This window comes from Musca vetustissima, unplaced genomic scaffold (assembly GCF_032173495.1).
Source record: "Musca vetustissima isolate MV318-11 ecotype Yass unplaced genomic scaffold, APGP_CSIRO_Mvet_v1 utg1260, whole genome shotgun sequence".
NCBI lineage: Eukaryota > Metazoa > Arthropoda > Insecta > Diptera > Muscidae > Musca > Musca vetustissima.
In genome coordinates this window covers 45,744-105,395 of record NW_026883184.1, presented here as the reverse complement: position 1 = coordinate 105,395, position 59,652 = coordinate 45,744, and the positions used below count along the sequence as shown (strand labels likewise).

General features: G+C 36.6%; 3 protein-coding genes across 3 annotated transcripts; 2 read left to right on the top strand and 1 right to left on the bottom strand.

Moving 5' to 3' along the window:
* Positions 1–9,480: 9,480 nt before the first annotated feature.
* On the top strand, positions 9,481–33,480 carry LOC133329968 (estradiol 17-beta-dehydrogenase 11). Its single transcript, XM_061538427.1, has 7 exons — positions 9,481–9,783; positions 27,550–27,705; positions 27,805–27,981; positions 28,214–28,286; positions 28,811–28,988; positions 32,540–32,665; positions 33,393–33,480. Exons 1-7 carry the CDS (start codon positions 9,481–9,483, stop codon positions 33,478–33,480), a joined length of 1,101 nt encoding a protein of 366 aa, XP_061394411.1.
* Positions 33,481–35,693: 2,213 nt separating this feature from the next.
* LOC133329976 (uncharacterized) lies at positions 35,694–38,996 on the top strand. The gene is made up of 2 exons (XM_061538433.1): positions 35,694–36,374; positions 38,724–38,996. The coding sequence occupies exons 1-2, from the start codon at positions 35,694–35,696 to the stop codon at positions 38,994–38,996; spliced, it is 954 nt and encodes a 317-aa protein (XP_061394417.1).
* A 16,076-nt stretch (positions 38,997–55,072) lies between these two features.
* On the bottom strand, positions 55,073–56,786 carry LOC133329975 (17-beta-hydroxysteroid dehydrogenase 13-like). Its single transcript, XM_061538432.1, has 3 exons — positions 56,481–56,786; positions 55,868–56,418; positions 55,073–55,160 (listed from the first exon to the last, which is right to left on the bottom strand). Exons 1-3 carry the CDS (start codon positions 56,784–56,786, stop codon positions 55,073–55,075), a joined length of 945 nt encoding a protein of 314 aa, XP_061394416.1.
* Positions 56,787–59,652: the final 2,866 nt, after the last annotated feature.

Sequence of the window (59,652 nt, the reverse complement as noted above, 5' to 3'; positions counted from 1 at the left end):
ATTTTTAAATTTGTTGTTGAATATCTCACATCCCAAAAAAGTCCATATAAAAACAAAACATACAAGATCAAGATCCCGTAATACAATTTGTAAACAAAAGCAGATCGCATGCGACGATGTCAGATTAGGGGGAAGCGGGTTATTTTCAAAAACATAATACACATTTAAAATAACAATTGTTTACTACATCGTAATTAACTCTCATATTCCAAACAACAATATAACAACAAAAAACATGCATAAAATAATGAAAAGAATTGTTAAGTCACGAGATCATTTGACAACTTTGTTAAGCGTTTTGGCGGAAGGTGAGTTGTGAACCTTACGTTGTTGTTACTTGCATTTTCTCATCCACTTGGCATCGCGGAAAAAAGTCATCGCATTTTTTTAACTCAAAATTTACAATTTCTCACCTGACAAACTTGAGTGAAATATTTGACTTAGAAATTCGCTCATCAAACCAACCTCTGAGCCTTGGCGTTGGGCAATTGCCAATGGAATTTGAGATGCAAGGCACGTTCGTGAAACATTGTTCAAGAAATTAAAAAAAAATAAAAACTATTTTTTTGTAAAGCACAAATGAAAAGCAAGTTAAAAAGTTAACACACTGAAGACACGGAAGAAGAAGCAGATAAAGAAGAACAAGTCAATGCGTAACTGAAAACTCTCAATAAGGCAACAAGTGTCAGTTTTCAGCCAGCCAGAGTTGTGTGGGTTTCCGGTGATTACGTGTAGCCATCCAGACTACTGTTGGGTTTTATTGAACTCGACTGCCTATTATCAATAAATAGGAAACCCTATAACAAGTGTTTGCTTTCCAATCGGCTATCACCACACTCCACGTTGTCTAGGCCATACATGGTCACTTGGCCTAAAGTGATTTTAGTGAAGTAAGAAACTGACCATTGCTGGTAATATGCATATTAATGTTCTTATGTGTGTAAGGCGGAGTTCAATAGGCAGCAATGCACTTCGAAGAATTGAAAAAAAAAACAAAAATAAGTTTAAGCAAGCAGTATAAGTTAATCTGCTATTTATATAAAGCCGAAGGGTTGTTTAAAAAATATATTTAAAAGAATCCAAGCTAAGAGTGAATTGAACTTACAAAAATTTCTTTAACAAATCCACGCCTTAAATATAGACCTTGAAAAAATATTATTTAAAAAATCCACGCCTTAAATATAGACCTTGAAAAAATATTATTTAAAAAATCCACGCCTTAAATATAGACCTTGAAAAAATATTATTTAAAAAATCCACGCCTTAAATATAGACCTTGAAAAAATATTCATTAAAAAATCCACGCCTCATACAGACCTTGAAAAAATATTCATTAAAAAATCCGCGCCTCATATAGACCTTGACAAAATATTCTTTAAAAAATCCACGCCTCATATAGACCATGAAAAAATATTTATTACAAAATCCACGCCTTAAATACAGACCTTGAAAAAATATTCTTTAAACAATCCACGCCTCATATAGACCTTGAAAAAATATTCTTTAAACAATCCACGCCTCATATGGTCCTTGAAAAAATATTCTTTAAACAATCCACGCCTGTGTGGGTCTTTGAAAAAATATTTTTTAAACAATCCACGCCTCATATAGACCTTGAAAAAATATTCTTTAAACAATCCACGCCTCATATAGACCTTGAAAAATATTCTTTAAACAATCCACGCCTCATATAGACCTTGAAAAAATATTCTTTAAACAATCCACGCCTCATATAGACCTTGAAAAAATATTCTTTAAACAATCCACGCCTCATATAGACCTTGACAAAATATTCTTTAAAAATCCACGCCTTAAATGTAGACCTTGAAAAATATTCTTTAAAATATCCATATCCGATCTGGACAATTTTTCAAGAATTGTCCCATATCTTATAGAAATTAGTGTCATCTAAACAATATATAAAAATTATTTATGTTGATTGAATTAGCGTTGTCATACGCTATTCGTTTAACTCGTTAATCCAATAGCCTACAATATGCAGAGGTAGGAAGAGGCAAAAAATACAGAGTTGTCCAAGATATAAAGTTATAAAAAAATTAAATAAAAAATAAATACTTGATATCTTGATTGTAATTACTAAAAATATCTGGGTATAACTTCTCTTACGATTAACTTCGTGAATGATGATTGCCCACCTCTGTGATTTTCACAGTGCATTAGTTATTATTGACACAATGAGAAACAAAAACGAAATCTTTTGTTGTAAATCTTTAATTTATTTTATGTAAATTGTTTTTTTTTTTGTTTATTTTTATTAACATTACTAATCTGATTGTTTTGGTTTTGCGAATCATGATGTTGTTGTTGCTGCTGTTATTATTATTATTGCTCTTGAACTTGTACGATTCAATGTAAATAAATCATGAGAAAAAATATATATTTATGTACATTCATTGATTCAAAGAAATGACAAATGCAGATATACAAATACATAGTAATTCCGAAATTATAACAAAAAAGAAAAAATACCAATGAAACACGTACTGCGGTCACAAATCATTAACTGCTAATGACGAAGGATTTTATAAATGTATTTTTCAAACAATGTTCTGTAGACAAATCGTTAGCTAAAATGCAAAAAGGCGTAACTAACAAAAGCATAATTGTGTAGGAGAAGCAAAAAACTGTTTTGAATGAAAACTATAAACATGTCACGTGAAATGAAAAAGTATGCCCGGCAGGGTGATATTGCATATGACGAATAATAGACTATACTTTTTTTAACAAATTTAGTTATTTAGTTTAATGGCAGTCATAACAATTAAGTAACAACGTGAATTTGTTGTTAGTTACGCCTTTTTGCATTTATCAAATAAACCCACTTGTAGTTACGTCTTTTTGTTTTTTGTTAATAGAAGCTCCTTTTTTGACCGCAGACGTGTAAAACCTTGTCAACACATGTAGTTTATTGACATTCACAATATTTATTCAAAAAGTCAATTTTCAATTTGTTGTTAGTTACGCCTTTCTGCATTTTAGTTGACGAAATTCTATTGAAAATTGGTTTCAATCTAAAAAATTCTAAAATTTATCGATTCAGTTTCACGTGAATTCCAAATCCAATAATTGTTGCAAATATTTAATCTTGTCAAATACTTTTGATAAGTTGGGCGCCATTATAAAAATTGGACTAGCAATACCACTAGTGTACTAGCGAATAAAGTGATATTGGTATGTATGGGCTCCATTTGTTGGTATCCCAGAAAATATCGGAAATTCGGCACTATGCGCCAGGATTTTTGTTGGCAAAATTTATATATTTTATTGCGTATACGTAACCAATGTCCTCGAAATCCGTATATGAGATATTTATTTAGTTTATAAACCCACTGCTCTAATTATGGACATTAAAATGGGAACTCTGGCCCATATGACTTTGATGTGGTACTCTACTTCTGATTCAACCTTCAGCATGCGATTCAAATCAATATCACAGAGAATAGAAATATTAAATATCTTAAAAAGTTTGGGCGCCATCAGTATAGTTCTGTGATACATATTTTTTATTATAATGACATCTGCGAGAAATGTTGCACATATTAGGCGGATTAAGAAGAGTTGAACGTTTTTCTGCATAAAGACGGCCTTTCGCGTAGCCACACAGAATAGTCTAATGGTATAAAATCGCATACTATTGTTCACCACTATATAAGCAATAAGTGTTGATAAGTATTGAAAACACAAATTATCCAAGTCGAATTCTTTTTTACGTCCTGAGAAACCCAAATTCCATAATAATATAAATTGGGCAATCTATTTCCAAGCAAAGAAATAAGACGAACGAGAGCAAAGAGAAGAAAGCGAACAAAAGGAACTAGTTGAACGAAAGGAACTGGTGAACGAAAGATCCGGACTTAGTTCCGATCGTTCCTGGTTCGGAATAGTTCCTTTGAACTAGTTTGTTCCGGAACGACACAACTTTAGAAACCCCGTTATATTTCAATACACGGACAGATATGGCCTACCGAACATCGCTTTAAACATGGAGGGTATGTAATAAACTCCATTGTACGAAATAAACTCCATGGTAGTTGTCTAAGGATTGAGCACCAGCAGCTAACGCACGAAATTAAATCCTGCCTACGGCATAGCCAAAAAGTATAAGGACATATTGGTCCAAAGTTTTGTGTGGTATTGAACTAGATCTTCCTTTCAATTTAAAAACCAGCAAATTTGCCTTAAGGTTTCTCAATCCATAACGAAGAATCTCTCTTGTTAATATAGGTACATATATTAACGTACTATAATCCCGTAACATCTTATGTTTCTACACCCTCAGCCTTAAGGCTTTGCTACAATAAAAACGAGCCTCATCAAAGCATCTTTTTTAGACCCCAAGTCTAAATCAAAGTTTGCAAGACATAATATGTTAACCAAAACTTTATAAAGTTTGAAGGGCTTATCGGTCCACTATTTCTAGCACCTAGCCGACATATGTACACAATTTTAAAAATTTGTAAATCTCATATGAAGTAAACGGAATATAAAATTTCATTCCAACTTACTTAGCTGGCTCGACACAGACTATTTTTTCCATAAGCCGAGCTTAAAATTGATGTCTAGGCGTGTCGGTACGCAGTTTTTCCAATTTAAAAGATCCTGTTTCGATATGTTATCTTCCACTTGATCTCTCCATAAAATTCGTGGATTTCCCCTTCTTCCCGAATCATCAGTTGGCTCGCTTTTATATGCCTTTTGAGCTGGGGCATTCTGCTCCATTCTCACAACATGATCTAGCCACCGTACTTACTACAGCTCAATACGTCTGACTATGTCGATGTCCGAGTATAGATAGTACACTATCCTTCTCCGAATTTCAAAACTGATGTCATTAGTTTTATTTATGACGTTACCAAGGTATATAAAATCTTTGACTACCTCGAAGCTGTAGTTCTCAAGTTCCACAGATGGTCTGAGTCTACTGGACGTCTTGCGCGTTGATACCATCAGCTTGGTCTTCTCGTCATTTACTGCCAGTTTTACTTTAGCAGACTTCTCAGACCTTCTCAATGTGTTCAAAGGTGGCTGTTGCCGCTCGCAATGTTCGACCCATTATATCGATGTCATCGGCGTAGGCAAGTAACATGTATAGTTTGGTGTGCAGAATTTCATTTCTTTTCAGCTTTGCATCTCGTAGGACCTTTTCCAGCAGTATGTTGAACAGGTTACACGACCTTGTCTGAATCTTTGTTCGGTATTGAAGGGCTCCAAGAGTTCCTTTCCGACTTTAAATACTGACCTTAACAAATGCTAAAATTCTTTGCCAAAACTAGACCAAATTCGAAGTTAAGATCCAAAGAGACACTATTTCTGGTAGCAAAGGGTACAAGTTTGAAAATTTTGTAAGTTCAACAGAGAGCATATATCTGATTAGATCGGTGGTCAATTTCGAATTTTCTTCAGGTAAATAAAAATATCAGCAGAATGTTTTTAAGATACAATCAATTTTTTTTAAAAAGGCTCTCATAACCATCCGATTTTAGAAATTTCGGAAGATCTGGGTTCTCCAGAGGTAATCGAACGTTTTTACTTGTTCGATATTCTTCTTGATGAAATAAAACTCTAGTACAATTGAGATAATTTTTTAAAAATATTTTTAATAGAGTGAAGAAGATTTTTAACCCTTCTCATTGTTTGTTCAGATCTGAAGTTAATTTGCCATCACAATGGATTTTATGTATACAATAATAATTATCAGTTCATCATAAGTGTTGTATTAATAAAATCAATATTGAACTGAATCACTGACATGAACAAAACAAAAACAAGATAAATTGCATTATTAAGAATATCCAATTTACACACACAGTGGAATGGGTAGGTACTTGGGCATGAAAGAAATGCAATTATAATTTGTTTGTAAAATCCCCTGAACTACTTGAACTACCGATTTATCTATATGTAGAATATTAATTGAATAAGAAATATAATTAAATGTCAAGCGATTTTTATTTGAGTTCTCCTAACCAAAAATTCTATTATTTGTACAACACTGTGCCACAGCAGCCCATGATTCGAAGTAACCACTTCGTTGGCCACTTCGGTTTTTTATTAAAAAAAAAAGAACACACGAAACAAATGGGATTTCTTAAAAAGGGGAACTTCTGCTGGAACTTCGAAATGCAGGTGTTCATTGGTATGGAGCGCTTTATACAAATGGAATACCATTGAAAATAAGATACACACAAGTACATACTCAGTTTTATGGACATACAGATATTCATTCAGGCATCCATCCACAAATTTGAGTCTTTGGGGTTAACATCGCAAAAATACACAAAAACAATGAATGACACACCTCAAGATCAACAACAACAAAAACAACGCAGTAACCAAGAAACCACTCAACAACATTTATGGAAAACAAAATTCAACTCAAACTTCCAAAGAAGTGTATGATTTAGCATCGAAGATGAAAGGGGAGAACTACACACACAATCATAAGCCGATACTATTTCGTAACATGAGAATCGATGACGAAGACGATGTTGGTGATGATGACGACAATAGCGTGCCACAGAAATATGATCCTCTACCACTGAAATTGTGTTCATAACAGAATAAAGTTGCTGCGGATTGAGAAACTTCATTTTACAGGTATGATACACCTATACAGATGTGCGGAGATTTCCGCGAAATATGTTGCAAAGAAATGAATAAATAAAACATAAAATTATATTGTAGGTATTACCAATCAGGGGTATTAACCAGCCACCGGTATTGATTACGTACATCAATAAGTTCGGCCATGACATGCAGTACGATTAGTTGCACAGTGACTTAGGGAAAATATTATAAAGCAAACGTATCATTTGTAGTACTTTGGTTTGGGAGGTACCAAGATGATAAATTTTGTACGATGAATAAGAAATTTCCCTCCAGGATATGAGGAGATCGCCTCAGCTCATCCAAAGTATCTATGGTGTCTCTGGGTTGGAAAGAAATTATCTAACTTGGCAATCCGTCCTTTCATTGGTGTCATACCTATTATCATAACCCTCAACATACCACACCACTTCATAAGCTCTGAATGCGGCATTTTTTCACATACAGTCGTCTCTTAGACATCTTTCCTACAAAATAAACATCGATAACGGATCGTTGAGATTATTATTTCTTGAAGTCTGGACCAGCAATTGTTGACATTTGCAATGGGAAGGATACCCATCTTGTTGATATAGCAGTGTTTTTTCACATAAGAAGAATGTTGAAATATCTCCTACGAAGTCAACCGACACAATTTTAACACATGCAAAGCTTGGTTGTGGGTACCTCTCATTGTGCCGATTCATTGTTCCGGAAGATTCATCCGTCTTTACACGCCTCGTTTTGCTATCCAGAGATGTCACACCACGTTGGGGTGGAATCTTTGTGGATGGAATCTTTGTGTGGATTTAGCGGCGTATATTTTCACATTCCTCGCAATGTCATCGATAATGGGACCTGTTGCCTTCAAGGATGAGTTCTTTCACTTTTGGGTCTTCAGATGTTGTACGACAAAGCTCATCACGCTTATCGCAAGTACCGTCGCCTCTGCTTGGAAGTTCGGCAATATGGCCAGCAGGTATATGACCGTCGACTGCAGCAGTGATGATGTCTCGGAAATTCCTCTCAGCTACCCGAGGATCTGAGGGACTGGATAGATCTCTGAAGCGGCAATTGGTTAAATCTCTGGAAACTTGTCAATCAGCTTTACCATGGTCAGAAAAGTTTGGCGTCCAGAGGTAATGAAATCGGATGATCTATTTACGGATACGATGATGGGGAGGTGGTCTGAATAAAGTGGCATGGCGGGTTGCTAGACTACGTCATTTATCAGACCCGCAATCACAATGGCGATGTCCGGCGAACTGTGGTAATCTCTTCTAATTCACGTGGAAGCATCCTTATGCACCATACAAAACTCAGAGCTGTAAATTTGCCAGCGCTATACCCCTCAGGTCATTACCTAGGATGGAATAACAAAGCTCATAATGAGCATTTAAGTCCCCTAGCACCAGGCGGTTAAAACCCTATAAAAGTGATCTAATGTCGGGTAAATAACGCGGGATACAATCTCGGTTGTTCCGCATTTACTGCTACCCCATGAACTCCATACATGAGTCACTAGAGTCTAGCTCAGGCGAGACAGGTATGTAATGTACAGAACGGTGTAACAGAAACGCAAGTCCCCCACCTCCGCTTCTATCGCGATTCTTTTGCAACTCGTTGTAACCATCGCAATGGTGTAAGCTACAGCTCTCGATGAGCCTAGTTTCCTGGATCGTGGAGACCATGATGATTTTGTATCGCAATCCATCGCAGTTAAAATGCGATGCATTTCCTGGCCGTTGCATAGTAACATGTGTTGTCAAGTTCTACGTCTTCTGTACAGGAGAATTCTTCCGAGCCAATCCGGTGCGTAGAACCAGCCGCCGTGGGATATGATGAGTTCAGTGATAGTCGGTTCCCTCAGATATTTTATTTCTCTCATACCATTACATGAAGCCGACGAGCAGGAGACAACGTCACAACAAAGGAAAATGGAAAATATAAATAATCAAGGACCCAAACCACAGCACAAAATTTAAGTAGACGTTGTTTCTAGGCAACGATAGATGGCAGCACCATCACATAGGGTAAGGTTACAGCAGACCAATCGATCTGTTGCCCTGGCGAGTGGAAGTTACTATCCCCAATTTCATTTTACACGAACATGTCACTCAGATTTTCGGCATAACGGCATGATCTTAAAAATCAGTCAACTTGTTGGACCTTGAGGTATTTTATTTTCCTCCTACCTTTGAGCAACTTGTAGAATCCTGAGGTACTTTAGTTCCCTCATAGTCTTTAATGAAGCCCTCGGTCATTCCACCAACTTCCTAACAATAACCACTGTCCCGCAATGCATTGCAACCGTCATTATGCGTCGAATAAATCCCCCATTTTAACGATACCAAAGAGTTATTAACTGGAGATGCAAGTCCATGAGTGAGAGTGTGTGTGCAGTCACTTTGAGTATCTACGACCGAACACACTTACGTGTGAGTGGTTTTTCTAAGTTTTGAGTTAAAAAAGATCCACAACAAAACAAAAGCAAATAAACCAACAACCAAACTGGAAGAAACTTGAAAATATTTAATTTCACGACACAACAACCACGACGACGACGTCAACGACAACAATAGGCAAGCGGCGAACTCAACGACCAAACACTGAGAAACGGCAAACGCGTTTAAATCGCCGCTGAGAGTGGAAGTGCGACAAAAAGTAGCAACGGATCACGGTAACGAAAACAAAAAACCGATTGGTGGAAAAAAGTGCAAACAAAAGCAAGCGCGCGTAGCTAAGCCAAGTTTAGAGGAATTTGAAAAAAAATAATTTTTTTAATAAAAATTAAAAAAAAAGAAATTTAAAAAAAATTAATGAAAATTTTATAAAAAAAATTGTGTGGAAAATATTTTTTAAAAAAGTGTGACTATGGTCGATCAAACCATAACCGTAATGACCCGTTCGGCAACAGATGTGCCAACAACGGCAACCACCGCCATATCAACTCCGGCAGTACGCAGCACTACCACAACGGTGACAACATCTCCATCGACCGCCTCCGCATCCCCACGTCAAAATGATGAAGTTACGCGCGGTATTTATAACCTAAAGATGGTGTTTTTCGTGTTGTTGCTGCCATTGGTGTTGTTTGCCGTTTTTCTAAAACATTTATTGGATTACCTGTTCGGTTTGGGTCTCAAGGAGAAAGATGTTATGGGCAAAGTGGCATTGGTAAGTTAAAATGGAATGCGATCTGGGCATCAGATCGTATCGTATACCAAAAAACATAGGCATGACAAGATTTGGAAACAAAGTGGGCTTTACCAAAAAAAAAAAAAAAAAAAAAAAATCAGCTGCCTTGAATTTGGTAGACAAGTAGTAAAACATGTTTTGAAAACCCCCTTCGCTTCAATACCTCACCTACGATTTATTTTTGATGCACTCCGCACTTAATTATTATAAAATAAAAGAAGCAACAACAAGAAAAACTTTCGTTTTGTTGCATCGAAAACTTGGTCTAAAGGAGGAAGAATTTTTGTTATCTCCCCGACTTCTGTGTTATGATTTTGTTGTTGTTGGTTTTTTGTTATCAGCCAATATCGTCATGATCAATGAACAAGTTTTTTCTTCTCTCCATTTAAAAAGAAATAACTCTTGCACACACACATCCACATCTAAAGGCGTTAACACACCACTGCTCATATAAATAGCAGCTAGTCTAACTCGAGTTGCAATAAATACAAGTGAATCACTTCGCTTTGATATGTGACTAATTAATATTCAATGAATGTTCATTTAAATATATAAATCTATTCGTGAAAGCATCCGTCGCTAACATAAACACACACACAAACTTACAACCCCGCTTTCGTTTAATGAGAATGCAAATGAGTTTTGGAATTTGAAAATAAAAGAAAAGAAAATTATGCATTTATTTTGTTTTCATTTTTTGTTAAATACAACGAAAAAAAGTTAAGTGATTATTCAAATTGGGTTTGGCTGGGATGTGAATTGTGCTGCCTGCCCCATATGACATATGACCCAGACAACGGGAATCGAATTAATGCCAATAAAGATGCTACTCCGAAAGGAGGCAGATCAATAAGGCGGGAAATAAAAGGTTCGCCATGGAAGGCATAACATTTGTTCCATAACCCAAACTTAAAACCAGTAAGGAAAGTAGTAAAGTCGGACTGGGCCGACTATATAATACCCTTCACCACTTTGGGTATATTCTACATATGTCTCCTAACAGACTCCGTCTTTTCGAAAGAATATTAGCATGAAATTGAACGAACTTGAATATAAGATCTTTATGCCTTTCTATAGTCTATGCTAAATTTCAATTCATTGAACCGTTTTTAACGGACGAAATACATATGAGAGCTATTTCTAAATCTGGAACGATTTTCACGAAGCTTATCGCACATCATTCTACGCTATGCCAAATTTCGTGCAAATCGATATATATATATGGACTTCGGTGCACCATTTACATAAAATCGGACGAAAATATATATGGGACCTATATCTAAATCTGAACCGATTTTCAAGAAAATTTAACACACATCGTTCTAGACTTAATTCAGTACGCTATGCCAAATTTCGTGCAAATCGACGTATATATAGAGACTTTGGTACACCATTTACCTTAAATATATATGGGAGCTATATCCAAATCTGAACCGATTTTCAGGAAACTTGACACACATCATTCTAGACCTAATTTATTACGCTGTGCCAAATTTTGTACAAATCGAAAGATATATAGAGACTTTGGTACACCATTTGCCTTAAATCGGACAAAAATATCCGGAGCTATATACAAATCTGAACCGATTTTCAGGAAACTTGGCACACATCATTCTAGATCTAATTCATTACGCTGTACCAAATTTCGTGCAAATCGAAAGGTATATAAGGACCGTTTACATTAAATCGGACGAAAATATATTTGGGAGCTATATCTAAATCTGAGCCGATTTTTCCCAATTTCAATAGGGTTCGTCCTTGAGCCAAATAAGTGACCTATGTCAAATTTCATCCAATTCGAATTATAAATGCGACCTGTACTTTGTTTACAATTTAACATCGACAGACAGACGGACATGCATAAATCGACTCAGAAAGTGATTCTATGCATATTCTCAAAAGGAACCATGTGTCTATCTCGTTTCCTTTTGCCTGTTACAAACATATGCACAAAGACATAATACCCTGTACCACAGAGTGGTGAAGGGTGTAAAAAGATTTATAGGCGCGTCGATATTGTGTGCAATTTTTCCAATTGGAAATACCATGGTCCAAAATGTTGTCTTCCACTTGGTCTTTCCATCGAATTCGAGATCTTCCCCTACGGCGTGAATTATCAGTTGACTCGCTTTTTTATACGTTTTGAGCTGGGGCATCCTCATCCATTCGCACAACATGACCTATCCACCGTAGTCGCTGTAGCTCGATGCGACTGACTTTGTCGATGTCCGTGTATAGATGGTTCATTCGACTCGTGGTTCATTCGACGCCGATATTGACCGTCGACGCAGATAGGCACAAACACCCCAAGAGGTGCCTCATCTGCTTGCTCAAGTATCCATGCTTCTGATCCATACCCCAGCACGGGTAGATTCAATGTCTTGTAGAGTATAGGTATCGAGGTATATAAAATCTTTGACTACCTCGAAGCTGTAGTTTTCAAGTCTCGCAGTTGGTCTGAGTCTACTGGACATCTTGCGCGTTGATATCATCAGCTTGGTCTTCTTGTCATTTATTGCCAGACTCATTTTCAATTTGTTCAAAGTCTGAAGGCTGTTACCGCCCTCAATGTTCGACTCATTATATCGATGTCATCGACGTAGGTGAGTAACATGTACAGAGTGTCATTTCTGTTCATCTTTGCATCTCGTATGACCTTTTGCAGCAGGTTGTTAAAAAAGTCACACTAAAGACTGTCACCTTCAGACAAGGTTCGTTTTTCAAGGGCTCCGAGGGGTCCTTTCCGACTTTAACTGCTGACCTTGTGCCAGTTAAAGTTATCCTGCATAACTGTATTTATTTTGCAGGAATGCCGAACGCAAACATGGCTTTTAATACCTTTGAGTGGATAGGGCATTCTAATGCGGCTTTATAGTCGAGAATAGGTGGAATGTGTCGATGTGTTTTTTCCAGGTTCTGTCGCAGAGTGTAAATTTGGTCAATGGTGGATTTGTTAGGCTTGAAGCCGCATTGGTATGGTCCAATAATGCCATTGACCATTGGCTTCAGTCGTTCACACAGCATGCTGGATAGCACTTTATATGCGATGGGAAGGAGTCTTATTCCTCTATAGTTGGCACATATCGTCTTGTCTCCTTTTTTGTGCACGGGACACAGGATGCTGAGGCTCCAACCAGTGGGCATGCATTCCTCTAGCCAAATTGTACTAATGAGCTGGTTCATGCTTCTGACCAGCATCTGATCACCGGTCTTGAATAGTTCGGTTGGTAACCAATCGACACCTTCTGCTTTATTATTCTTCAGCCGATTGATTGCTATTCTGACCTCATTTTGGCTAGGTGGTATACAATCTGTAGCGTCATCTTTTTTTGCTTCTGGGGTATCTTCTTCACCGCCACTATTTGATACCAGAAGCTTTGAAAAATGCTCCTTCCAGATCCTCAACACATTGCCTGTATCTTTCTGTATCTTTATCTTCTATATATATTTTCTGACGATTTCATCCAAATGAGGCACTAAATACCCAATGTTGGCCCGGCGTACAGTGCCGAAATTATTTATTTAGAGGCTCGAAAGTAAAAAATCAAAGTATAAAATTCCGAAATTGTTTTCATTGCTACGATTTCACTCTTATTATATAATCAATACTTTTATTGGGGTCCTCTGTGCTGCATGGAGTGTAACTTAAAATGTTATCAAATTTTAACTCCACATGTATGGCTATTTAATATGAATTCTCTAGAAACCAAAAATCCATACCTGTCACTCTGGCTTATAATCGCCTTTAAAAAGGGATAAAAAAATCCTCGAAATATAGAAATTTGGACCAATTGGACCAATATTTATACTTCTAAGCATGACGATTTTGTCCACGATTAGAACTCAATCGAAAAACGTGTTAAAAATCCGAAATATGGGCGTATACTTACGCCTGATTTTTGGCAGGATTGTCAAAAATATCATAGAACAGCCAAATTGGTTAAAAAGCGTGGCGAAAATTCTCAAAATACCGAAAAACGGGGGTACGTTATATGGGTGCATTAGCAAAACATGATCCGATCTGGTGCATATTTTGTCCACTAATTCCCATAGGAATAGACAGAATTTGTCCAAAATTTAGATCAGTGATTTATGTATTTAAAGGGTGATATATGTATTTTTCAACTCTTACTTCAGTTTGTCATTATAGGTCTTCCGAGGGTAAAATACGTCCTGTCGGAAAATGTTCAAGGGTATAATATAGACCGCATTTACAGAACCCGCACATTTCAGACATTTTAAAGGTATTTTTCAACCGAGGTGGTTGTATATTGCCTTTTAGGGTTAATTAAGGAAATAAGACCACCCATGTGTTTTTATAGCTCCATTTTATACATTAAGGCCATAATCGTGTGAAAAATATTTTTCATTATTTTGATTACATTTCCATCGGGGGTTTGCCCGACTTGAGCAATTTTACAATCCAATTGATCGTTAAAATTAATATTGTGAAATTAAACGTCAATTAAACGGAAATCTCGTCTCCTTTCTTTACATGGGGTTATATCACAACGTGTCTGATTTATTTCAAATAAATTAGTAAGCTTAGAAACTTTGGACATCTAGGCTAATTTTAGTGGGGGATTTTTATGCCATCGATGTTTTCATATAAAGATGTACCCGATTTTTTGTCGGAATTTTTAAAAGTGTTAGCTCCGAAATGGCTGTAATTTGAAATTCTGAATGCCTGGCATTCACTCGATGACAGATCTCACCCCCTTTTTTATCTAAGAATATATTTTCAAAAAAAAAAATCTTAATATTTCTACGAACGAAAAAAAGTTCGATGACTTATATGGACACTTAGGAAATTCAATTTAGCAATTCGAGTTTTTTTTTTGCACTGTCAAGGTTTTGGTTTCGGTTACGCTACGATGCGTAATGGGTGCGGTTTGTTTGGAGCTTGTGACAATCTCCATTCATGGAATGCCAAACTATTTGGATATATGAACGTTGTTTTTATTTTTCTATTTCGTTGCTTAATCTTAACTAAATATTAACTCAATTACGTTTTTTTTTCTATTTTCTCTTACTTCTCTCTCCAGCATTGGTATTTGCTTAACAAAAAAAAAAAAACTTATTTGTTTAATTTTGTTGTTGTTCTTGTCAGCTTCTGAACTTCTCAATTAACACAACCATCCAACACGAGTCAAAAAATTGTCGCTAATTATACAAGTTTTGATGTTTCTTTTTATTAGAGGCGAACTTTCGATGATCGGATAGGCGGTCAGAGTGTTTTGATAAAAATAAACGAATACCACAGAAAAAAGTTGATCTTCACCTCCCTGGTAATTTGATTTGTCGCTGGTGTAATTGTTTATCAGTTGTATCACATTAAGTTGTTTTCTATGAATGGTAGTGAATACAGTCGTACTTTTCTAAAACTTAGAATATAGGAATCGACAAATTAATACGATATAGAGAAAATAATATATAAAGATGTATTATTATGATATTATAGGGCGATACGTTTTATAGAAGTCCAACTGCATGTGTTCGGAGATAGTTTCGTCTGGTTCCAAATAATTATTTTCTTAAAAAAAAATCATTAGAAAATTAATCGAAGATTTTCAAAGATTCTTATTCAATTTTAATAAATTGTTCAATACAGTATCTCCTCTTTCGGTCACATGTGTGCATATCATCGTAATCATCTCTCAGATATTGGTTGACTCAGCTTTGTACAAATTAAGTATATCTGGCCTTCGCTTTAATATTTGTAATCAATAATTTCTCACGTTCTGACGGTGTTAATGTTTTGATTATTCATAGTTGTGTTGCGAAAATTTCTCATATCGTCTGCACATTTATTTGCATAGATTGTTAAATAAACACACAACTCAAGTTCAAATTGTTGTAATGGTTTATGTTGTCAATGTGTGAACATAAAATATACCTATGTTACATATAAAAGACCGGAACTTCGTGTGCAATAGCTTTTATGTAACGATTTACATTTTCTGGATTTTTTGACTTTTGAAAAACTTACAAATTTGTAGTACAATGGTCAATCAATAGACGATGATTTTTTAAATAATATTTTTCAAGGACTAGAGGCGTGAATTTTAAAGGAGTGACGTAGGAGATGATAGACAGCAATCAACGGCATTGATTGGTTTTAATATGGCAATGTCCAGGCTTATTTTGGTCCCTCTTTCATTTCAATTGTGGACACTGACCACCCTGAAGTGTCACTTGGGGCAGGTACTTTCAACACCCGTTGAAATAATGAGCTGATATGTGCCGCGAGTTCACCCATAAGCACTTGGAAGGTGCGCACGTTGTACAGAACAGGCGGAGTTTTCGCTATGGCGGATGTACTCAAGAAGTACAAAGCCGATATTATTGCCGTAGAGGCAATAATGCCTGTATTATAGCTGCCATGAAACGAGACGCGAATTTGGTTGCGGATTTATGGTTAATAGGAGAATAAAAGACCTGGTTGCGGATTTATGGTTAATAGGAGAATAAAAGACCAGATTCACTCCAGTATATGAGCGAATTGCTAAATTTCGTATAAAAGCGAAGTTCTTCTACATCAGTCGTATTTGCGTCCATGCTCCGACGGAAGACAAAGATGAACAGACCAAAGACATTTTTTAGGAGCGCCTAGAAACTGCATATGACCGCTGCCCTGACCATGACATTAAAATCCTGCTAGGAGATTTTAATGCAAAAATCAGAAGGGAAAATATGTTTGGTCCCATCGTCGGAAAATTCAGCTTCCATGAAGAAACATCCGACAACGGCATGATGTTGATTGACTTCGCGGCAGTAAAAAAATATGGTAGTTAGCAGCACCAGATTCAAGCATCTCGATATACACAAGACCACCTGGATTTCTCCTGATCAAGCAACGAGAAATTAAATTGACCATGTTGTGGTAGACGGAAGGTATTCGTCCAGTGTTTCAGACGTTCGATCGATCCGAGGAGCGAATATCGATTCGGACAACTACCTTGTGGCAGCTAAAGTTCGCACACGTCTTAATGTAGAAGCAAAGGGGAGTTCTAACACAACACGGAAACTCGACGTCGAAAAGCTGCAAACACAACAGGTATCCGATGCCTACTCCGCTCAACTTACCCACTTGCTTGACGAAAGCACTTCATGTCCCGATAATATTATAGAAATACAATGGCAAAGAATTGCCCAGTCCCTACAAACTACAGCAAATGCAACACCATCAAGAAACTCATGGTACGATCAAGATTGTCGGTATGCTATTGATGTGAAAAACGCAGCGTATAGGGCAACTCTGCAGACAGTAGCAACACGAAATGAGATGGAGAATTATCGGGAGAAAAGGAGAGAGAGGAGAAACGTATTTTCAGAAAAAGAAAAAAAAAATTAAAAAGGGGAGCGTGAGCAAATTGATATGTAATGGAGTCAGAATGAAGTCCGGAAATTTTACCAAGGAGTAAAACACCAAACCGAAGGCTTTGGTGCAGGCACATCCTGCTGTAGATATGAAGATGGAAACGTGGTGGCAGATACATACAGCGTGTTGGGCATCTCGAAGGAGCCTTTTTGAAAAGCTTCTGGTATCAAATATTAGCGGCGAAAAATATACCCCAGAACAATAAGAGATGACGGTATAGAGTGTATACCACCTAGCCAAAATGAGGTTAGAATAGCAATCAATCGGCTGAAGAATAATAAAGCACCTGACCAGCCGAACTATTCAAGAGTGGTGGTCAGCTACTGGTCGGGAGCATGCACCAGCTGATAATTACAATTTGGCTAGAGGAATGCATGCCCGATGTTTGGAACCTCAGTTGTCAATTTACGCACAATTTATATGGGACAGTGGAACTTCTACAGCTTCTCAATTAGAGTGTGTAATTATCTGAAATTTTTATACAATATGAATTCTGATATAGGGAACAATTCTGCATTATGTGCCAACTGTAGAGGAATACGTCTCATTCTTATAGCATAAACATTGCTGTGTGAACGATTGAAGCCAATGTTTAATGGAATTATTGGACCATACCAATGCGGCTTCAGACCGTTAAATCCTAAAAAAGGCTCGCGAAAAATACATCGACACATTCCACCTATTCGTCGACTATAAAGCCGCATTCGACAGCCCAATCCGCTCAGAGGTATTTAAAGCCATGCCTGCGTTTAGCATTCCAGCAAAATTAATAGGGCTATGAAGGATAACTTTTAGTGGCACAGCAGTTAAAGGCGGAAAAGACCTCTCGGAGCCATACAATACCCAACATTGCGAGCAGTAACAAACACCATTGAACGAATTGAGAAGGAGTCTGCCAAGGTGGGACTGGCTGTAAATGGCGAGAAGCCAAGCTCGGACCAACTGTGGAAAACTTGAATACTACAGTTTCGAGGTAGTCAATGAGGCATCTCTTAGAGTGTTTGCGAGAAATATCCTCCAAAAGATCTATGGGCCGATCTGCGTCGACGGTGAATATCGTACTCGAATGAACCATGAGCTGTACCACCTATTCTCGGACATCGACATAGTCAGACGTATCGATCTGCAGCGGCTACGTCGGCTAGGTCATGTGAGAATGGATAAGAATGCCTCAGCTCAAAACGAATATTAAAGCGAGTCAACTGATGGTTGACACAGAAGGGGAAGACCATGAATTCGATGGATAGATCAAATGGACGACACAACATCTCGGAACAAGGTCTCACAAATTGGATGAGCTGCGCACAAGATCGACGTTCCTGAAAACCTTTTCTAAGCTCGTCTTATGGAGCCAGCTAAGTAATTAAGTATTATCTTTAACACGCCTAGATAACTTCCGGAATGGTCAATATTTTTAAATCCAATATTAAGCGAACGGAATCACCGATGGATCCAAACTGTTCAAATATTAAAATTTCGTTCAAACTAAAATTAAGTTCGAAGATCGGGAAAATCGGTCCATTCGTCCTGGTACCTCCCCCATAAAATCTACTATAACAGGGGTGTATTTTTTAAAGAATAAATTTTCAAGGTCTATAAGATGGGTCGATTTTTTAGCAATATAAGAGTCGAGGATTTAAAAAAAAGGAAAAATATTTTTTCAATTTCTATAAGTGGCGTGGATTTAGTAAAGATTTTTTTTTAATATTTTTTCAATGCCTATAAGAGACGTGAATTTTTTAAAAAAATTTATATGCCAAATATTGAAAAATAATTACGGAATTTTTCCATTGCATCAACACAATTACTTTACATTGTTTCCATATCGCTGCAAGATTTTGTTGTTCCAATTGGTTTAATATATCTGTTAATGTCTATTAAATGTTGTAATTAATTTATAATGGTTCAGCAGTAGGTCATTCCATTCCATTCATTCATAACAGAGTTGAATGTATTTGGTTCTTGCCAGGGGCTATTAATGAATGGGTCATCAGCGAGCGAATGGCTGCAGTTTGGGGTCCAGCAAATGGACACTTTCGCCTTTGTATTTACAAAGAATTACATCGAAAACTATGATGATGTTGCTGGGGTTACTAATGTCGTTAACATTAATTAAGGGAACCCCCCCCATTCTCGATTTTTTATTTTTAAGATTTTAAATGGGCTGGTAAATGAATACCAATGCTTGTTAAGGTTTGTAACTTGGCACATATATATTTGAAGATTTAAAAAGGAAGAAAAATAATTTACCAAAATTTGTTGTTGTTGTTTTGTTGTTGTTTTTGGGGTTCAAAGAAAAGTCCATATTTTCGATGGCGGGCATGATAACTCCTTACTGGAACATCGGAATCCGAAAATTCCAACTGTGTTAGAAAGAGGACATGTCTGGCTCTCGTATGAACTAGGATTATTGACTTCGCACAACAATTAACAAAATGGCGGAACTTTGAAAAAATTTTTATGAAAAATCGCCTATTTTTTACCACAAATTAAGTTAAAAAATAAGGAAGATCTTCACCGATTGGCTTTATCCTAGTTCATACGAGAGCTACACACTCCCAGAGAAATGTGTCAAAATTTGAAACCGATTGGATTATTAGTTTTTGAGTTATCGTGCCCGCCATTCGCAAAAGAGAAAAACGCGTTTAAAGTTTGAGAAGCCCTTTAGCCGTCACTTGATGCTGCACAATAAATCGGCTATATCTTCAAGAGTTCTTGAGATTTTCACTTGAAATTTTGTAGGAACATTCTAGAATTAGAGTAGATTCGAATTAAATCAAAAAATTTTTTGACACCGAGAATGGGGGGTCCCCTTAAGATTTTTTGTTGTTCATTATTATTTCAAACCAAATTGCAAATGCAGTAGCTATTAATGAATGGGTGTAACGAACGGGGGGCACTGTGTATCGCGTGAGCCTAACAACTTTCAATATCTCGTTTTGAATTTGCTTCTATTGCCACTAAAATGATAAAAAAAAAAAAACAAATGGGAATAACTGTTTGCTGTCAATTCACGTATTCGATTTGAGTAGTTTTTGTGACTGACTGTTTTGGCTCGTTCGGGGTACGCTTGGAATGTTGGGAGTCTTGACATGCCGCCGTCGCCGACTAATGTGATGTAATCCATCTGCTCACATTTGAGCTGACAGACATGACTTAGCGTCTAATGCGTCTTTATTGTCAATAATTTTTTTGCAATTATTCAAAATTTTGTTGTTGTTGTTGATTTTTTGTTGTTGTTTTAACGATGATGATGATGAAAAAATGACAATTACCGAGATGGGAATGAGTGAATGAATATAAATTGGCATTTGGTTGAGAATGTGAATGAAATGTTAAATAATAAGGTGAACAATTAAGATAACTTCAGCTGGCAATTAACTAAAAACAAAAACAAATATATAAATAGAGACTTGTAATAAGAAGATGTGACATACATAAGTAATTATAGATTTTTTAAAGAGTATTTTTCAAGGCCTATAAGAGGCGTGGATTTTTCTTCAAGGCCCATATGAGACGTGGATCTTTTAAATAATTTTCAAGGTCTATAAGAGGCGTGGATTTTTAAAGAATATTTCTTCAAGGTCCATATGGGGCGTGGATAGTTTAAAGAATAATTTTCAAGGTCTATAAGAGGCGTGGATCATTTAAAGAATATTTTGCAAGGTCTATAAGATGCGTGGATAATTTAAAGAATATTTTGCAAGGTCTTTAAGATGCGTGGATCATTTAAAGAATATTTTGCAAGGTCTATAAGAGGCGTGGATCTTTCTTCAAGGTCCATATGAGGCGTGGATCTTTTAAAGAATTTTCAAGGTCTATAAAAGGCGCGGATTTTTTAAAGGTCTATACAATGGGTGGATTTTTAAAGGCCTATAAGAGGCGTGGATTTTTTGAAGAATATTTTTTAAAAGTCTATAAATGGGGTGGATTTTTTAAAGGTCTATACTTTAGACATTTTTACCAGGTTAACCTACTTTATGAGGAATTGACAATTGAAACCCTCTGGGTTAACGAAATCCGGTTAACTGAAAAAGTACTATAAGAGGCGTAGATTTTTTGAAGAATATTTTTTCAAGGTTATATGTGGCGTGGATTTTATGAGTAATATTTTTTAAAGTTAAATGTTAGAGATATGGATTTTTTGAGTAATATTTTTCAAGTTACATTTTAGAGATATGGATTTTTTAAATAATATTTTTACAAGGTCTATTACTTTTTTTTGTATTTTTTCTCGTTGCCTTTACTCATAGTTTTGAATCAAATATTTCCCATTATTTGTTTGTTATTGTTGTTTTTAAAACATTCTTTAATAAATCCACGCCTCAGTTGGCCCATTGAAAAACATTCTTTAATAAATCCACGCCTCAGTTGGCCCTTGAAAAACATTCTTTAATAAATCCACGCCTCAGTTGGCCCTTGAAAAATATTCTTTAATAAATCCACGCCTCAGTTGGCCCTTGAAAAATATTCTTTAATAAATCCACGCCTCAGTTGGCCCTTGAAAAATATTCTTTAATAAATCCACGCCTCAGTTGGCCCTTGAAAAATATTCTTTAATAAATCCACGCCTCAGTTGGCCCTTGAAAAATATTCTTTAATAAATCCACGCCTCAGTTGGCCCTTGAAAAATATTCTTTAATAAATCCACGCCTCAGTTGGCCCTGAAAAATATTCTTTAATAAATCCACGCCTCAGTTGGCCCTTGAAAAATATTCTTTAATAAATCCACGCCTCAGTTGGCCCTTGAAAAATATTCTTTAATAAATCCACGCCTCAGTTGGCCCTTGAAAAATATTCTTTAATAAATCCACGCCTCAGTTGGCCCTTGAAAAATATTCTTTAATAAATCCACGCCTCAGTTGGCCCTTGAAAAATATTCTTTAATAAATCCACGCCTCAGTTGGCCCTTGAAAAATATTCTTTAATAAATCCACGCCTCAGTTGGCCCTTGAAAAATATTCTTTAATAAATCCACGCCTCAGTTGGCCCTTGAAAAATATTCTTTAATAAATCCACGCCTCAGTTGGCCCTTGAAAAATATTCTTTAATAAATCCACGCCTCAGTTGGCCCTTGAAAAATATTCTTTAATAAATCCACGCCTCTCAGTTGGCCCTTGAAAAATATTCTTTAATAAATCCACGCCTCAGTTGGCCCTTGAAAAATATTCTTTAATAAATCCACGCCTCAGTTGGCCCTTGAAAAATATTCTTTAATAAATCCACGCCTCAGTTGGCCCTTGAAAAATATTCTTTAATAAATCCACGCCTCAGTTGGCCCTTGAAAAATATTCTTTAATAAATCCACGCCTCAGTTGGCCCTTGAAAAATATTCTTTAATAAATCCACGCCTCAGTTGGCCCTTGAAAAATATTCTTTAATAAATCCACGCCTCAGTTGGCCCTTGAAAAATATTCTTTAATAAATCCACGCCTCAGTTGGCCCTTGAAAAATATTCTTTAATAAATCCACGCCTCAGTTGGCCCTTGAAAAATATTCTTTAATAAATCCACGCCTCAGTTGGCCCTTGAAAAATATTCTTTAATAAATCCACGCCTCAGTTGGCCCTTGAAAAATATTCTTTAATAAATCCACGCCTCAGTTGGCCCTTGAAAAATATTCTTTAATAAATCCACGCCTCAGTTGGCCCTTGAAAAATATTCTTTAATAAATCCACGCCTCAGTTGGCCCTTGAAAAATATTCTTTAATAAATCCACGCCTCAGTTGGCCCTTGAAAAATATTCTTTAATAAATCCACGCCTCAGTTGGCCCTTGAAAAATATTCTTTAATAAATCCACGCCTCAGTTGGCCCTTGAAAAATATTCTTTAATAAATCCACGCCTCAGTTGGCCCTTGAAAAATATTCTTTAATAAATCCACGCCTCAGTTGGCCCTTGAAAAATATTCTTTAATAAATCCACGCCTCAGTTGGCCCTTGAAAAATATTCTTTAATAAATCCACGCCTCAGTTGGCCCTTGAAAAATATTCTTTAATAAATCCACGCCTCAGTTGGCCCTTGAAAAATATTCTTTAATAAATCCACGCCTCAGTTGGCCCTTGAAAAATATTCTTTAATAAATCCACGCCTCAGTTGGCCCTTGAAAAATATTCTTTAATAAATCCACGCCTCAGTTGGCCCTTGAAAAATATTCTTTAATAAATCCACGCCTCAGTTGGCCCTTGAAAAACATTCTTTAATAAATCCACGCCTCAGTTGGCCCTTGAAAAATATTCTTTAATAAATCCACGCCTCAGTTGGCCCTTGAAAAATATTCTTTAATAAATCCACGCCTCAGTTGGCCCTTGAAAAATATTCTTTAATAAATCCACGCCTCAGTTGGCCCTTGAAAAATATTCTTTAATAAATCCACGCCTCAGTTGGCCCTTGAAAAATATTCTTTAATAAATCCACGCCTCAGTTGGCCCTTGAAAAATATTCTTTAATAAATCCACGCCTCAGTTGGCCCTTGAAAAATATTCTTTAATAAATCCACGCCTCAGTTGGCCCTTGAAAAATATTCTTTAATAAATCCACGCCTCAGTTGGCCCTTGAAAAATATTCTTTAATAAATCCACGCCTCAGTTGGCCCTTGAAAAATATTCTTTAATAAATCCACGCCTCAGTTGGCCCTTGAAAAACATTCTTTAATAAATCCACGCCTCAGTTGGCCCTTGAAAAATATTCTTTAATAAATCCACGCCTCAGTTGGCCCTTGAAAAATATTCTTTAATAAATCCACGCCTCAGTTGGCCCTTGAAAAACATTCTTTAATAAATCCACGCCTCAGTTGGCCCTTGAAAAATATTCTTTAATAAATCCACGCCTCAGTTGGCCCTTGAAAAATATTCTTTAATAAATCCACGCCTCAGTTGGCCCTTGAAAAATATTCTTTAATAAATCCACGCCTCAGTTGGCCCTTGAAAAATATTCTTTAATAAATCCACGCCTCAGTTGGCCCTTGAAAAATATTCTTTAATAAATCCACGCCTCAGTTGGCCCTTGAAAAATATTCTTTAATAAATCCACGCCTCAGTTGGCCCTTGAAAAATATTCTTTAATAAATCCACGCCTCAGTTGGCCCTTGAAAAATATTCTTTAATAAATCCACGCCTCAGTTGGCCCTTGAAAAATATTCTTTAATAAATCCACGCCTCAGTTGGCCCTTGAATCTTTAATAAATCCACGCCTTCAGTTAATAAATCCCTTGAAAAATATTCTTTAATAAATCCACGCCTCAGTTGGCCCTTGAAAAATATTCTTTAATAAATCCACGCCTCAGTTGGCCCTTGAAAAATATTCTTTAATAAATCCACGCCTCAGTTGGCCCTTGAAAAATATTCTTTAATAAATCCACGCCTCAGTTGGCCCTTGAAAAATATTCTTTAATAAATCCACGCCTCAGTTGGCCCTTGAAAAATATTCTTTAATAAATCCACGCCTCAGTTGGCCCTTGAAAAATATTCTTTAATAAATCCACGCCTCAGTTGGCCCTTGAAAAATATTCTTTAATAAATCCACGCCTCAGTTGGCCCTTGAAAAATATTCTTTAATAAATCCACGCCTCAGTTGGCCCTTGAAAAATATTCTTTAAAAAATCCACGCCTCAGTTGGCCCTTGAAAAATATTCTTTAATAAATCCACGCCTCAGTTGGCCCTTGAAAAACATTCTTTAATAAATCCACGCCTCAGTTGGCCCTTGAAAAACATTCTTTAATAAATCCACGCCTCAGTTGGCCCTTGAAAAACATTCTTTAATAAATCCACGCCTCAGTTGGCCCTTGAAAAATATTCTTTATTCTTTAATAAATCCACGCCTCAGTTGGCCCTTGAAAAATATTCTTTAAAAAATCCACGCCTCAGTTGGCCCTTGAAAAATATTCTTTAATAAATCCACGCCTCAGTTGGACCTTGAAAAATATTCTTTAAAAAATCCACGCCTCAGTTGGCCCTTGAAAAATTCTTTATTCTTTAATAAATCCACGCCTCAGTTAGACCTTGAAAAACATTCTTTAAAAAATCCACGCCTCTTATAGACCTTGAAAAACATTCTTTAAAAAATCCAACTTGAAAAACATTCTTTAAAAAATCCACGCCTCTTATAGACCTTGAAAAACGTTCTTTAAAAAATTCACGCCTTGAAAAACATTCTTTAAAAAATCCACGCCTCTTTAGAAAAAAACGTTCTTTAAAAAATTCACCTTGAAAAACATTCTTTAAAAAATCCACGCCTCTTATAGACCTTGAAAAACATTCTTTAAAAAATCCACGCCTCTTATAGACCTTGAAAAACATTCTTTAAAAAATCCACGCCTCTTATAGACCTTGAAAAACATTCTTTAAAAAATCCACGCCTCTTATAGACCTTGAAAAACATTCTTTAAAAAATCCACGCCTCTTATAGACGTTGAAAAACATTCTTTAAAAAATCCACGCCTCTTATAGACCTTGAAAAACATTCTTTAAAAAGTCCACGCCTCTTATAGACCTTGAAATACATTCTTTAAAAAATCCACGCCTCTTATAGACCTTGAAAAACATTCTTTAAAAAATCCACGCCTCTTATAGACCTTGAAAAACATTCTTTAAAAAATCCACCTTGAAAAACATTCTTTAAAAAATCCACCTTGAAAAACATTCTTTAAAAAATCCACGCCTCTTATAGACCTTGAAAAACATTCTTTAAAAAATCCACCTTGAAAAACATTCTTTAAAAAATCCACCTTGAAAAACATTCTTTAAAAAATCCACGCCTCTTATAGACCTTGAAAAACGTTCTTTAAAAAATCCACCTTGAAAAACATTCTTTAAAAAATCCACGCCTCTTATAGACCTTGAAAAACGTTCTTTAAAAAATTCACCTTGAAAAACATTCTTTAAAAAATCCACGCCTCTTATAGATCTTGAAAAACATTCTTTAAAAAATCCACGCCTCTTATAGATCTTGAAAAACATTCTTTAAAAATCCACGCCTCTTATAGATCTTGAAAAACATTCTTTAAAAATCCACGCCTCTTATAGATCTTGAAAAACATTCTTTAAAAAATCCACGCCTCTTATAGACCTTGAAAAACATTCTTTAAAAAATCCACGCCTCTTATAGACCTTGAAAAACATTCTTTAAAAAATCCACGCCTCTTATAGACCTTGAAAAACATTCTTTAAAAAATCCACGCCTCTTATAGACCTTGAAAAACATTCTTTAAAAAATCCACGCCTCTTATAGACCTTGAAAAACATTCTTTAAAAAATCCACGCCTCTTATAAACCTTGAAAAACATTCTTTAAAAAATCCACGCCTCTTATAGACCTTGAAAAACATTCTTTAAAAAATCCACGCCTCTTATAGACCTTGAAAAACATTCTTTAAAAAATCCACGCCTCATATAGACTTTGAAAAACATTCTTTAAAAAATCCACGCCTCTTATAGATTTTGAAAAACATTCTTTAAAAAATCCACGCCTCTTATAGACCTTGAAAAACATTCTTTAAACAATCCACGCCTCTTATAGACCTTGAAAAACATTCTTTAAAAAATCCACGCCTCTTATAGACCTTGAAAAACATTCTTTAAAAAATCCACGCCTTTTATAGACCTTGAAAAACATTCTTTAAAAAATCCACGCCTCTTATAGACCTTGAAAAACATTCTTTAAAAAATCCACGCCTCTTATAAACCTTGAAAAACATTCTTTAAAAAATCCACGCCTCTTATAGACCTTGAAAAACATTCTTTAAAAAATCCACGCCTCTTATAGACCTTGAAAAACATTCTTTAAAAAATCCACGCTTCTTATAGACCTTGAAAAACATTCTTTAAAAATCCACGCCTCGTATAGACCTTGAAAAACATTCTCTAAAAAATCCACGCCTCTTATAAACCTTGAAAAACATTCTTTAAAAAATCCACGCCTCTTATAGACCTTGAAAAACAGTCTTTAAAAAATCCACGCTTCTTGAAAAAACATTCTTTAAAAAATCCACGCCTTCATAGACCTTAAAAAATATTCTTTAAAAAAATCCACACCTTTCATAGACCTTAAACAAATATTCTTTAAAAAATCCACGCCCTTCATTCATAGACTTTAAAAAAATATTCTTTGAAAAATTCACGCCTCTTATAGACCTTAAAGAAATATTCTTAAAAAAGCACTACTGTAGAAGACCTTGAAAAATATTCTTGAAAACATCCACGCATTTAAAAGATGATGAAAAAATATTCTTTAAAAAATCCACACCATAGACCTTAAAAAGTATTCCACGCCTTTTATAGGCCTTAAAAAGGTTCATGGTTAATGTAGACATTTTACATTCCTAGACGCAATTGTTCTCTATTAATTTTTCATTATTTTCCTTTTGCAGGTCACTGGTGGCGGCAGCGGTTTGGGTCGTGAAATTGCCCTGGAATTGGCCCGTAAAGGCTGCAAATTAGCCGTGGTGGATGTCAACTCAAAAGGATGCTACGAAACCGTTGATATGATAACCAAAATCCCACATAGTGTTGCCAAAGCATATAAGGTAAGAATTTTATCATGCCAATTGCCAGATACCCTTTTTGCAAAATAATGTCATCTTAATTATTGAAAAAAAATTGTTTTCGCTTTTGTTTTTGTCCAGACTGATGTTTCATCACCGCGTGAATTGCAACTGATGGCCGTTAAAATTGAAAAGGAATTGGGACCGGTGGACATTCTAGTTAACAATGCCTCATTGATGCCAATGACATCGACACCACAGCTGAAGAGCGATGAAATCGAAAAAATCATCACCGTTAATTTGGGCTCTTACATTATGGTACGTATCGACGTACGAAAGTGATTTTTATGGCATTTCATTTGCATAAGATGAGGCGTGAGTGCGTATGTGGAGGACAGACGATTGTCTACCACCAACCTGGTGGACAATTAAAAAAATAATGCGGGTTCCAATTAATTTTTTCTTTTTCTTGATTTTGCTATGTATTTATTTGATGTCTACCTGCTGTTCTTTTCAATGGCTTCCAATTGTTGGCTGGATGGGTGGACAGACTTCCAAGGAATTCTTACCAAAAATGGTTCAACGTCAATCCGGCCATGTTGTTGCAGTGGCAGCTTTGTCTGGTAAGTTTGTTTTTCTTCTTCGGTGCGGAATGCAAATAAAAATAATCTTTTGTCTTAAATGAGGTTTCTGGCTTCCCGCATGTTCAGGTGTGGGTAGGCTATTGGTGGAATTATGAAAATAAGGTAGATTCTGAGTAAGCTGTGGTAATGTCTTACGATTGTTGTTGGTATTGATTAATGGAGTTTACAAATGAATTGTAAAGCGAAATAAGTATTGCGGGAGCTACGAGGCATGATTCCTAGGCGCGGATTGCAAAAATATAAAAATTTTATATGGGATCCAGATTTAATTTTTAAGACATCGACTGACTATTCTAATGAACCTCAATTTGATGACATATTGGTCCGCCATAATCTTCTAAGGTCGTCTTGTAATTTTTATATCAATTCACCCTACCAAAATCGGCTTTGGCAAGACCCCTATAGCCGATCCATTTACCTCTCGAACTGACCAGAAATAATTATTGTCTTTCATTTAAATATTCATATTTGAATATTAACATCTCTCTTCCGATTTTTTGCAGGTTTGGTGCCACTACCCGGTGCCGGAATTTACACAGCCACCAAATATGGTATATTGGGTTTTATGGAAGCTTTAAGATGTGAATTGCGTGAATCGAATTGTGATTTTATACGGACGACGGTGGCCAATACGTATTTCATGAAAACCAGTGGTGATTTACATTTACTCAGCGATGCAGGGTAAGTGGTCAAAAATTATAAACAAAAACAAAAAAGAAAATAAGGATGTATTAACAGGCAGGATGCATAGGATAATGTGCATATGGAAATAGGTGTGGATATTAAGGTGACTAAAAACTATATCAGGTATATTTTTTAAAAAATATATAGGCATAGATTTTTTTTTAAATTTTTTCAGGACCATTCAATGTTTTTTAAAACATTTAAGGCGGAGATTTTTCAAGCAATATTTTATCAATGACCTTCAGGACGAAAGTTTTCTTAAAAATACCTTCTGAGGGCTTTTCAAGTGGTAGACTTTTTTTAAGGCGTAGATTTTTAAATTCAGGCATTAATATTCTTAAAAATACTTACTTACTTAGCTGGCTTGCGACAGAACTTTCGTTGCATAAGCCGAGCTTAAAAAAGATATCCAGGCATGTCGGTCAATGTTGTCTTCCACTTCATCCTTCCATCTTATTCGTGGCCTTCCCTTCTGCGTGAACCATTAGCTGGTTCGCTTTTATATTCCTTTTGGGCTGGGGTATCTTCATTCATTCTCACAACATGACCTAGCCAACGTATTCGATGCAGCTCACTACCGATGTCCGACAAATAGCTGGTACAGCTCATGGTTCATTCGGTGGCGATATTTACCGTCAACACAGATCGGCCCATAGATTTTTCCGATAATTTTTCTCTCAAATACTCCATGAGTTGCCTTATCGGCATGCGTAAGTACCCATGCTTCAGATCCATATAATAGCACGGGTAGTATCAGTGTCTTGTAGAGTGTGAGTTAGGTCTGGCGTGAGGTGGCCTTGCTTTTGAGATGCTTAATCAGACCATATTATCATATGTTAGCGAACACTGATGGCATTAGTTTTTTATGGCGGTACCAAGGTATATAAAATCGTTGACTACCTTGAAGCTGTAGTTTTCAAGTTCCACAGTTGGTCCGAGTCTACTGGACGTGTTATGCGTTGATACCATCAGCTTGGTCTTCTCGCCGTTTACTACCAGACCCACTTTGGCAGACTTTCTCTCAATTTGTTCAAATGTGGCTGTTACTGCTCTCAGTGTTTGACCTATTATGTCGATGTCATCGGCGTAGGCGAGTTGTTTGGTGTACAGAGTGCAATTTCTGTTCACCTTCGCCTCTCGTATGACCTTTTCCAGCAGGATGTTAAAGAAGTCACATGACAATCTGTCACCTTGTCTGAATCCTCGTTCGATATTGATGGGCTCCGAGAGGTCCCTTCCTCTCTGATCTTGTTCTAATTAAAGTTATAGCCGTATTAATTTTGCAGGAATCCCGTACGTAGACATGGCTTTAAACACCTCTGAACAAATATGGCTTTAAACACCTCTGAAACGAATAGGTGGTATGTGTCGATGTGTTTTTCCAGGATTTGGAGCAGAGTGAAAATCTGGTCAGTGGTGGATTTGACAGGTCTGGAGCCGCATTGGTATGGTCCAATGATGTCTATGACCATTGGCACATTGGGTAGCACTTTATATGCGATGGGAAGGAGACTTATTCCTCTATAGTTGGGACATATCGTCTTCTATCCTTTTTGTACACGGGACACAGGATGATGTGGTTCCAATTATTGGGTATGCATTCCTTTAGCCAAATTGTACTAATCAGCTGGTGCATGCTCTTGACCAGCATCTGACCACCAGTCTTGAATAGGTCGGCTGGTAACCCATCGGCTCCCAGGAGGATTTGCCTGAACCTTCGGTTTGGTGTTTTGCCTATATATGCTGCATTTTTCATATCAGTAGCATTACGACAATCCTGATCATACCATGAGTTGATGGTGTTGCATTTGCTGCAGTTTGTAGGGAGTGGACAATTCTTTGCCCATGAAGTGCTTTCGTCAAGCAAGAGGGTAAGTTGAGCGGAGTAGGCCTCGGCTACCTGTTGTGTTTGCAGCTTTTCTACATCGAGTTTCCGTGCGGTGTTCCATCGCACCTTTGCTGCAATTTTAAGACGAGTGCGAACCTTGGCTTCTACAAGTTATTGGTCCGAATCGATCGGATCGATCAAATGTCTAATACACTGGGTGAATGCCTTCCGTCTATCAATTTGATTTCTGGTTGCTTGATCAGGAGAAATCCAGGTGGCCTTGTGTATATCGAGATACTTGAATCTATGTTTTTTGCTGATGCGAAGTCAATCAACCTCATGCCGTTGTCGGATGTTTCCTCATGAAGGCTGAATTTTCCGACGGTTTGGCCAAACATATTTTCCCTTTCTATTTTTGCATTAAAATCTCCTAGTATAATTTTAATATCATGACCAGGACAGCGATCATATGCTGTTTCTCGTAAAATGTGTCTTTGGTCTGCTGATCTTTGTCTTCGGTCGGAGCAAGGGCGCAAATAAGACTGATGTAGAAGAACTTCGCTTTTATGCGGATTATAGCAATTCGCTCATCTACTGGGGTGAATCTAGAAACGAGGTCTTGTATTCTCCTGTTGACCGTAAATCCGCAGCCACATTCATGTCCCGTTTCATTGCAGCTATAATACAGTGCGTAATCGTCTGATTTACTTACGCCTGTCCCTTTCCATCGCATTTCCTGTAAGGCAATAATATCGCCTTTGTACTTCTTGAGTACATCCGCCAAAGCGAGAACGGCGCCTGTTCTGTATAACGTGCGCAGATTCCAAGTGCAGATTCGCAGATCGTGGTCCTTTATACGTTTGCGGGGGTCGTCATCATTAGGGGGGGTGTGGTTTTCTTTTTTTTGCATTTTCATAGTAGGTTGGGTTTTCCGAGAGTGGGCAACTAACCCGACGCCTCAACATATTTTTTTTATAGTTCTTATGGGTGAACTCGCGGCACATATTAGCTCACTATTTCATCGGGTGATGAGAATAGCCCCCAAGGTGCCACCGCGGGGAGGTCAGTGTCCACAATTGAGATGAAAGAGGGACCAAGATAAGCCTGGACTTTGCCATGTTAAAGCCAATCAGAGCCGTTGCTTGGTATATATCAACCCCTACGCCACCCCACGCCTCTTACAGACCTTAAAAAAATGTATTAAAAATCCACGCCTCTTATAGACCTTGGAAAAATAATCTTTAACAAAATCCACGTCTTTAATGGTTTTGGGAAAAAATATTCTTTATTCTTTAGACCTCTAAGTACTCTTTAAAAGTACTCCTTAAAAAAAAAGGCCAATTATAGACCTTGAAAAAATATTTTTTTAAAAATCCACGTCTTTAGAAGACCTTAAAAATATTCTTTGAATTATTGTGATCCTTGAAAAAATTACCCACGTTTATGATCCATTTACCATCCACTTTTTTAAGCTTCCTTTGTCATGTCCTTATGTTTGTAGACAAAAAATATTATTCGAATAAGAGCTTTAGCTTAGTCTACCATTTAGCTTATGGTCGTGTAATTGATATGTTAATGATTTTGAATCGCTTTGATATTTTCAATATTACCGACAACGTTTTTTTATGTTGTTGTTTTAGTTTTTTGTCCCTTTTCTTTGTCTTTTACATATAAACTTCTCATATTTCTATATCCTTCTTCTTCTTTTTCCATTTCACAGCATCTCGAGTAGTTATCCTGGCTTACCCACAGCATATGTGGCCGAGAAAATTGTCCGTGGCATGCTGCTCAATGAGCGTATGGTGTACGTGCCAAAAATATTTGCATTAAGTGTCTGGTTGCTCAGGTAAGTGTACAATGTGTGGATGGAAGAGTTTATGCGAGTGTGTGTGGGTATGGCGCGAATGTGGCATCGTATATTTTGATCATTTCAAAGAAGTGTGTCAATATGTGTGTGTGTGGACATGCGGTCACATGGCGAGTGGAGTGTGGCGTATGACAAGTGATCCTACAGAAAGTGGCATGCAACATAAGAACTTTTAAGAAATGTGTATTAGGGTGTAACGACATACAAAACAATTTAGTTACACAGCAGAAAAAAAACTTGAAGAGTTTCTATTTTTCTATGACAATATTATCGTTTCTAATAGATACCTCCTTTTTTAAGAAGGTGTTGACATCTGGTACATTAGGCTGTCAACCCTACACCCTAATATACCACACATTGCTGTGCATCTGCGAAAGTAGTTGCTCATATATCTTCACTTTCGAAACAATAAGTTTACTCATGTTGCATGCCTGTGGTATTTTCTTAAAAATGGCAGACTGTTGAATAAACTGCACCCTCACATGCATAAAAGCACACACTTACACACACACACACACCAAAATAACTTAATTAAATTAAATACGAGATTGTTATTGTTTTTCAATTGTGGTTGGTTGTGTGTTTTATCTTTTCAACGCTTTCGTTATACCATTACATTCAATTTTAAACGCACACACTCTCACACACACATCCTTTGTTTTGTGGCTATTAGCTGTTTCTTTATTATCATTTCTTCCTTTTCCAGATTGCTACCCACCAAATGGCAGGATTATATGCTGTTGCGTTTCTACAAATTCGATGAACGCAGTAAACATTTGTTCCTTTGGAAATGAATCGCCCCGCTGCCCCTGAAGGAGAGAATCAAGGCAAATCTCATCAAATACATGTTGTCAGTGCCAAATTTTAAACAATAACTGCCACGATGGCCTTTTTGTGAAAGGGGGAATGTAGCGTACAAAACAATGTCCTGTGGCATATTCGGAGTTCGAACTCCGCTCGATATATATTTAACTCATTCCCTATTCATTTCGAATTTTTTTCCTGGTCGAAAATTTATTTTTTTTAACGAAATTATATTTTATTATTTTTTTTAATGTATTTTTAAAATATTATATAAATTACACTGCTTTTTTTATTATATATATGTACAATTTATATATGTATAATTGTAGTATTTATTATAAGTATATATTAATATTAAGGAACAAATAAAAAAATTATTAACCACATTTTTTAAAAAGCTTCATAAAAAATCTACGTCCTTGAAAATATATTCGTGTAAAAAATTCACGACTATTGTAGCCTTTGAAAAAATACTTACTTAGCTGGCTTATGACAGAACGGTTGTTCCATAAGCCGATCTTAGAAAAGATTTCGAGGCGCATAGGTTTTGCGCGCATCTCATCCAATTGGAAAGACAATTTTTTTCTACTTGAACTTTCCATCGGATTCGTGGCCTTCCCTCTCTGCGTGAACCATCACTTGACTCGCGTTTATATGCCTTTTGAGCTGAGGCATATTCATCCATTCTCACAAGATGGCCTAGCCAACGTAGTTGCTGTAGCTCGATCCGTCTAACTATGTCGATGTCCGAGAATATGTAGTATAGCCCATGGTTCATTCGATGGCGATATTCACCGTCGACGCAGATCGGCCCATAAATCTTCGGAGAATTTTTCTTCCAAACACTCCAAGAGCTGCCTCAACTATTTGCGCAAGTACCCATGCTACAGATTCATATAACAGCACGGGTAGTATCAGCGTCTTGTAGAGTGTGTGTTTGTTCTGGGGCTTTGTGGTGGCTTTGCTTTTGAGTTGCTTACTCAGACCATATTAGCGTCTGTTGGCCAACACTATTCTTCTCCAGATTTCAAGGCTGATGTTATTAGTTTTGTTTGTTTGTCCGAGTCTACTGAACGTCTTGCGCGTTTATACCATCCCCACTTACTGCCAGTTTCAATTTGGCAGACTCCTTCTCAATTCGTTCAAAGGCGACTGTTACCGCTCGCAATGTTCGACCAATTATGTCGATGTCGTCGGCGTATATTCTTCACCGCCACTATTAGATACCAGAATCTTTTCAAAATGCTCCTTCAAGATCCTCAACACGCTGTCTGTATCTGTCACCAGATTTCCTTCCACATTTCTACAGGAGGATGTGTCTGTAGAGACACATGGTGTTTTACTCGTTGGTAAAATTTCCGGACTTCATTCTGACTCCTGTACATTGGCAGCTTTTCGACGTCAAGTTTTCGTGTTGTATTACATCGCACCTTTGCGTCTTTGGTCTGCCCATCTTTGTCTTCGGTCGGAGCATAGGCGCAAATAAGACTGATGTTGAAGAACTTCGATTTCACTGCAGTTCGCTCAGCTACTGCAGTGAATATGGAGACGAGGTCTTTTATTCTCCTGTGCAAATAGCTACCCCAGGTGACACCGCGGGGAGGTCAGTGTCACCAATTGAGGTAAAAGGGGGACCAAGATAAGCCTGGACTTCGTCATGTTAAAGCCAATCATAGCCGTTGCTTGGTATCTATCATCCCCTACGCCACCCACACGGCTAGTAACTTGGAAAAATATTCTTTTGAAAAAATCCGAATGTACCACAGTGTAGTGTTCACAATTTTGCGGAAAGATACCAACATTGGATATTGGATTGAATTTAGATCTGATGTCTTATTTTCCATAGTCGCAGATATGATTCATATGTATGTCTGTATGTATATGGCGTTCTTGTTATCTCAATGAACTCTAGACAATGTATTTGTTGTTCATTGATAACTCCGAAACTGCAAAAAACTAGCTCCAGCATTGCTCCGAATTTTGAAAAAAAAACAATCTATATTTACCATAATGATTTTGCTACCACATTTGATAACAAAAAACTTTTGATTAGAGTTCTTTTTAGAATCTAATACTTGGCAGGGAAGAGAATATGAATATTTATAGAAGTTTTCGTTTAACGTTGCTAACAAATAGACCTTTGTCGAAGTGGTGCGCAAAAAGTGTTTTATTTCATGAAATTAAGTAGTGGAAAATTATTAAAATGCATTACAAATTGTTGGGGAATTGTGTAACATTGCTGTTAGTTCTTCTCCGGGTCACGTGGGCGCTCGATTTCCCGGAATGTGCAAATGTAACGGAACCGGACGTTTTCGTTGCCAGCTTTCGCAGTTGTGCCAAATATGTTTATTGTAGTGGTGATGCCTCGTTTGAAGGTGAATGTTTGGGTGGTAACTACTTTAATCAGGCCCAGGGTATTTGTGATGACCCGGAAAATGTAAGCTGTGACATTGTGGCCGGCGCTGATGTTACCAGCATTTTTGATGATAAATTTCAAAAAGCTGATAACGTTTTGGAAGAGAATGTAACTGATGATCTACTAGAGGAGGATGAAGAAGAGAGAGGAGGTACAGGTAATGCGATTGAAATCGGTGATGTTGCGGAAACCGGTGCAGAACCGGATGCGGAGGTTGAAGTAGAAGAGGAAAATGTTCCGAGTGCAAATGCTGAAGATCACCAACCACTTAGTGTATTCACAAATCCGGAGGCTAGAAAGTGTTCTCGTTTTTCATCCACTGCCGTTCGTCATATACCCCACCGTGAGTCATGTTCGGCATTTTTCACCTGTTACAATGGCATGGTTATACCGATGTTGTGTCCGAGGAATTTATTCTTTAATGCTGAAACGGAAAAATGTGAGTCGCAGCTGCCAGCGAATTGTAAGGTAAGTGAGAGATATTTCAAATGTGAATGTATTTTATTATTTTTCGCAAAATAAAAATGTGGCGGTTTCGATTGAAAAATATGTCTTAAATATTTTTAATATCGCAAAATGGTATAGATAAAATATAGTACTAGATGTCCAAGTGGTGTCTCGCAGAATTGTGAGAATAGTGATTAATATTTTGCCGGAATATTTTTGCAATCCTGTTTATATGCTTTACCATAAGGCAGAGCGTAAAAAATTTTTTTTCTCACGCATTTGTCTTTGTGTGTGTGTTAATGGTTTTTCAATTGGTTCAGTTGAATGTGTGTAAGAGAATAGTGATATTTACTCTCGTGAGAGTGCAGGCGTGCGGTGTTTCGCCCGATACGGGTCTACACTATATATTCTAGATCAGAATAAAATTCGATGTCGATTTAGACAGTTCAGTCCATTTTGCATATACATTGTTATATCCAAGGAGTAGGATGCCTGGAATTGAAAGTTGATATAACGGTACACGAATTGGGATGGGTCATATATAACGATAATGTCCAATATTCGGTCGGAAATTCACCACACTGTGGTACTGATAATTATATACCCAGGGTTCCTTTTGAGAATATGCTTAGAATCACTTTCTGAGTCGATTTACGAATGTCGTCTGTCCGTCCATGTATTTTTGTGAACAATGTACGATTTGAATGAAATTTGGCACATGTCACTAATTTAACCCAAGTACGATTCCTATTGAAATTGGGAAAAATCGATTAAGATTTAGATATAGCACCCATATATAATTTTGTCCGACTTTATGTAAATGGTGCACAAAACTCCCAATATTGGCCCCATTGAGACGCAATTTTGCGCAGCGCACTGAATTAGGTCTATATTGATGTGTGTCAAGTTTTCTTCAAATCGGTGCAGATTTAGATATAACTCCCATATATGGTTTCGTCCGATTTTAAGTAAATGGTGCACCAAAGAGTCGAATTTACCACACAATTTTGCACAGCGTACTGAATTAGGTTCAAATTTATGTATGCAAAGTTTCGCTGGATATAGCTCCCATATATAGAGTCGTCCGATTTTATGTAAATGGTGCACCAAACTCCCAATATTGGTCCGATTGAGATAAAATTTTGCACAGAGTACTGAATTAGGTCTAGATTGATGTGTGTCAACTTTTGTTGAAATAGGTTCAGATTTAGATATAGCTCCCAAATGTAGCTTCGTCCGATATTGGTCCGATTGTGACAAAATTTTGCACAGAGTACTGAATTGGGTTTACATTAATATATGCGAAGTTTTGTTGAAATCGGTTCAGATTTAGATATAGCTCACATATGTAGTTTCGTCCGATTTTATGTAAATGGAGCACCATACTGCCAATAATGGTCCGATTGTGACAAAATTTTGCACAGAGATGAATTAGGTTCAGAGATTTTTACTCAATGAGAATCCAAAATATAAAATCACAGCTAATTTGGTTGAGACACGTGCCCAAAATATGGCTACTCGAATACAAAGGCCAATGTTGATAATTTTTCGTAGAGACATTTTCTACTCAGAGATAATCCGAAGTATTAAATTGTTCATAAATTGGTTGAAAAACATACTCAAGCTCCCCAAAATAACGATCTTGTAGTCCATTTTCCAGGTCCATTTTCTTAGAGGATAAAAAACACCTCATATACAATACACAAAGACAAACCCTGCATATGAAGGACTATCTGAGGCGTGGATAATTAAAGAATATTTTTCTAAAGACTATCAGAGATGTGGATTTTATAAACAAACATTTTCAAAGGACTATCAGAGGCGTGGATTTTTTAAAGAATATTTTTCCAAGGACTATTAGAGGCCTGAAGAATATACTTCAAATGATATTTTTCCAAGGGCTGTCAGAGGCGGGAATTTTTTGAAAAATATACTTCAAGGGATATTTTTCCAAGCACTATCAGATGGGCGAATTTTTTGAGGAATATATTTCCAAGGATATTTTTCCAAACATTTTCGAAGAAATATTATAGGTATGAATTTGTTAGAGAAAAAAATCGAACGACATTTTGATGCGTAGATTTTTTAAAGGATATGTTTCCATGGACTATCATTGACGTGGGTTTTTTAAGACGACGTGTCTACATGTTTTTAGAGTGGCTGGCGCGCAGCTCTGATGGAACGCTAAGAAATTTTAATCCAAATGTTTATTCAGTCGGAGTCGTTAACTTAACAGCGAACATTTTCCGTTTGCCTCTCATACTACTGCGACTCTCAGCCATTCTTTATTGATGGAAACTATAGCCAACTTTTTAAACAGTGATTAATAGTTTACAACTTAACCTTGCTTTTTGTTTATCTATTTTCCAGTTACGCTACTCCGTCCGGCTAAACTGCCAAAAGGGTGTCTACGACTATATGCCTCATCCCCAGAAGTGTGAATATTATTATTACTGTATCAATGGATTCCTGATGATGTTGCGTTGCCCCTATGGTTTTCTATGGCATTTTGAACGGCGAACATGTGTTCGCCAATCATTGGCCAAATGTTATAAGGAATCAGCAGTGCTAATGGCTGCACAACAAACGCATGTTTATCGTATACGCAACGAGGATATGAGAAATTCCACAAAAATAATGTAAACGAAAAAAAAAATTAAAAGAATTATATTTAAATATAAATAATTAATTGAAAATAATCAATTTTGTTTTTTATTTTAAATAATCACAGTTCGTTATAATTCAAATTGTTTAGTATTTATCGATAACAACAAACGATAACACTGAATTTACATATAACAAAGAAAAATAAATGCATACGCCTAAAAGTATGCTTTATAATTTGAATAAATGTTTTCATATGACCATACCAATTTAAATAGTGTGACAAATAATTATTAAAGTAATTTTTAATACTATATGGACAAATAAAATAACAACAACAGCAACATTAAATTAATCTTTAATTAAAATTTATATATTTTGAGTGAATGTTGTTGTTTAAAATGATTTCTGCGAAACTTGTGGTTCTGGAAGGCATGTTGAGTTTGTTCTATATACGTATGTGACCATATGTTTGCATTGCATTTAGTAATGTGTCTGCTGCCCTGCACCGAAAGGACATGGAACGTGACGGGTGTAATGTAACATTTAATTTGTATTTATTTACCTTTAACCGTATAAATAAATAGTCATGTGAATATTAAATATATTAACAATATAAATGTAGGCATTTACCAAGTAAATTAACCCATTGCGGAGCAAAAAAAAAAATCCAAAGGACTATCAGAGGCGTGGATTTTGCCAAGGACTATTAGAGGCGTGGATTTATTAAAGAATAGTTGCCAAGGACTATCAGAGGCTTGGATTTATTAAATATTATTTTTCCAAGGAGTATCAGAGACGTGGATTTATTAAATAATATGTTGCCAAGGACTATTAGAGGCGTGGATTTATTAAAGAATATGTTGCCAAGGACTATTAGAGGCGTGGATTTATTAAAGAATATGTTGCCAAGGACTATTAGAGGCGTGGATTTATTAAAGAATATGTTGCCAAGGACTATTAGAGGCGTGGATTTATTAAAGAATATTTTTCCAAGGTCTATCAGAGGCGTGGATTTATTAAAGAATATTTTTCCAACGTCCACCAGAGGCGTGGATTTATTAAAGAATATTTTTCCAAGGTCCATCAGAGGCGTGGATTTATTAAAGAATATTTTTCCAAGGTCCATCAGAGGCGTGGATTTATTAAAGAATATTTTTCCAAGGACTATTAGAGGCGTGGATTTATTAAAGAATATTTTGCCAAGGACTATCAGAGGCGTGGATTTATTAAAGAATATTTTTCCAAGGACTATCAGAGGCGTGGATTTATTAAAGAATATTTTTCCAAGGACTATCGGAGGTGGGGATTTATTAAAGAATATTTTCCCAAGGACCATCGGAGGTGGGGATTTATTAAAGAATTTTTTTCTCCCCCAATGGGTTAATATATTACTTTTTGTTAATAAATTGTATTAATTAATAAAAAACAACAAGGCCAATAAACATGTTTGCCATTATATTGATATTAATATACTTTAATCATAGATTTCTCTGATGTACAAACATTTTCGCTATTACTGATGGCGGTGGTGTTGTTGTTCCTGCGCGGAAAAAAAGTGAAATCATTAAGAATCGCAGGTTGTCCATGCTTTCATAACTGTAATTATTGGTATTTACGATAATTGAAATAATAAAAAATGTGTAACGAATATTTATTGATTTATGTTGTAATGATGATGATGGGCATGATGATGCTGACGACAAACATGGGAACACATATATGAGAACGCAGATGGAATTCGCAACATGTTGTGGGAAATCGTAAAAGTTTTATATAATTAATATATATTAATATAATAAAAAAATATATATTTTTTAAATAAATTTAATAGGAAAGTTGCAATATATTTTAAAAGGTAAAATAATGCAATTTCTGGATTTGATAGTACTTCATTTACTTTCAGTTCCAGATCATTTTAATTTTATTAACAACATTTAACAAAAATCTAAAGGCTATGTCATGGACCGATATATTGCACCTACAATACCACACATCCTTGGAGTAGTTCCAGTCTTATTTGATTTTCTGTTCTGCAATCTAAACTAGACCTACGATAAATATATATCCACCTAAACTACAAACTACAGCAGCAGAAAGAAAAAAACCAACACCGCTTTCCAAATTGACAACCAAAATAGACCCCATATGGTGAAAACGAATGAACGAATTTGCCGTTGCTGCAGCGTTTATAGTTCACTTAAAATGCAATCAAGAACAAGAGAATATAAGCCAACAACAGCAGAAGGAACAACAAAAACAATAGACACTGATCGAAGTGGTGGCAACAGTAGTGTATCGACCGCAGCAGCAGGAGCTCCAAATATAAAGAACCCAATCATCAAATTGAAATTCATTGTCAAATGTACTTGTCACCGAGCTTAGTTAAATAAAAAAGAGAACATATGGGTAACTCCACACATAGATATTTTTTTATTTAGTTTGAACCTATAACTTCTTCTTCATGTTTTCCAAGAACATCTCTTTCTTGCCTCCCCAAGACAAAATACCTCATCCACACATTTTGTGAATCTAAGACCTTCTACTATCTTCGAAGAACTTCTCTAGACTCCAACACTTCGAATACCTTATTATTGCCTATATTTGGAAGATCTTCTATATCGAATACATTTTCCATGTCTTATATAGACCGAAGAATTTCTACAGGTCTGCTTTTATTCGAAGACCTTCTTCAATCCATCTATAAGATCGGAGGTCTTATCCAGATTATCGAATACTCTACTATACCTTGAAGACTTTCTCCAGTCTTTCTGAAGTTCAAAGACATTCCTCCAGGAATTCGACACGTAAAATATCTTCTTTAGATTTTTTATAGATCGAAGATCATACACCATCTTCTGTATATCAAAGACTTGCTCTATGACGTCTAAAACATGTTTTTGAAGTCTATATATCGCAGACTTTCTTCTGGTCTTTTCTGTGGACAGAAGATCATGTCGCCTATATTTTGAACTAAACACTATTTCTGTGCATCAGGATCTTCTCGAAAATCGAGAAGTTTATATCTTTATTATAGATCGAATATGTCTTATATAGTTGATCGATTTGATTTTTAGATCGAAGACCATCTAAATGTCTTTGAAGAAATTCTCCTGGTATTCTATAAATCGAAGAGGTTATATTCTATTTATAGATCGAAATCTTTATCCAGGACTTGGGATACTTTACTTCATAGAGTTGTATGGGTTCTGTAGATCGAGGACTTCTATTGTTCCCACAGAAAAGAAGGAGCTTATCGCTGGAAGCTCTTCCATGACTAGAACTGCTTATTCAAGCCGTCTATTGAAAGTGGTACTTATCCAGGTCTTCGTTTACTTTATTATGCCTTGTATAATTCAAAGATCTTCTTCAGAACTTCGTTATAGTAGATCAAACCCTTCTCCAGATCTTCTATAGTTGAATAAATTTTCGGGACTACTGCATTTCGAAGACCTTCTGCAGGAGTCCAATTTCCCCCTTTTACATTTAAGCCGCATAATATGATAAAATTTATATTTAATTGTGAAATGTAGCTTTCAGCCTTAAGGTCGAAAGACTGAGCAATATGAAATATAAATAAATAAATAAATAAAAAAATAAATTGACAACCTCCTCTATAGGCTGAATTCTTACTTAGGACTTATATTAATCGAATACCTTTTCCAGGTTGTATATAGTTCAAATATCTTGTCCATGCCTTCTATAACTCGAATCACACCTTTAGATGTTTCGCAGATCTAAAGCGCAGGACTCCTCTTTCTCGTTTCCTCATATAGATCGAAGGAATTTCTTTTCGATTCTTCTCCAGCGATTCTTTCAGCAGATCGAAGACTGTCCCCGATTTTCTTACAATCGTCTCCAGGTATTTTATGGATCAATTAACTTTTCCAAGATCTTCCCCATCCTTTCTCGCCTAGATTCCTCAATAACAAAATAGCATATGGAAATCTTCTCCAGGGTCCCCAATACATCTATATGAAAACACCCATACCTCCATATAATTTAAATCACACCAACACTGCACATGTTCATATTCAACTACCATGCAACATTGTTAAGTGTTTGATGCATAAATACGTACTCCTAAGTTGCAATGGGCCCGGCTGGTAGGCAACAAACAACCGCACAAAATATAAATACTCAAACACTCAACGCCCCAAACATTAAATATTAGCTGCGGTATTGTTAAAGCAAAACAACTAAATATTAATATTGAATGTGAGCAAGTGAGTGTGCGTGAGTGATGCACGTGAATATGCGTGAAAACCATAAAAAACTGAAAATCCCTTAAAACCCAAAAACTGTCATGGAAAAACGAGCCTTAAGTTACTTCGACGGCACTAAACTAAATTCTAATTACAATTATGACATTTGGGAGTTGGGGACGATGACGACAGCTCACTGAACTGACAGTAACAACGACAACAACAAACAACAGCATCATCGAAAAAAAACCGACACTCGGTATTAGTAAATAAATAATCAAGGAAAAGAAAAGAGACCCCCAGCACCTGATGTGCACTGGCGCGGTGGAGTTGACCTCAAGCTCCACTCGTTTCGTTTATTTTTTCCTTTGATTCACTACAAACACATGTGATCATCAAACAACATAGTGAATATTATATTTTGGGCTGTGTGTTCATGTGTGTGTGTGACCTTTTGCGCGCATGTGCAACCATATTTCTTTATGGGTTCACTGAAAATGATGTCTAATTATAGCAAGGTCTCAACGGGCAATAGTTTTTTTATTGTTGTCGTTCTTGGTGTTGTTGTCTTTTTTTATTATTTTAATATTTTAAGGCGGTATTGGGTGTTCTAAATGATTCAACAATGTTGTTGCGCGTTGAACACAGTGATTCGGGTGGTGTTCATAAGTACAGTAAAAAGTTCGTCTTTATTGAAAAGCAAATCCAAATAAATTATAGAATATACAATTATGCAACAACAATGAGAAATATAATAGCAAACCAAAGGAAGAAGACGAAAAATTATAGACCTTCAACATTGTGTCTAAATATCAACAACGCTTAAAATCGAGCAGATTATTCTTAAGCACCCTTGTGTGGCTAGATCGATGATATTCGATTCAGGTCTTCTATAGATCGACAAACTTCTCCATGTCTATAGTTCTATGTTTCAGGTCCTCAATAGGACGGCTACAATCCCTATAAAACCTTCTTCTAATCTTCTTAGTATCAATGATTTTTCGTAGGACTTCTATACATCAATGATATTATATAGACACACATTTTTTAGGTATGTTATGGTCTTCAAGTCCCCCTAGGTGGAAAAAATTTTCTATTGATCGAAAAAATTTCTATAAGTCTCATCTAGGTTTTCTATAAATAAAACAGTGAGCGGAGCCGTATAGTCGGACGGGGCCGATCATATGATACACTATACAGCTACAATCGAACTTTAATTTTCTGCAGATCTATATACCGTGCCTTGGCGATACTTCGCGATATATGCTAGATGTTCATGTGTATGAGAGATCAACAGCTCCTTTTTATCACCGTGGCATATTTTCCCAATAATTTTTTGGCGAATTAAATTTTATGCTATACCATTCAAATTTAATTATTTTAAATACGAAAGTCTCGTGATGTTCGGATTGTGGACTCTAAAGCGATCAGAAAAACAGACAAAATAAAGTTTTTGATCCATTTCATCCCCTAAATATTAATCGATCATCTTTGGCTAGAATCCATCCTACATGTAAAATTTCGTGACGATTGGTCCATGAATGTGACTTACAAATTATAATGCACAGAAGGATGGATATATATGTCTAGATAGAAACAGCTAGACGAAGGATAACGATTGGTGTACTAAAAGGTGGGCCTGCAACAAAGTCAAACGGAATAATTTTTATTTTTTTAATTTCATTGAATGAAAGCAAACCAGTAAGGAAAGTAGTAAAGTCGGACTGGGCCGACTATATGATACCCTTCACCACTTTGGGTATATTCAACGAATGTATCCTATCGATGCACCAATTACATAAAACCGGACGAAAATATATATGGGAGCTACATTTAAATCTGAACCGATTTTCACGAAATTTAGCTCACGTCATTCTAAACTTAATTCAGTACGCTATGACAAATTTCGTGCAAATGGAATGATTTTCAAAGACTTTGGTGCACCATTTACCTAAAATCGGGCGACTATATATATATATATATATGGGAGCTTTATATACATATGAACCGATTTTCATGAAACTTGGCACACATTATTATAGACGCAATTCAGCACGCTATGCCAAATTTCGTGCAAAGATATATAGGGTCTTAAAAGCACCAATTACCTTAGATGAAAATATATGTGGAATCTATATCCAAATTTGAACCGATTTAAACGAAACATTTCACAGGTTGGGTTTTACTAATTTCAGTACGTTTTGTTCTTTCAATCATATATTGGTTCCTTGGTGTGTCAATTACTTAAAATCAATATCTATATATATATTATTTACATTAAATCTGGCGGAAATATATATATATATATATATATATATATCCTAATCTGAACCGATTTTCACGAAACTCAGCACACATCATTCCAGGAAACTTGGCATAAAGCACTCTAGGCTCTATTAAGTACGTTATGCCAAATTTCGTGCAAATCGAAATATATATAGGGACTTTGGTGCATCACTTACATAAAATCGGACGAAACTATATATGGGAGCTATATCTAAATCTGGACCGATTTTCACGAAACTTGACAGACATCACTCTAAGCTCAATTAAGTACGTTTTGCCAAATTTCTTGCAAATCGAAAGATATATAGGGACTTTGGTGCACCATTTACATAAAATCGGACGAAAATATATATGGGAGCTATATGTAAATCTGGACCGATTTTCAGGAAACTTGGCAGACATCATTCTAGGCTTAATTCATTACGCTGTGCCAAATTTCGTGCAAATCGAACGATATATAGGGACTTTGGTGCACCATTTACATAAAATCGGACGAAACTATATATGGGAGCCATATCTAAATCTGAACCGATTTTTACGAAACTTGGCAGACATTATTCTAGGCTTAATTCATTACGCTGTGCCAAATTTCGTGCAAATCGAACGATATATAGGGACTTTGGTGCACTTTAAATCGGACGAAAATATATATGGGAGCTATATCTAAATCTGAACCGATTTTTCTCAATTTCAATAGGGTTCGTCCCTGGGCCAAATAAGTGAACTGTGCCAAATTTCATCCAAATCGGATCATAAATGCGACCTGTACTTTGTTCACAAAAATACATGGACGGACGGACGGACAGACGGACATGCGTAAATCGACTCAGCAAGTGATTCTATGCATATTCTCAAAAGTAACTATGGGTCTATCTCGATTCCTTTTGCCTGTTACAAACATATGCACAAAGACATAATACCCTGTACCACAGTGTGGTGAAGGGTATAAAAATGTCGGAAGTAGCATCAAATTTTAGAATAAGATTAGATTTGTTCGAATTGATCACCTTTGGCACGATTTATGACCTTCAAACGGCCAACGAAACCACACATGCTGCACGAATGTTGCTTTGCGGTATTTTTGCCTATTTGCGGAAAAGCGCTTGCCTGATTTGATCGACATTTTGATATTTTTTAGTGCCAACCTTGCTTTCAAAAATACTCCAGACACAATAGTCCAACGGAGTGGTATCCGGTGATTTTGGTGGTCATTGTGCGTTGGAAATGTAGCGAGGAACCTCATTTTGTAACCATTCTTGGGTGGCGCGTGCTGAGTGCGATGGTGCTGAGTCCTATTGGAATGTCCAAGGTCTGCGGCCAAAATGTTTGCGTGCTCAAGGCTTTAATACACCCTCCAGAATATTTTCGCGACAATATTCGGTATTTATTCTGATGCCACGGCAGATTAATACGAGCGGAGAGCCCACACCATTACCATGACCGGCGCTTGATTTCTGGTGGTCAACGCGATCATTTTGTTTGTATACAAACTGCATAACGAATGTTTTCTGGGCGGAAAAAATCAAGTTCGACAATTAACCACTTTCGGCCAAACGAAGCAATTCTTTAGCTCTTTTGAGACTATTTTTTTTCTAACATCTTGCCCTTTTTGAAATTTCAATGGCTTTATCCCGAGCTCATTTTCAATATTTGCCGAATGGAATATTGCGATATGCCATTTTTCGGCCACTCAAGTCGTTTCTTTACTTTTCGAACCATTTCTGTTGATGTTGCTGTTTTCTTCCATCCACTTCCTTGACGTCGGGCTAAGCTACCAAATACTCACGGCAACGAGCGATGGTACAAGAAACAAAAATTTATTCATATATAAATGCTGGAGTGCTATAACGACAGCCACTTGTGGTTTTCTAGCCAATATCTATCACAAAAAACTTTTTTCTGGATAATTCTCACCAAAATTATTTTGTTTGCTTGTAAACAATATAACAGCTGTCGGACGAGTGGCTTAGAAATGACAGCAGTCTGAAGTTGGTTGCAGTTTTTTCATCTCACCCTGTATATACATTCGATCGTGGGTTCCTCAAAAGGTAAAATGTCTTACGGGTATCATCTCCAAAGGATGTACTAACATCTATATTTTTTACAGATCGAAGATAATAGCCAAGTTTTCTTAAATCTAATGTTCTCCATATCCTGTAGATATAATAATATTTTCATATGTTCTGTAGATCGAATTTTAATGTTCAACGATCGTCTCCAGGTATTTTATGGATCAACCATCCTATCTGGGCAATGTAGAAACAATGCATTATGTAGTTTTTCATATATTGGAGACCTACTTCTCCATGCCGCCTTAAGATCAACTTATGCCACAGGTCCCTCAGATGGAAATCTTCTCCAGCGGCCCAAAGACTTACTTACTTAGCTGGCTTGTTACAGAACGGTTGTTCCATAAGCCGAGCTTAAAAAAGATTTCCAAGCGCGTCGGTCTTGTGCGCAAGTCCACCAATTTGGAAGACCACGTTCCAAGATCTTGTTTTCTACTTGGTCTTTCCATCTAATTCGTGGCCTTCCCCTTCTACGGGAACCATCAGTGGGCTCATTTTTATATGCCTTTTGAGCTGGAGCATTTTCATTCATCCGCACAACATGGCCTAGCCACCGTAGTCGCTGCAGCTCAATACGACTGACTATGTCGATGTCCGCGTATAAATTGTAGAGCTCGTGGTTCATTCGACGCCGATATTCACCGTCGACGCAGATCGGGCCATAGATCTTTGGAGAATTTTTCTCTCAAACACCCCAAGCGCTGCCGCATCTGCTTGCGCAAGTACCCATGCGTCTGATACATATAATAGCACGGGTAGTATCAGCGTCTTGTAAAGTGTGAGTTTGGTCTGGCGAGAGGTGGCCTTGTTTCTAAACTGCTTACTTAGACCATAGTAGCATCTGTTGGCCATCACAATCCTTCTCCGAATTTCAAAACTGATATCATTCGTTTTATTTATGGCGGTCCCAAGGTATATAAAGTCTTTAACTACCTCGAACTAGTTCTCAAGTTCCATAGTTGGTCCGAGTCTACTGGACGTCTTGCGCGTTGATACCATCAGCTTGGTCTTCTCGCCGTTTACTGCCAGACCCACTTTGGCAGACTCCTTCTCAATTTGTTCAAAGGTGGCAGTTACCGCTCGCAATGTTCTACCCATTATATCGATGTCATCGGCGTAGGCGAGTAACTGGTGTTGTTTGGTGTACATAGTGCCATTTCTGTTCACCTTTGCGTCTCGTATGACCTTTTCCAGTAGGATGTTAAAAAGATTACACGACAAACTGTCACCATGTCTGAATCCTCGTTCGGTATTGAAGGGCTCCGATATGTCCTTTCCTACTTTAACGGCTGACCTTGTGCCACTTAAAGTTATCCTGCATAGCCGTATTCATTTTGCAGGAATGCCGAACGCAGACATGGCTTTAAACACCTCTGAATGGATAGGGCTGTCGAATGCGGCTTTATAGTCGACAAATAGGTGGTAAGTGTCTATGTGTTTTTCGTGGATCTTTTCCAGGATTTGGCGCAGATTGCCAGGTCTGAAGCCGCATTGGTATGGTCCGATGATGTCATGGACCATTGGTTTCAATCGTTCACACAGCACACTGGATAGCACTTTATATGCGATGGGAAGGAGACCTTTTCCTCTATAGTTGGCACATATCGTCTTGTCTCCTTTTTTGTGCACGGGACACAGGGTGCTGAGGTTCCAATCATTGAGCATGCATTCATCTAGCCAAATTGTGTTAATCAGCTGGTGCATGCTCCTGACCAGCATCTGAATAGTTCGGATGGTAACCCATCGCTGCTTTGTTGTTCTTGAGCCGATTAATTGCTTTTATGACCTCATCTTAGCTAGGTGGTATACAATCTATACCATCATCTCTTATTGGTTCTGTGGTATCTTCTTCATCGCCACTATTTGATACTAGTAGCTTTTCGAAATGCTCCTTCCAGATCCTCAACACGCTGTCTGTATCTGTCACCAGGTTTCCTTATTCATCTCTACAGGAGGATGTGCCTGCACCAAAGCCTTCGGTTTGGTGTTTTACTCGTTGGTAAAATTTCCGGACTTCATTCTGACTCCTGTACATCTCGATTTGCTCACGCTCACGTTTTTCTTGTTCTTTCTTCTTTTTTCTGAAAACACGTTTCTCCTCCCCCCTTTTCTCCCGATAATTCTCCATCACGTTACGTGTTGCTACTGTCTGCAGGGTTGCCCTATACGCTGCGTTTTTCACATCAGTAGCATTACGACACTCCTGATCGTACCATGGGTTTCTTAGTGGTGGTTTTTGGTACCCAATTGTTCTTTTTGCTGCAGTTTGTAGGGAGTGGGCAATTCTTTGCCATTGTGCTTCTATACTATTATCGGGACAAGAAGTGCTTTCTTCAAGCAGATGGGTAAGTTGAGCGGAGTGGGCCTCGGCTACCTGTTGTGTTTGCAGCTTTGCGACGTCGAGTTTCCGTGTTGTATTCGATCGCACCTTTGCTGCTACATTAAGACGGGTGCGTACCTTGGCTGCCACAAGGTAATGGTCCGAATCGATATTCGCTCCTCGGATCGAACGGACGTCTAAAACACTGGATGAATGCCTTCCGTCTATCACAACATGATCAATTTGATTTATCGTTACTTGATCAGGAGAAATCCAGGTGGCCTTGTGTATATCGAGATGCTTGAATCTGGTGCTGCTAACTACCATGTTTTTTGCACCTCATGCCATTGTCGGATGTTTCTTCATGAAGGCTGAATTTTCCGACGGTGGGGCCAACGATATTTTCTCTTCCGATTTTTGCATTAAAACCTCCTAGCAGAATTTTAATGTCATGGCCAGGGCAACGGTCATATGCTGTTTCTAGGCGCTCGTAAAATATGTCTTTGGTCTGTTCATCTTTATCTTCGGCCGGAGCATGGGCGCAAATTAGACTGATGTAAAAGAACTTCTCTTTTATACGGATTATAGCAATTCGCTCATCTACTGGAGTGAATCTGGAGACAAGGTCTTTTATTCTCCTGTTAACCATAAATCCGCAGCCAAATTCATGTCTCGTTTCATGGCAGCTATAATACACGTCGTAATCGTCTGATTTACTTACGCCTGTCCCTTTCCATCGCATTTCCTGTAAGGCAATAATATCGGCTTTGTACTTCTTGAGTATATCCGCCAAAGCGAACACTGCCCCTGTTCTGTACAACGTGCCCACATTCCAAGTGCAGATTCGCAGATCGTGGTCCTTTATACGTTTGCGGGGGTAGTCAACATTAGGGGGGTTTGGTTTTCTTTTTCTTTGCTTTTTCATAGTAGGTTGGGTTTTCTGAGAGTGGGCAACTAACCCGACGCCCCATCCCATTTTTTATAGTTCTTATGGGTGAACTCGCGGCACATATTAGCTCACTATTTCATCGGGTGAAGGGAAATAGCTCCCCAGGTGGCACCGCGGGGAGGTCAGTGTCCACAATTGAGATGAAAGAGGGACCAAGATAAGCCTGGGCTTCGACATGTTAAAGCCAATCGGAGCCGTTGCTTGGTATCTATCATCCCCTACGCCACCTTAGACATTTACTATTAAATTTATTTATTTATTATTAAACCCTTCCTTCTGGTCGATGGGTTAAAATCTTCTGGTCGATCGGTTAACACCAATATGTTTATACAATGTAACATTTTTATAGTAACTCACCACTGTGCACACAACCCTTTGCAATAAAGTACTATGATATTCAATACTGAATAGATGTAGTTGACCCCAAATTCAAAAATATAAACAAAACATAGACAAATTATGGTGCAGCGTTGAACACTACATCTACAACAACACCCAACATACTTTGTATAACCCAACTAAAACAAATCACATGTCTGTCCTTCACCGTTCCCGCTTACAAATCCACGACATTTGCATCACATCGTCATAAAAAACATAACGAAGTCTTAAAAAACAAACGCAAGAGCACATTTTCCGTGTATTTATTTTTATACGACAACAACAAAAACAATACCAATAATTCCAATTTTCCTTTATTGCGGCTTAGTGCTGACGCAGTGCATTTTCATTTCATTACCCCTTAGGTGGGGTAAAAAATGAAACTCCGAAACAGCTTCTTAACAATAAACCTTCCCCAATGAATTGTTTAGTCGTCATTTGTTGTTGTTATTGGTGTTGATGTTGTTTTTGTTATTGCATTCAGTGTGGATTGAGTTTCTTCAAATATTTGTTTATACGCCTGGAAATTTTCAGCACAATTGTGAAATGTTTTCTCATTGCTAACGAAATCGGTTCGATTTATTTTAATGGGTAACATTTTCTTTTTGGAAAATTGTCGGTACAAGTGTTTTTCAATCATAATAGTCGTAATAATAAAACAGGAGGAAAAAAGGGTTCATCAAAACAGGTGTTTCGTTTGATGGTGATGATGATGATTTGAACGAAGTTCTACATGTTGCCGAGTAGATCGGTCGGTCTCTGTGGGGGAGTTAAGGAAATGAAAACTCGACAGAATCGAAAGTAGCAGCAATTGGAACAAGTGTCAGTCGTTGAGAAAATTAATGGGGGTTTTTATTGTAATGCTGATGGTTTGAACATTTATATTTGAACTCTGCTGGTGGGCGCTATGAGACATTGTAAGATTTTGTTTATTAGATTTTATAATTTATGTTTTGAATATTAAGGGTCGTAATATTCGACTCGGTCGAACAAAATTACACATAGGGAATATATTTCTGCAAAACAAAACATTAAATGGTAGTAGACTTGTCACATTAGGAAGGACGTGTGGGAAACACAACATAAAGTGTGGAGTCGGAGTCAATGTATTGGAAAGAAACAGAGCAGCTCGGCTTCGGAAAAAAATAATCAAAAATTGTCCTAATGTAATTTTAATAATTTACAGTATATTTATACATTCAGCCATATTAAACAACACCTCTAAATATAGAAATTGGGTGGAAAATCTTCCTACCAATAATGATCAATATCGGATAACATGTAGTTATAGAGTCATATGCTGGTTAGGAAGTGGTTGTTATTTTGCATACTGAGTACAGTAAACAACTTCTTTGTCGAACATATTCAATGTAAGTGCATGCCTTTCCCATAAAATGGTCTGGTGTCATTTTTGTCATGTTCAAGGTCCTAGCCCAATTTTACAACCTGAATATCTTTAGATTATTATTTTGATAACAATTTACCACGCATTGCTCCAAAAATATTTGTGCCGATCTATTTTGAATGTGAAAACACTTAGGTGCATAGTTCAAAAGTCGAACGGGTCCGACTATATGAAACCCTTCACCACTTTGGGTACATACACGAGATGCTCATATGTACAATATCCTTTATATAGAATAGACATAGCATCTTTGGAAGGCCTTTGAAATGAAATCGAACGAAATTAACTGCGTGAAGTTCATAGATATTTGAACTAAATTAAAACATCCCATACAAATCTGATATTATAATCTGAAATATTATGAAAAATTTAATGTCAGTCATCGAACAAGATATGTTTAAGATCTATATATAAATGGACGTATTTGAGAAATAGTGGCATCCACCATTCGGTACGCTGCAACACAGTGCGCTATCCAAAATTTATCTCGACACAAAATCCAATACACGTTATTGTAGGTTCGATTTGGTACGATATGCACTAATTCGGATAAACTTTAGATACTTGGTACATCATTTTGATAAAATCGGATGAAAATATATATGGAAGCTATATCAAAACCTATAACCTCTTCATTCCAATACTCTATGCTAAATTTCATGACATAGGCTCCTCCATTTGCACCATTTGCATAAAACCGGACAAAAATATAAGAGGGAGCTATATCTAAATCTGAACCGATTTCAACAAAATTTCGCTGATGTCTACCTGTAGTAAATGAAAATTACTTCAATTTTGTCTCAATCGGAAAATATTGACTTATTGACTACTTACATAAAATCGGACGAAACTATATATGGCACCTATATCTAAATCTGAACCGATTTCAACAACATTTCGCGGATGTTTACCTGTAGTAATTACAGGATGCTGTTCAAAATCTTGTCTTAATCGGAAAAAACATTGACAGAATGGTGCATCATTTACATAAAATTGGACGAAACTGTACATGGGAGCTATATCTAAATCTGAAGACTCCGCATACATCACGTATACTTTGCATACATCAATCTGGACCTAATTCATTGTGTGAAATTTTGTCTCAATCGGATAAATATTGTTTGTACGTTGCTCCATTTATGGGAGCTATATCTAAATTTGAGCAGTTCCGAACAAAACTTTGCATACATAAATTAGGACCTAATTCAGTACGCTGAGCAAAATTGTGAGCCGATCGGACAAATATTGACAGTATATATATATATATATATATGTAGGGACTTTGCTGCACCATTTACATAAAATCGGAAGAAACTATATATGGGAGCTATATATGAATCTGAGCCGTGACCTATGCCAAATTTCATCCAAATCGGATCATAAATGCTACCTATACTTTGATGTTACAATTTAACATCAACAGACGGACAGACATTCATAAATCGACTCAGAAAGTGATTCTATGCATATTCTCAAGAGAAACCATGGGTCTTTCTCGATTCCTTTTGGCTGTTCCACAGTGTTGTGAAGGGTATAAATATGTGACCCAAGTGGTTTGGCAGTCGATGGACTAAAACTTTTACAAAAATCGTTTTTATTATATAAAAATCCTGTTCCAAAATTAGGAATATTAATTTGTAATATTTAATTTGTAGAATAGTTGGATATTAATATTATGGTTTTGTGGTATTTAACTGTGGATGTGTGTCATAATTTTGAACTGAAGTGCCTTTTGTGTGGCCTTCTATTAAATCAGACCGTTTGCAGGCCTTCTACACATTGATTTTTATGGATAGAAAACGATTATGTTGGTCTTAAGAGGCCCTGTATGGATTGCACAACCTTCAAAACTCTTTTGTAGAGAGAAATGAAGATACGACTTTGCTATATAATTTTCTAATGAACATTTATTTGATTAAATTGGGTGTAAGGGCTTCTGCAGATAAAATATCTCTTTTAAATATTCTATATGATAAGATAAATCTTTTGAATTAGAAGATCCCATTATGGAGAAATAATTCGCTTAGTATGTCTTCTGCAGAAATGATAAATTGGGAAGGGTTTTTATTACAAATAATATACTTCAGAAAAATATTGCACCCTTGTTCAGGCAAACAACTCTTGACTGGGGCCTTGAGATATTTTCTACAAAAATATTAAGGCAATCTTGAAGAACTGATTCTTGGGAAGCCGCCAATTCAAGGTCTATGATAACCTAATCTGAAATACATATTGTCAACAACTTTTCTCTTGTGATTTTTAATTTCGGGTTCAGATAAGGACACAGACGGACTTCAGACATTACGGGGATACGCTAAAGGCGCATAAATCGAAATGTCAAACTGTTGGGACCTGAGTTTAGAAGCTAAAACCTGATGCTACTTTTTTTCGAACATTAAAAAACCTTAAGTTTTACTTAAGTATATTTACAATAAAAATGCAACATTTATTATTAATATTTAAATAAAATATTTGTACTATACATGTTTAAATATATCTATTATTTCGATTTGCTCTGCTGGGCATTTAGATCTATCTTGGGATGCAGGAACAACAGAATTTTATCACGCATCCATGCGGACAAGAACCTGTAAAAGAAAAAAGTAATAAAATATGAGAAATGTGTTTAATAAAAAATAAATAATTAAAATGCCAGAATATAAATATGGAACCAATGGATATTATCGTCAGCCTTAATCCAGGTTATAGAACAAATATAAACATGTGGGAGTGAAATGTACTGATAGCCACCATTTTTCTCGCATGATATCGGTTTCGTATAAATATTACGCAGTACAAAGTTTGAAACAAATAGTTATTGCTTTTAAGAACTTTTGTAAGGTCCTGAGGATTTCTTTGTGAGACCCTGGAAGAGCTATAATTAAGAACTTTTGTAAGATCCTGAAATAGTTAAGTGTGGATTTATTTTTATAGGACTACGTGGAATTTTAAAAAAAATATTTTTGCAGGACAACAACGCCTGTAAGTGTAGATTTTTTAAAAATTATTTTTGGAGGACTACTAGGCCTGTAAGTGTGGATATTTTTAAAAATTATTTTTTGGAGGACTACAATGCCTATAAGCGTGGATTTTTTAAAAACTAGTTTTTGTGGAATACAAGGCCTATAAGCGTGGATTTTTTAAATATTATTTTTGGAGGAATACAAGACCTTCAAAGCGTGAATTTTTTAAATATTATTTTTGAAGGACTACAAGACCTTCAACTAACTATTTTCAAAGCAGGAATCTAAACATCCTTAAAATAAATACAATATAATTATTCTATCACACTTACTCTTGCAATTTGAATCCATAAATACATTGGCGGGGTAGGGTCATCTCATCAACACCCTGCAGCAGAGCCTTCACAGCCTCTTGTGCCACATAATCACCATCCAATACTGGTAGAAATTTTCCAAGACCATTTGAATTGACAATCTGTTCCGTCGGTTGATGTGTTGTCATATAGGTGGGCATAATAGTAGTTACATTAATTCCCGAATATTCATTTAAATCCATACGCAACGATGACATATATGCACGTACTGCACTCTTGGCTGGACCATATATTTGCAATTGGGCAGTATTGAAGAGAGCACCCAGTGAACTGATAGACATAATGTGGCCACGGTTCAATACCTTCATGCGTGGCAAAAACAATTGATTTATCCACACCTGAGAGGTGAAATTAACGGTAATGATTTTTTGAATTTCATCAAAGTCGCGTGGTGCACTATCCGAGAAATAGACAATGCCAGCATTGTTTACAACAATTGTTATATCACCAAAATCACGGGTAACTTGAGAATGGAATTCTACCAATTTTTGGTGATTTGTAATGTCAACCTACAAAAGTGAAGACAAAGCTATTAAATGAAGAACTTCCAGAAACCTCCATCCATATTTACCCTGTAAGCTTTGCTTTTAATTTTGAATGTTTTCTTCAAGTACTCGGCGGTTTCTTGGGCCTTCTCTTCGAGAATGTCAACAACGGCTATGTGACAACCCCTACGGGCAAATTCTATGGCCAACTTACGTCCCAAACCTTGAGCTCCACCCGTAATTACAGCCACTTCTCCTTTAACTTCCGTCTCTGGATTCCGGTCGAACAGCCATCTGATGACACTGACCCACAATAAGATTGGGAACAACAGAATTGTCACAAGCAAATTAATCCAATAAATGCCATTTGTTCGAGCAGTTTTATCAAACATTGCGTAATGAACGTTGCTTGGACGATTTACTACACAGCGACGACAACAAATCTCGGTACGGCGACTAGCGGTGGTGCTCACGTTCCAGCAGTTAAACTAAAAATGTTTTCTTGTTTCTTCAATTCGAATATAAGTTTTCTGTTTATTTTTGTTTGGTTGTTCGTTCGCCTACCTGATCTTCATAAACAGGTTACTCATTATCATCGTCGTCGGAGTCGTTGTCTATACCTGATCCGAGAGTATTTTATTCTGGATTAATCCGAGTGAAAGTGAAATTGCCAGACTCTTTCATTTCGTTACCTAATTGATCTTCGAACCCTCAAACCAACAAACAATAGCAGAGAGTGAGATAGCGATTGCGCATTGACCAATGGTAGTCGCATGGCTGGCTAATGTAATCAGGTAAATTTGAAAAATCTCTTCGAAAAGTTTGTTTATAGGGCTTAAGTGGTTTAGAAAAGGTAGTGCTCTATGCACACGACCGTATTAGAGTGTGCTCAGAGACTGTCAAAGATAGTTGATCTAAAAATAATATTTTTCAAGGTTCACCAAAGCCTGAAAGAGCCATTAGCATGGGCTTTTTAAACAATTTTTACAAGATCTTGGTAGATCTATAAGCGTGGATTTTTTAAATAAATTTTGCCAGACCCTGATAGATCTATAAGCGTGGAGATTTTAAATAATTTTAGCCAGACCCTGATAGCTCTATAAGCGTGGAGATTTTAAATAATTTTAGCCATACCCTTATAGATCTATAAGCGTGGAGATTTTAAATATTTTTTGCAAGACCCTGATAGATCTATAAGCGTGGAGGTTAAAAAAAAAATTAGGCAGACCTGATAGATCTATATGCGTGGAGATTTTAAATAAGTTTAGCCAGACCCTGATAGATCTATAAGCGTGGAGATTTTAAATAATTTTAGGCATACCGTAAAGACACATAAGCGTAGATTCTTTAAATAATATTTTCACTGGAGGGGTTATAAGCGAGGACTTTTTAAAAATGTTTTGCAGGCCTCGGATGGAGATCTAAAAACGAGGATTTTTAAAATAATTGTTGCCAGGCCTTGGACGATCTGTAGGAGATCTATAAACGAGGATGTTTTAAATAATTTTTGCCAGGCCTCGGACAATTTGTAGGAGGTCTATAAGCGTGGATTTTGGAAGATCGTGCCTTGGACGTTCTTCGATTTTTTAATTTATTTCTCCAGGTCTTAGAAGATTTATATACGTGGATTTTGAAATAATTTTTGCCAGGCATTGGAACCAGAACCTGAAGGAGGATCTCAAATATCAAAAATTGTGGTTTAAAACAAATTACAGACCTGAATTAGTTATAATTGTTATTTTTTAAATAATTTTTGTAATGTCCGGTAAGAGCCACTAGAGTGGATTTTTAAATGATTTGTTTGCCAGATGCTGACAGGCCTTGCAGCATTGAAAAAAAAATCTTTTCGTGAAAAAAACTTAATGTGATATTTATTAATAATTTTTGTGAGGCCTTTGAAATTATTAATAGACCGAGTTGAGGCTTGGATTAAAAACAAAAATGGAGTCATTGATTATAAACAATTTTTTGAGGCGTGGATTTTGAAAAATATTTTTTTCTAATTTTAGAATAATGCAATTCGAGATCTCGAACAATTATTATTTAATTCGAAAAATATTATTTAATTCGAAAAATTCTTATTTAAAACAATCACGCCTCCTATAGTCGCTGAAAAAATATTATTTAGACTATCCACGCCTCCTATAGTCGCTGAAAAAATATTATTTAAAATATCCACGCCTCCTATAGTCGCTGAAAAAATATTATTTAAAATATCCACGCCTCCTATAGTCGCTGAAAAAATATTATTTAGACTATCCACGCCTCCTATAGTCGCTGAAAAAATATTATTTAAAAATTCACGCCTCCTATAGTCGCTGAAAAAATTTTATTTAAAATATCCACGCCTCCTATAGTCGCTGAAAAAATATTATTTAAACCAGTAAGGAAAATATTTTTTAAGAAATCCACGCCTAATAGTCGGACTGGGTCCTGAAAAAATATTATTTAAAATATCCACGCCTCCTATAGTCGAAAAAATACCTTTCACCACTTTGGGTTTGACATGAAATTGAACGAAAGATATTTAGGGATTTTGGCGCACCATTTACCTTAAATCGGACGTAAATACATATGGGATCTATATCTAAATCTGAACCGATTTCCACGAAACTATGCACACATCCATATAGACTCAATTCAGTCCGCTATGCCATATTTCGTGCATATGGAACGATATATAGGGACTTTGGTGCACCATTTGCATTAAATCGAACGAAAATATATATGAGAGCGATATCTAAATCTGAGCCGATTTCCACGAAACTAACACACACCATTCTATACCTAATTCAGTACCCTGTGCCAAATTTTGTGCAAATCGTGCAAATATATATGGGAGCTATATCTAAATCTGAACCGATTTTGACGGAACTTAGTACACATCTATATAGACCCAATTCAGTACACTGTACCAAATTTCGTGCATATTGAAAGATATTTGCACCATTTACCTTAAATCGGTATATCTAAAGCTGAACAGATTTCAACGAAACTTAGCACACACCATTCTATACCTAATTCAGTATCCTGTGCCAAATTTCGTGCAGATCGAAAGATATATAGGGATTTTGGTGCACCATTTACCTTAAATCGGACATAAGTATATATAGGAGCTACATCTAAATCTGAACCGATTTCCACGAAACTTTACACACATCATTCCATACTTAATTCAATACACTGTGCCAAATTTCGTGCATATCGAAAGACATATAGGGACTGTGGTGCACCATTTACCTTAAATCGGACGATATT

Coding starts and splice junctions, on each gene's coding strand:
- LOC133329975 (XM_061538432.1), bottom strand. CDS start 56,786: ATGTTTGATAAAACTGCTCGAACAAATGGCATTTATTGGATTAATTTG. Junction 56,419..56,480: donor TTAAAAGCAAAGCTTACAGG/GTAAATATGGAT, acceptor TCACTTTTGTAG/GTTGACATTACAAATCACCA. Junction 55,161..55,867: donor TATGGATTCAAATTGCAAGA/GTAAGTGTGATA, acceptor TTTCTTTTACAG/GTTCTTGTCCGCATGGATGC.
- LOC133329968 (XM_061538427.1), top strand. CDS start 9,481: ATGGTCGATCAAACCATAACCGTAATGACCCGTTCGGCAACAGATGTG. Junction 27,706..27,804: donor GTGTTGCCAAAGCATATAAG/GTAAGAATTTTA, acceptor GTTTTTGTCCAG/ACTGATGTTTCATCACCGCG. Junction 32,666..33,392: donor TTAAGTGTCTGGTTGCTCAG/GTAAGTGTACAA, acceptor TTCCTTTTCCAG/ATTGCTACCCACCAAATGGC.
- LOC133329976 (XM_061538433.1), top strand. CDS start 35,694: ATGCATTACAAATTGTTGGGGAATTGTGTAACATTGCTGTTAGTTCTT. Junction 36,375..38,723: donor AGCTGCCAGCGAATTGTAAG/GTAAGTGAGAGA, acceptor TCTATTTTCCAG/TTACGCTACTCCGTCCGGCT.